Genomic DNA, 72,089 nt, shown 5'->3' with positions numbered 1-72,089 from the left:
CTAAGTGAAATAAGCCAGAGAATGACAAATACCACATGATTTCACTCGTATATGGAATTTCAGAAACAAAACAAATGAACAGAGGCAGCTGGGTGGCTCAGTCGTTAAGCGTCTGCCTTTGGCTCAGGTCATGATCCCAGGGTCCTGGAATCGAGCCCCACATTGGGCTCCTTGCTCAGCGGGGAGCCTGCTTCTCCCTCTCTCATTCCCCCTGCTTGTGTTCCCTCTCTTGCTGTGTCTTTCTGTCAAATAAATAAATAAAATCTTTAAAACAACAACAAAAAAACCCCCAAATGAACAAAGAAAAGAAAAAGAGACAAACCAAAACACAGACTATTAATTATACAGAACAAACTAATGGTTAGCAGAGGAGAAGTGAGTGGGGATTGGGTGAAATAGGTGAAGGAGATTAAGAGTACCCTTATCTTGATGAGCACTAAGAAATATATGGAATTGTTGAATGACTATATTGAACTCCTGACCCTAATAAAACACTGTATGTTTACTACACTGGAATTAAAATAAACAATATAAGTAAAAATAAAAATATATTAGTCAAGAAAAAAAATAAATGCTAAAAGGTTTGTTCATTTTGCATCAACACTATATATTAGGGAACATGTTTAAAATGTCAAAAGGTGGGTCACCTGCTAGGTGGCTCAGTAGGTGAAGCGACTGACTATGATTTCAGCTCAGGTAGTGATCTGGGGTTGTGGGATCGAGGCTCCTGTCAGGCTCTACGCTCAGCTGGGTGTCTGCTTGAGATTCTCTCTCCTTCTCCCTCTGCCCCTTCCCCAGCTCACACACACACTCTCTCTCCAAAAAAATAAAATAAATAAAATCTTAAAAAATAGTTGGGGTACTGGGTTGCTCAGTTGGTTAAGTGTCTTTCATTTCTTTCTTTCTTTCTTTTTCTTTCTTAATTTTTCTTTCTTTCTTCTTTTCTTTCTTTCTTTCTTTCTTTCTTTCTTTCTTTTTCTTTTTTTCTTTCTTTCTTTCCTTTCTTTCTTTCAAAGATTTTATTTACTCATTTAAGACAGAGAGATACAGAGAGACAGAGAGAGAGAGAGAGAGCATGAGCAGGGGGACAGGCAGAGGGAGAGGAAGAAGGAGACTCCCAACTGCACAGAGAGCCTGATGTGGAGCTTGATCCTTGGCCCTGGAGATCATGACCTGAGCTGAAGGCAGATGGATAACCATCTAAGCCACCCAGACGTCCCTCTTTTTTTTTTTTTCCTTTTAAAGATTTTATTTCTTTTGAGAGAGAGAGCAAGGGAGAGAGTATGAGTGGGGGAAGAGACAGAGGGAGAAGGAGAAGCAGACTCCCCAGTGAGCAGGCAGTCCGACTCGGGGCTTGATCCCAGGACCCCTGGGATCATGACCTGAGCTGAAGGTGGATGCTAAATCGAGTGAGCCACCCAGGCGCCCCAGAGTCCAACCCTGATTTTGGCTCAAGTCACGATCTCAGGGTCATGAGAGTGGACTCTGCCTCAGGCTCTGGGCTCAGTGTGGAGTCTGCTTGAGATTCTCTTTCTCCCTCCCCCCCTCCCCCACTCATATGTGTGCACTCTCTGCATACATACATGCATAAATAAATGAATAAATAAATAAATAAATAAATAAAATCTTAAAAAAAATGTTAAATGCTTTCCACTAAGAAAAGAATCCAGGAATCCCCACTAAGAGAAAAATAGTTGAAATATTCTTGCTTTATATGGCTTTTCTTACATTTGTGCTAAGAATTTTCTATTTTTCTTGTGTGCTAAGGAAACTTTAGCCAACTGAGAAAGACGGATGAAGAAGAGAGGCCAGAAAAGCCCGCCAAGATGGGGAAGACAAAAGAAAGCTGATGGAGTGTGTTTATTAAGATCTGAATGTTGAGTAACAGTGGGGTTTCTCTAACCTCATCTTATCTTATACTGACCGTCCATATTCATGCTCTAGTCTGCTGATTCAGGGTGCCTGAATTATTTTTACTTTCAATTTCAGGGTTGTTGTTGTTGTTTTTTTTTTTAATTTGTGTGCCTGCTTTTTTAAGTAGGCCCCATGCCCAGAGTGGAGCCCAACACAAGGCCTGAACTCACAACCCTGAGATCCATACCTGAGCTGAGGTCAAGAGTTGGCTGCTCAACTACAGAGCCACCCAGGCACCCCTCAATTTCAGTTTTAACACATGATTTAGATGGTAGAAATTTCTAACTTCCTCAGTTTTGTAAAGCTTTTATAAAGGAGGGACAGAAAAGTCGAAGAAGCAAGTGAGCAAGCAGTGAGTGGTTGAGAACTGTTCTTGGACCGGTGGTGCTGGTAGGGAAGGTACGTACATCTCCTTTTACCAGGAACATTGTCTTGAACTCAAGATTTGATTTCTTCCCCTCCCTCCCTCCCTCCCTGCCTTCCTCCCTTCCTTCCTTCCTTCAGACTTTATTTATCTACTTGAGAGAGTGAAAGAGCACAAGTGGGGGTAGAGGCAGAGTTCCCACTGAGTGTGGAGCCAGATGGAGGGTTCGATCCCAGGACCGTGGCGATCATGACCTGAGCCGAAGTCAGACACTTAACCAACTGAGCCACCCAAACGCCCCTCAAGACTTGATCTCTGATTCCAAGTGACAACTGAGGAATGGGCAGGAGGGGCAGGCTGCCTTTTGTCTGGCCCACAAGGCTCTGTGGCTGGCTTTAGTTTTAGGGAAGCTCAGCTTCGCCATTGGAAACAGTCCCAGCTGCAAAATGACAGCGAAGCACACAGTGTCTCCGTGGATGAGCTGCTCCCAGAACGATGTCAGCTCACGACAGCAGCAAGTAGGAAAGAGTCCCTAGTTTGCTCTTACCAGGCTCTGTGGCAGGCATTACAGTTCCTAGAACAAGACAGTGCCCATCGAGGAGCTGATAGGCAATGACAATCTGAAGATAGTTTCTTTCTAATCTTGCTATTAGTCATACTGAAGAAAGCTTCAGATTGAGAGTTCTGTAAATCTCCATGTAGAAATAAATTTAATTCCCACATCCATGATCTTTATTAGTTAAAAATAACTATATTGTCAAGTCTGTCTGTCTCTTTCTCCCTGTCCCCCTCTGGTGTTTGTTGGTTTATTTTTCATAGAATCTACACAGTCACCTGTACCATTTGTTAAATGTATAGAATCTGGGTTTAACAATTTCTTTAGATAATTCTCATGTAGTTCAAATTTTGAAAACCAGTCCTGAATAAGATCGAATGGTTGCACTTCACTAATTTGAACTTAAAAGCTCTGTGGCTCATTCACAGCTAAGAAACCACAGACCTGTTTTCATAAAGTTGTTCAGTTGCTCCTGTCACATCTCCCTGAGCTTCCTCTAATCTTCTCCGTAAAGAGGGAGATACTTTCAGTCATTACAACGTAGCTGTTCAAGGCTTCTGTTTTACCCGCACATTCTTTGCTCCCCACACTGAAGAATCAGACAAAAGGAGGTGGGACAGAAGCAGCGTGTTTGAACTCGCTTACTGTTCTGATCTGACAAAAAATTTATTTGTAGACCTTGTTTCTTAGGAATCTGCAGTTTGCAGAGTGTGTTGAAATGCATAGCCCAATGGACCAAATCTCTCAATGCAATTGTTGTAGATTAATTTCTATTTATTCAACAAACATACACTGAAATCTTATTCCGTGCTGCATGCTATGCTAAGATAAAAGCATATGGTATCTAATTTAATTATCAAAATATCCTCCAGGTTGGACCTATAATTTTATTCACATGACCCCTATAATTATCTTTAAAATCTTAGGTTTAGCTAGGTGAGGCTCCTTGTTTAAGGTGCCATAAGCAGTAAATGATAGAGCTGGTGTTAGATGCATTTTGAATATGTGACATATAAATATAACACTCAATATTGGAGACATTTGAATCTAATAGCATGTTTACATATTCTGATTATGAAAAATACATATTGTCAACCAAGAAAAGGAGGTAAAACTGAGAAAGAACAAAGGTCTTTACTTGGAGTCTCAGAATTGTAATTTGGGGAGCACAGATTCTGAAGTGACCAGAAAAGTGTCCTGCTCATGTGAGAAAAGCATGGGGTTTTTATGAGAAAGAAGGAAGGGGCAATTAGATGATTTAGATAAAGAAGAAAAGAGAAAAAACACTATTTTGGTGCTGACTGGTTGAGCCGCTTCTGATTGCCATCTTATTGGTGATGTTATTGGTGCTATCAAATAAAGCTGTCCCTGATATGCATTAATTTTACTGTCCTCATCTGATCCAAATGCCAGTTGCTCTGCTGAAATTTTATGAGCAATTGCTTGAAACTTGCCACTCTGGCCCTGTTAAGGAGTTCACTATTTGGAAAAGAAAATGGAGCTTCAAAATGGAGTCTCTTACATCCAGAAATTTTATATAACTCCTCAATATTATAGAAAACTATCAGAATACAATGTTATAAAAATATGCCAGGAGACCAAAACTGTACTTTTAAAACAATTCTTTATTTAAATTCAATTTAGTTAACATATACTGGATTATTAATTTCAGGGGTAGAATTTAGTGATTCATCAGTTGCATATAACACCCAGTGCTCATTACATCAAGTGCCCTCCTTAGTGCCCATCACCCAGTTACCCCTTCCCCTCACCCACCTCCCTTCCAACAACCCTCAGTTTGTTTCCTAAAGTTTATTGTCTCTTATAGTTTGCCTCCCTCTCTATTTTCATCTTATTTTATTTTTCCTCCCTTCCCCTATGTTCATCTGTTTTGTTTCTTAATTTCCACATATGAGTGAGATCATATGGTGTTTGTCTTTCTCTCACTTATTTCACTCAGCATAATACCCTCTAGTTCCACATCATTGCAAATGACAAGATTTCATTCTTTTTGACGGCTGAATAATATTCCATTGTATATATACACACCACATCTTCTTCATCCATTCATCCGTTGTTGGACAGCTGGACTCTTTTGGTAGTTTGGCTATTGTGGACATTGCTGCTATAAACATTGGGGTGCACATACCCCTTCAGATCACTACATTTGTATCCTTTGGGTAAATACCCAGTAGTGCAATTGCTGGGTTGTAGGGTAGCACTATTTTTTAACTTTTTGAGGAACCTCCATACTATTTTCCAGAGTGGCTGTACCAGCTTGCATTCCCACCAACACTGTAAGAGGGTTCCCCTTTCTCTGCATCCTCGCCAACATCTGTCATTTCCTGACTTGTTAATTTTAGCCATTCTGACTGGTGTGAGGTGGTAGCTCATTGTGGTTTTGATTTGTATTTCCCTGATGCTGAGTGATGTGGCACACTTTTTCATGTGTCTGTTGGCCATTTGTATGACTTTTTTGGAGAATTGTCTGTTCATGTCATCTGCCCATTTCTTGACTGGATTTTTTTGTTTTTTGGGTGTTGAGTTTGATAAGTTCTTACAGATTTTGTATACTAGCCCTTTATCTGATAAGACAACTGTAAATAACTTTTCCCATTCCATAGGTTGTCTTTTAGTTTTGTTGACTATTTCCTTTGCTGTGCAAAACCTTTTTATCCTGATAAAGTCCCAATAGTTCATTTTTTCTCTTGCCTTTGGAGATGAATCTAGCAAGCAGTTGCTGAGGCTGAGTCACAGAGGTTGTTGCCTGTGTTCTTCTCTAGGATTTTAATGGATTCCTGTCTCACATTTAGGTCTTTCATCCACTTTGAGTTTATTTTTGTGTATAGTGTAAGAAAGTGGTCCAGTTTCATTCTTCTGCTCGTGGCTGTCCAATTTCCCCAACGTTTGTTGAAGACACTCTCTTTTTTCCATTGGATATTCTTTCCTGCTTTGTCAAAGATTAGTTGACCATAGAGTTGAGGGTCCGTTTCTGGGTTCTCTCTTCTGTTCCATTGATCTATGTGTCTGTTTTTGTGCCAGTGCCATACTGTCTTGATAATTACAGCTTTGTAATACAGCCTGAAGTCTGGGATTGTGATGCCTCCAACTTTGGTTTTCTTTTTCAACATTCCTTTCACTATTTGGGGTCTTTTCTGGTTCCATACAAATTTTAGGATTGTTTGTTCCAGCTCTGTGAAAAATGTTGATGGTATTTTGATAGGGATTGCACTGAATGTGTAGATTGCTTTGGGTAGCATAGACATTTTAACAATATTTGTTCTTCCAATCCATGAGCATGGAATGTTTTTCCATCTCTTTGTGTCTTCCTCCATTTCTTTCTTAAGCATTCTGTAGTTTCTAAAGTACAGATCCTTTACCTCTTTAGTTAGGTTTATTTCTAGGTATCTTATGGTTTTTGGTGCTATTGTAAGTGGGATCGATTCCTTGATTTCTCTTTCTTCTGCCTCACTGTTAGTGTATAGAAATGCAACTGGCTTCTGTGCATTGATTTTATATCCTGTGACTTTGCTGAATTGCTGTATCAGTTTTAGCAATTTTCTGCTGGAGTCTTTTGGGTTTTCTATATAGAGTATTATGTTGTCTGCGAAGAACGAGAGTTTGATTTCTTCTTTGCCAGTTTGGATGCCTTTTATTTATTTATTTATTTTTGTTGTCTGATTGCTGGGGCTAGGACTTCCAGTACTATGTTGAATAACAGTAGTAGAAGTGGACATGCCTGCCATGTTCCTGACCTTAGGGGAAAAGCTCTCAGTTTTTCTCCACTGAGGGTGATATTTGCTGTGGGTTGTTCATATATGGCTTTTATGATATTGAGGTATGTTCTCTCTATCCCTACACAGCAGAGAGTTTTTATCAAGAAAGGATGCTATATTTTGTCAAATGCTTTTTCTGCATCTATTGAGAGGATCCTATGTTTCTTGTCCTTTCTTTTATTAATGTAGTGTATCACATTGATTGATTTGCAGATGTTGAACCATCCTTGCAGCCCAGGAATAAATCCCACTTGGTTGTGGCTAATAAAACTTTTAATGTACTGGTGGATCCTATTAACTATCTAACTAACTAATCTTGGTCTGTAATTCTCCATTTTGATGGTGGTCTTTGTCTAGTTTTGGGATCAAGGTAATGTTGGCCTCATAGAAGGAGTTTGGAAGTCTTCTTTCCATTTCTATTTTTTGAAACAGTTTCAGAAGAAAAGGTATTAATTCTCCTTTAAATATTTGGTAGAATTCCCCTGGCAGGCCATCTGGTCCTGGACTCTGCTTTATGGGGGATCTTGGATTAGTGATTCAATTTCTTTGCTGGTTATGGGTCTGTTCAGGTTTTTGGAAATGCATCCATTTCTTCCAGATTGCCTAGTTGTTGGCATATGATTGCTCATAATATTCTCTTATAATTGTTTGAATTTCTTTGGTGTTGGTTGTGATCGTTCCTCTTTCATTCATTATTTTATTTGGGTCCTTTGTCTTTTTGATAAGTCTGGCTAGGGGGTTATCAATCTTATTAATTCTTTCAAAGAACCAGCTCCTAGTTTCGTTGATCAGTTCTACTGGTTTTTTGACTTCGATATCATTGATTTCTGCTCTGCTCTTTATTATTTCTCTTCTCCTGCTGGGTTTAGGCTTTATTAGTTGTTCTTTTTCCAGCTCCTTTAGGTTTAAGGTTAGGTTGTGTATTTGAGATTTTTTTTGCTTCTTGAGGTAAGCCTGTACTACAATATACTTCCCTCTTAGGACTGCCTTTGTTGCATCCCAAAGGTTCAGAACCATCGTGTTTTCATTTTCATTTGTTTCCATGTATTTTTTAAATTCTTCAACTTGCTGATTGACCCATTCATTCTTTAGTAGAATGTCATTTACCCTCCACGTATTTGTGGTCCTCCCAAATATTTTCTTGTATTTGACTTCAAGTGTCATAGCATTGTGCTCTAAAAATATGCATGGTATAATCTTAATCTTTTTGTACCAGTTGAGACATGATTTGTGACCCAGTATGTGATCTATGCTGGAGAATGTTCCAAGTGTACTTGAGAAGTGTGTGTATTCTGCTACTTTTGGTTGAAATGCTCTGAATATCTGTTAAGTCCATCTGGTCCAGTGTGTCATTCAAAGCCCTTGTTTCTTTGCTGATCCGCATAGATATGTCCATTGCTGTGAGTGAGGTGTTAAAGTCCCCTACTATTTTTGTATTATTATCAATGAGTTTTTTTAGCTTTGTTATTGATTGGTTTATATATTTGGGTGCTCCCAGTTTGGGGGCATAAATATTTAGAACTGTTAGATCTTCTTGATGATAGATCATTTTATTATGATACAGTGTCCTTCTTCATCTCTTATTACAGTCTTTGGTTTAAAATTTAGTTGATCTGATATATGGTTTGCTACTCCAGCTTTCTTTTGATGTCCATGGGCATGATAAATGGTTCTGCACACTCTCACTTTCAATCTGGAGGTGTCTTTGGGTCTAAAATGGTCTCTTGTAAACAGCATATCAATGGGTCTTGTTTTGTTTTTTGTTGTTTTTTTTTAATCCATTCTGATACCCTTTGTGTTTTGGTTGGAGCATTTAGTCCATTTACTTCAGAGTGATTATTGAAAGATGAATTTGGTGCTGTTGTATTACCTGTAAGTTGCTGTTCCTGTAGATTATCTGTGTTCCTTTATGGTCTTTGTTTCTTTTGGGTTCTCTCTCTGCCCCAAGGATCCCCTTTAATATTTCTTGCAGAGCTGGTTTAACGTTCACAAATTCCTTTAGTTTTTGTTTGTCCTGGAAACTCTTTATCTTTGTTTCTATTCTGAATGCAGCCCCTTGCTGGATAAAATATTTTTGGTTGCATATTTTTCCAATTTAGCATGCTGAGTTATATCACGCCAGTCCTTTCTGGCCTGGTAGGTCTCTGTGGACGGTTCTGCTACCAGCCTTATGTTTCTACCCTTGTAGGTTATGGACCTCTTGTCCTGAGCTGCTTTCAGGATTTTCTTTATCTTTGAAATTTTCAAGCTTCACTCCTATATGTTGAGGTGTTGACCTATTTTTATTGATTTTGAGTGTGTGTAGGGTTTTCTCTGTGCCTCCTGGACTCAAATGCCCAGATGAGAGAAGTTCTCAGTTATAATTTATTCAAATAAACCTTCTCTCCCTCTCTTCCTGTCTTCATCTTCTGAAACCCCTATTATCTGGATATTATTTTGCTTTATGGAGTCCCTGAGTTCTCTAAGTCTCCCTTTGTGATCTAATAGTTTTACTTTAACCTTTCTCTCCTCTTTTCACCTTCCTTATTTTCCATCCTTTTATCTTCTATATCACTGATTTGCTCTTCTGCCTCATTTATGCTTGCTATTAGAGCCTCCATTTGGGACAGCATCTTGGTAATAGCATTGTAAATCTCGGCCCAACTAGATTTTTAGTTCTTCTATTTCTACAGTAAGTTCTATTATTTCTTGTTTTTTTTTCAAGCCCAGCTAGTATTTTTATAATCATTTTTTAAATTCTAGTTCAGACATCTTACTTATATCCGTATTGATTAAATCCCTGACAGTGAATACTACCTCCTGTTCTTTCTTTTGGGGTGAATTTCTCCATCTCATCACTTTGTCCAGAAAATAATAGAAGAGAGAAAGAGAAAATATGACAATAACCAAAATGACAACAAAGAAAAATCAAAAGAAACCAGAAACAAACAAAAACAAAACAAAACAAGAAGAAACAAAAAGGAAGCAAAGCAGAACAAAACAAAACACTAGGTCCTGGGTGTGTTTTGGTCTGCTTGTTAAAAGAAACTAGATCCCAAAATAAGAAAAAAAGATTATATATATACAAAAATTAAAAAATACAATGAAAGGATACAAAAAATAAAGAAATATATAATGTTTATATAAGAATAAAAATTTAAAAAATAAAAAAGAATTGAAAAAATAAGAAAATAACTGAAAAAATAATAAAGGCTTAAGAATAAAAAAAACCAAGGATGCGACACACTGTTTTCCTCAAGGGCTGAAGCTTTGCAGCAATCTATGATCTGTATACCTGGTGTGGGCCAGTTGTTCCTGCTGCTCTTCTGAGGGAGGGGCCTGTTGCCCTAATTCTCAGCTGCCCTCGCCCTCTTGTAAATGCACTTACCCCCCTTGCCAGGGGGCTGGGCTCAGTGTAAATGGCTCTGGCTTCCACTGGGTGGTGCTGTTTTGCTCCCTGAAGGCTTTCAGCACTGACGTGTGGGATAAAAATGGTGGTATCAGATCTCTAGCCCTTGAGCTGAAAGTTTGCACCCCCCACTCTTCAGTGTACCTTCACAGAAAAGCAGCCGATCACTCTTATCTCACCAGTTTCTGTCCAAACTCTCTGTTCACCCAGGCTGTGACTGAGTGTTTTCATCTCAGCACTACTGAGTTTCAAAACTCCAAATTTTATGGACTCCTAAGGCGCGGACCTGCACTGTTCCTCCCCAGGAAGGGAGGGGAGTCCCCCTGGACTTCTGCCTTTTGCTGGGTCCCTGCCAGGAAAGCAGTCGCACAACCCTGCAGCGGTTCACAGTTTATGGCAATACCAAGCTGAAAGCTGGCACCTAGACTTGCTGTTCTCAGCTTGCTTTGCCCGCTCCTATGCCTGGAAAGTCTGCTGCACTCAGGCACTCCTGTTCTTCTTGTGACCCTGGGGATCCTGAGACCACACTGTCCTACCTGGGATTCAGCCCTGCTTCACCACCTGAGCACCTTTAAGCCAGGGACGTACCCCACTACAGCAGAATTCTTAAAAGTTCCGATTTTGCACTCCACTGCTTATAATACCTTGCCAGCCTCCTTAAGCAGGTCCCCTCCCTTCTGCCACATCCTCCCACATATCACCCCGTATTCAAGTCTCCGCACCTCCTACCTTCCAAAAAGTGATCCCTTTTCTATTTGTAGAATTGCAGCATTTTTTTTCTCATACCTCTGATTGATTTCACAGGTGTTCAGTATACTTCAATAACTATCTAGCTATATTCGAGGGACCAGAGAAACTTAGAGTCTCCTACTCCTCCACCATCTTAACTCATACCCCGCAAAATTGTACTTTTAATATTTAATTTTTATAATAAACCTTACCTTGAAAAGCAATTACAAGACAATCCCATATACCTTTCACCTAGATTTATCCTCTGGTGACATTTTGCTCGATTTGCTTTATCTCTCAAACACATATATGTATATATCTCCCTATAGAATGTAAAATGGTATTTGCATTTTTATTTTTGTTCTCATTCATGGGGTAATTTGCAGAAAACCTGACCCTCTCAGCTAAGTATATCAGCCTGTATCTCTTAAGATTCAGGAACATTCTCCTGCCTTCCCTGGTTGAAAGGGAGGTTACATTCTTTAGATTGACCTCATTGCACTTACCTCTCCCATTCCCAGCGCTTGTCAACCTGCAAACCAAAGATGAGCACATGGGTCACACGAAAGCACTAGAGAGCACATTCTGATATGTGATCATGACCAGAAAACTCCCATAGGTTAACCTACTGATAAAGGAACTGACAGGATAATCAATGTCATTGAGGAAGAATATTCTGTCCAGTAAGTGGCTGCAGTAGCATGACACAGAGAAATAGATTGTCCAGTTGTTGTTTTTGAAAGACTTTTAAAATTGTGATAAAAAATTTATATAACATAAAATTTACCATTTTAACCATTTTTAAGAGTACAGTGCAGTGACACTAAGTACATTCTCATTGTCATGCAACTATTACCACTATCCATCTCCAGAGATTTTTATCATCCCAAATGGAAACTCTACTTTTTAAACAATAACTGCCCATTCCCCCACCTTCAGTCCATGGTAAACACTATTCTACTTTCTGTCTCTATGCATTTGACTATTTTAGGTACCTCTTATAACTGGAATCATATAATATTTGTCCTCTGTGTCTGGCTTATTTCACTTTAGAATAATGTTTTCAAGGTTCATCAATGTTGTAACATGTATCACAATTTCATTCTTCTTACAGCTGAAAACTACTGCATTCTATGAATATGACACATTTTGTTGATCCATCCATCCCTTGATGGACATTTTCACCTCCTGTCTACGTGAATACTGCTGCTATGAACACTGGTGTACAAGTATCTGTTTGAGTCCCTGCTTTTAATGTTTTTGTACATATACCCTGATGTGGAGTTGCTGGATCAAATGGTCATTTTATGATCAACTTTTGGGGGAACCAGCAGTGTTTCCCACAGTGGTTGTAACATTTTACAGGCCTACCAGCAATGCACAAGGGTTCCAATTTCTCTACGTCGTGGCCAGCACTTGTTATTTGCTGGGGTTTTTTGTTGTTTGTTGTTTTCTTTTTCTTTCTTTCTTTTTTTAATAATAGCCACTTTAATGGGAGTGAAATTGTACCTCACTGTGGTTTTGATTTGCATTCTCATAATGATTAGTGATGTTGAGCATCTTTTCATGTATCTATTGCCTATATGTATATCTTCTTGGGAGAAGTGTCTGTTTGAGTCCTTTGTCCATTTTTGAACTGCATTGTTTTTGTTGTTATTACTGAGTTGTAAGAGTTCTTATAGATTCTGGATATTAATCCCTTATCAAATGTGTGATATGCAGTTTTCTTCTCTTATTCTTTGGGTTTCCTTCTTATTCTGTTGACGGTGTTCTTTGATGCAAAGAAATTATTAATTTTGATGAAATCTTATTTACCATTTTTCCATATTTTGATCATGCCTTTGGTGTCCTATCCAAAAAAATCATTGTCAAATTCAGTATCATGAAGGTTTTCTCCAGTGTTTTCTTCTATGAATTTTTGTAGTTTTAGCTCTTATGTTTAAGTCTTTCATATGTTTTGAGTTAAATTTTATACATGGTGTTAAAGTAATGGTCCAACTTCATTCTGTTGCATGTGAATGTCAAATTTCCCCAGCACCACTTGTTGAAAACACTGTGCTTTCCCCATTGAATGATCTTGGCAGGCTTGTCAAAAATCATTTGACCATATGTGGGAGAGTATATTTCTGGTCTCTCTGTTCTATTCCGTTGGTCTATATGTCTATCTTTATGCCAGTACCACACTGTGACTGGACTAATTTTGTTTACGTATCGTTTTCCTGATTTACTTTAGTTCTTTGTGTTTTCTGTTAGCTTTTTGAGCATATTTAAGAAAATTACTTTAGTGTTTGCCTAGAATGTACAATGCTTGTGTTTCTTCAGGGATGCTTTCTGCCACATTTGTTTAATTCCTTTGAATGGGCCATATTTTCCTGTTTTTCAGTATGCCTTGTGATTGTTGTTGTTTCTGTTGAAAATTGGTCATTTATGGAAACAGCCACCTTTTCCATTCTTTGCATACCGGTTTTGTGCTAAGGAAGTCTTTGCTAATTAGCTGGGTCTTGGTCTTGAGCCTTAGGATTAACCTAGGGAGAAACCTTAAGGTCTTTTTAGGCCTTTTCTGAGCATGCCATTTCCCTGAGCTTATGTGTGGCTTTTTCAATTTCCTTGTATACATGCTGCTTTTAAATGTCTTGATTATCCTCAGAATCTCTCCCTGGGGCCTTTGATGGTCTATTGTTTGTCTCCACTCTGAAAAGGAAAAAATTCTATTTCTCCTCTAAACGCTATTCTCAGTACTTCACTTCTGGTCACCACATGTATAGGCAATTTTCCACAGTAAGCAATTCTGACACAAACAGTCTTGAAGTTAGTGCGTGCCCTACAGGTTAAGGGCTCAGTCCCACAAGACGGGGCTCACTTCAGATGCCAAACATAAGTCAAGGGTGTCACCTGTGCGTCTGCCTGGCTATGTTTGCCATCTCTACTCCAGGTTCAATAATTTGCTAGAATAGCTTACAGAACTCATGAGAAACAGTTTACTCACTAGATTACTGGTTTAAAAAAAAGAAGAAAGGAAGGAAGAAAGGAAGGAAGGAAGGAAGGAAGGAAGGAAGGAAAAGAGGGAGGGAGCGAGGGGGAGAGAGAGAGAGAGAGAGAGAGAGAAAGAAAGAAAGAAAGAAAGAAAGAAAGAAAGAAAGAAAGAAAGAAAGAGAATACAACCCCGGAATAGCAAGATAAAAGCGATGTATAGGGCAAGGTATCAAGAAAAGGGTGTGGAGCTTCCATGCTCTCTCTGGGCACACCACCCTCTGAACACCTACACATGTTCACCAACCCGGAAGCTCTTTAAACTCCTTCAGTTAGGGTTTTTAATGTAGTCTTCATTAAATAGGCATAATTGAGTAAATCATTGGCCATTGGTGATTAACTCAACCTTCAGCCCTCTCTCCTCCTCAGAAGTCGGGAGATGAGGCTGAAAGTTCCAACTCTCTAATCACATGGTTGGTTCCCCTGGCAACTAGCCTTCATTTGGTGGTTATCCAGGGGCTCTCCAAAATCATCTTATTAACATAAACTTGGTTGTAGTTGAAAGGTGCTTATTATGTATAACAGAAGTCACTTCTTTCACCTTTCACTCTGTAATTTTTTAGGAACCAGGGACAAAAGACCAAATATTATAACAAAAGTTACTTCCATTACTTTCATCACTTGGGAAATTAAATGTGTTTTGGAAGCTGTGTGTCAGGAGCAGGGACAAAGACCAAAAACATACTTCTTATTGTAAATCACAATATCACACACTCATAATATCTTGCCAGCTCTGTCTCCCTTCAGCTTTCCCAAGTAATGCCGCTTGTTTCTCCCTGACCAAGATCTGAATTAGGTGAAACAAAGACCAGTCCTTCAGGCAGCTCAGAACAGATTAGAACATTATAAACATAGTTTGCTCTGCTCCATCTAGTCTAAAGGAGGGAAGTGGGAACTGAACTACTTCCTAAGATGGTCTGTTTTATGTCTTCACTGGTAATCTCTTGCCCCAGGCATCTGCAGATCCATCTCTCTCTAGTTCATGAACAATACCCAGGATCAATGCCAGTGCTTCTTTCCATATGAAATCCAAGTTATACCACTGCATTCCTAGCCCCTACCCCTGCCTGAGATCCATGTGACACAAAACAGAGATCTGAAGAGGTAAACCCCAAACAGGTTAGAACACTGTGAACAAGGTCTGCTCTGTTCCCTCTGGGTCAAGGGAGAAAAGTGGGAACTGGGTTGCCACCTACTCCAGACCAAGACTAATACCACACCAGGGAGTGTGTGGGCCAAGGACAAGCAAAAACACCACAGAATTTCCTACCATTTTAATGTGTTTTTTTTTCTTGATTGGGTGTTTGTTTGGTTGCTTTAGACCTTTGACTGTTTTTACAGCACTACTATAAGATTATTCTAGCCAATATTTTGATTTTTGATATCTCCTTGGGGAAACAAGAGCTTAGAGATTCCCAGCTTGCCATTTTGTTCAACTGTCTAGGTTTAATCCTGGCTTTATGACTTACTCAGCTTTTGTGAGACTCATTTAACTTATTTGCAAAGTGGGTACAATAATTTCTAACTTGTAGGTTCTCCTAAGTATCAGTGAGGCTGGGTATGTAAGGGATGTGTCACAGGGCCTGGTATATTGTAGGCCCTCAGTGATAGTAACAGTTGCTTGAATTTTATTATTACTATTGAAGCAAAACTTTGGAGAATAATAATACACTATCTTTTATCACTAATATCATCAGAGATTTGGGGCAAAAATAGAGGAAGCCCTCTGCAGTCTGCTAATTCTAGGTTACATTTTGTTCTATAGAAATCACAGAAGCTTCACCTAGTCCTAAACTGATGCATGTTTTGGATAACTCTAAGTCAGAGAATGACTTTGTAATCTTATTTCTACTAGGAGGCTTTTCTAAGTTGGCAGGTTGCCATGGCATCTGGACCCACTATGACGGCCCCCATTTGTCTGGTGGAAAACAACAATATGCACCTGTCAGTGAACCACACAGCTATACAGATCCTTGAAAGGATTTCTCAACCAGTAGTGGTGGTGGCCATTGTAGGACTGTATCGTACAGGCAAATCCTACTTGATGAACCGTCTCACAGGAAAGAACCGAGGTGGGTGTTGTACTCAGTCTGGGGCCAACTGATTATCTCTAGCTATATCTCTTAGACCTTTAGTTTTCTTCCCTGGGCACGTGAAAGGAGAACCAAACTCCTCTCAGTCAACCGACCTTCCACTTCTAATTCTCACTAATTACTCTTATTGTAATCGGTTATCACACCGTTTTACTACTGCTAAGGAAAATCTCTCCTACTAATGCTCAGGATCCTACCTTTTTAACCTGATCAAGTACTGGGCTCTTATCATTGCATCTCCTCTCTCTCTTGAAACACATTTGCTTTTTTATGGGATAGTCCCATCAACATATAAAGATGTTTGAATATTTATTGAGGAGGGATAGAAGCAGAAAAATGTTCACCTTTGGCCCAGAAGGCTGACCTGTAGCCTGCATAGTTCCTACAAGGTTCAAACACGTGCTGGCTGCTACATTCTGAAAGGGTCTCCTGGCTGCCTGTACATCTCACCAATAGTTGATATTGAACTGAATGAGAAGCACCAGAGAAATCTTGTGAGGATAGTTTTAGGAATAGAAATTCGTGGAAACATTTATGATCTAATACTCCCTGCACATCCCCTCCCTCTTGAGCAGCAAGCACTTAACTGTCAGCTTCATACAGCAAAAGTACAGCTCTTTCTGCCCACGGGTCCTGTCCCCGTGCTACTTGAATAAACTTACTAAGTTGCACCATGAAGCATCTCAAGAATTCTTTCTTGATGTTTGCGCTCAATGATCCCACAACAACTATCATCTTAAAAGTTTTTCCTGGATTTCACATCCCAGTGTAACTACCAACCCTCCTCCCCTCTTTTTTTTTTTTTATCACATTGGCAAAACATATGATCTCCATTTCCTTTTTCCACTTTTCCTTTTCCCATGTCTCTCTTTAATCCACTGCTCTCTCTGGCTTCTTGCCTCACCATTCTTTCAAAATGCTTATTGGTGGTTATCAATCATCTCCAATTTTTTCTGATTCATGAATGCCTAATGCTTTTTTTTCCTATTTGCAAATATATATATTTATTAATTTTTATTATTATGTTCTGTTAGTCATGAATGCCATTCTCTCCATCTTGAGCCGTGCCCTGGCATCATTCTCAGGGTTAACACCTCCTCCTCCTTGAGAGAGATGACAAACACAAAGTAGGACATTCTTGAGGAAATCGAGAAAGAACCATCTTGTATGCTGGGGTACTTGTTTATGTTCCAGAAAGTCTGACTTTGTAAGCCTTTGGCTGCTTAGATAAATCTCCTGTCACCATATGTTGTCTTCTCCCCTCCCCTCCCAGGTTTCCCTCTGGGATCTACAGTGCAGTCTAAAACCAAGGGCATCTGGATGTGGTGTGTGCCTCACCACTCCAAGCCAACCCACACCCCCACACTCTGGTCCTTTGGGATACTGAGGGTCTGGGTGATGTGGAAAAGGTAAGGCAGGCAGTCACAGATAAATTCTTTTTATTCTGGATTTGATCCTTACCTCTTCATGATGTTTTGTAATTTCACTGCTGTGATCTATCTGCAAAATCTAGAAATCCAGCTATAGTAAATGAGGCATGCTTGTTTTTTGAATCTCACTTCTAGGTAAGATATCATGGTACATTAGATAAAATCTTTTGTTTTTTGGCACTGTCTGAACTATTTGGTTAAATTTAAGAAACAATTATTGAATAGCTGAGTTGCAGCCTCCTGGCTTAGTACTGTAAATATGAGTCACCACAGTAAAGGTCCTGTCCTCAAAGCATCTTCAGTCCAGTTGAGAAGACCACACATATGCAGTCAGATTTAATAAAATTTGATTGGGAAAGAAGCAAGTTGGGAAAGAGGAAGAAGTTGCACTGCAATGCAATTGCTGAATTCTGTCAATTCCATGGGTTTTCTGTGGCTTGGGATGGCTCTTTTGAGTTATCCTGAGTTGGGACAAGGGTGCTGATAAATCACTGAAAGCCTGCTCTGGAAGCCTTTTTAATTAAAGGGACTGGCACTTGAGAGCTGTCTTCCATCAGCACTCCCACTAGCTGGGGGAATCAGTCTTTCAATTTTATAAGATGATCTGGGCAGCACAACATAGTGGCACCACATATGTGAAGCATAAGGGTGCCTTGGTGGGAAAGAGGAGAAACATCAACTCCGTCCCAGGAGAGGAAATATTTCTGATTCATTTTCCAGATGAAGTGTGTGTTTGAGGTATGGAGTTAAGAGTCGGGTTTACATTTCCTATGGTAACGTTCATCAGCTACCCAAAGAGCTTTATGGAAGGCTGTGAGATACCTCTGAATGTGCTGGTTCTATAAAAGCATATGTTTGCCCTATAACACACAATTTCAGATGGATTTTTGATACTTTGATTTTCTACTAATGGGTGAAATGAATGATTTCTCCTTTTCTGCCTTACTTTTTGACTTATTTGGAAATGGTATCTAAATTTCTGTAGCTCTCCATTTCTGCCCAAAGAGTAGTTAGAAATTCTGTGTTTATTTACTTTTTCTATTAATTTTTTATTTGTGGAAATCAGTATGGAGGTTTCTCAAAAAGTTAAAAATGGAAATACCATATGTTCCATTAATTCCACTACTGGGTATTTACGCAAAGAAGATGAAAACACTAATTCAAAAAGGTATACGCACACCTATGTTTACTGCAGCATTATTTACAATAGCCAAGATATGGAAGCAACCTAAGAGTCCATTAATAAACAAATGGATAAGGAAGATGTGGTATAAATACACAATGGAATATTACAAGGACATCAAAAAGGATGAGTTGTGCCATTTGCAACAACATGGATGGCCCTGGCGAGTATTATGCTAAGTGAAATAAGTCAGACTGAGAAAGATAAATACCACATGATTTCACTCATATGTGGAATCTAAAACACACACACACACACACACACACACACACACACACACACAAATGAATTAGCAAACAAAAAGCAGAATCAGACCTGCTGAGAACTAAGTCTGTGTTTCTTGATGGCTGTATTCAACCATTGAACACTCAGCTCAGGGCTTCCAGTAAGCCTTCATAAAATATACTATTTCTCCAACTTTCATAGTTCTACTCTTCCTTGATAATATTCTAAATTTTCATTTCTATTATAGCTATAGGTTCCATTGCTTATGTACATTACTAAGATGTAAGATTACTAATATCTTTATAGATATTGTCATCTTTCATTGTTATGGATGTTTGTCACCACCTTGAAATAGTCGCCTTGAATGTAACAATTGCCATTTTCAAGTTCGTTTTTTAAATATAAGAGCAGTGGGATACATTCAGTAGCTTCCTATAAACATTTGTTGAATTTAATTGAATATAATTTGAATCCCCAGTTATGGCAATTATGGTATATTTTATATAGCTATATGTAGAATGAATAAATGCTAACACTCATCACTGCACACCAGGTACTGTACTAGTTTTTCTATATATGTTACTTTATTTCATCCAATTGAGGAGAAAGCTCTGTGAAGACTAGAATTTTTTATATACGAAGGACTCACAATCACGAAAAATGTCTTTGTAATTGTCAAAGTTGATATCTTTATCTATGTCTGTCTTCAAACATTTCTTTGCATGGCAAGTATGTTAGCTGAAATAATAAATGAAAGACTGATAGAATAAGTGTCTGAATGAATTTCTAAAGACTAAACTCCCAAAACTCTTGCTCTAATGTGCTTTCTAGGGTGACCCTAAGAATGACTCATGGATCTTTGCCCTGACTGTGCTTCTGAGCAGCACCTTTGTCTACAACAGCTTGGGCACCATCAACCACCAGGCCCTGGAGCAGCTGCAGTATCCTTCCAGGGACCAAGCCACCATGTTTCATTAAGCTGATGGGAATAGAGATCAAGTTAGTTTTTCCTTCCCTGTCACTTAGCTGCCTTTGGTGGAGCAGAGGGGAACCAAGGCAAAAGAGAGGGTTTATAGTAATTTTTTGTTAGAGAAAAGTGGGAATGATGGGCGGGAACTTCCTTTTCCTTAACTATGCCCTAGTTGTGTGACAGATCTCACAAAACTAATCAGGGCAAAGTCCTCCCCAGAAGAGGATGGAACAGAAGATTCCATAGAGTTTGTGAGTTTCTTTCCAGACTTTACCTGGGCTGTAAGGGATTTCACCCTGGAGCTGAAGTTAAATGATCATCCTATTACAGAAGATCAGTATCTGGAGAATGCCTTGGAGCTGACTGAATGTATCAGAACATGGCCTGGACAGTGGATGGTCCAACAGAGCGTGGGAGCTCCTAAACACAGTCCATTATCTTTGGGATTGCATTGAAGTCTGTAGAAATGGTGACTTGAGGTTCAGTTGAAAAGCTCTAGGAACTGGAGTTTAAGTTCACCCAAGAAAAGGAGAGCCTAGGCTAGTATGAAATTATTCAAAACTGATTTGTTCTTTAAACAATGGCTAATTTAGCTACCAGACTTCAGTGGGTGCTTAAACTTTCCAAAGACCAGACACATGTGCCTTACTTTGGCTTCTGTTTTTCTGTGTTGAAGGAAACAACTGACTGAAACACATTAGGCATGAAATTACAAGGAAAATCAATATATTTCTATGTATACAAAATAGTTCAATAAAAATATTTTTTACAATTAGATATTAATCTTCTCAAAGAAGGATATAATTTTCTAATGTCTGTATAGAAATATCACATAAAAAATGACTGTGTATTGTAAATAAACCTGAAGAAGTATGACTTTTCAATCTATATCTTTTCAATATTTCTGAAAATTATCAGAACATTCATTTTACTGTCTACATCATAGTTTTCTCTTAATTCTCATATATTTATCCATGTTATAATTTTGAAATAATAAATTATTTTAATGGGTTACATTTATAATGGTATATATCTCATTAAACCTTGAGAAAAGATCATTTTTGATTTATTCATTCTTGCTTTTAGTTTTCTACCTATACTTTCCCAAAACATTTAATGAGAAACTTGCTTGGCAGAATCGCAATGCTGTTAAATCAAGTCTAGTCCTTTACCTCAAGTAGTCTGTGGAGTAGTGGTGACATCCTAAAATCACATTTTAGTTACATTTATTCTTCCGAGGTTTTTGTGAAGTAAAATAGCTGACATTATGCAAATTATTTCTAGCATCAAAGCAATTTTCCTTAAATAGCCACAGGGCCTGAATATTCCCAATACTGTTGTTCCTAATACTGTTCCATTATCCCTTGACTGTGGCTCTTCTTGGTCTCATAGCTCAGTTTCTACATTAGACCAAAAAGTTCCATTTGACCTTCCATTCTTTTAGCCATTCATTCAGTAAACATCTAATGGACAACTGTACCACCATTTTCAGGTCTGGAGTTATGAGCCATAGGTTTCTTTTACCTGGATCAGATGTCTCCCTTAATTTCTCTCCAGAATTCCACACTGGTAGGAGTTTGATGTTCAAGGAAGTATTGAATGTCTATGTTAAAGGTGTTTCAAGCATAGGAGACAGCAAGGAATCAAAATCCCTGTCATAAAAACCATTAGCTCCCTTGCCTCAAGACTGTTACCACAGTAATCTGTTGCTCCTATCCCTCAGGCAACAACCCCAGAATCAAAGAATCTAATCTACCCAGAGAGTACATGAGGTATTTCTTTCCAAAATGGAAGTGTTTTGTGTTTCACCAGCCAATAAATGACCCCAAACTCCTAGCCAATATTGAGAATATGCCTGAATATCAACTGGATCCTAAATTCCAGACACAAGCAATCAATTTTTGCTCTTACATCTTTACCGAGGCAAGAACTAAGACTCTCAGAAAGGGAGTTGTGGTCACCGGGAATCGTGAGTCTTCTTTTCCTATTTCTATGGGGCCTAATATATGTCAAATATATTATATAATATGTTTTTCAGCATTTTGTTTGATTCTATATGGAATTTTGGGTATACACACATTCACACACCATGAAGAGATGTGTATATTTTATAATTATCTCACTTTTAGGGGTTTACAAATCCCTCTCCCAAACTGCACGCTTTGTCACTGATACCTATGGCATCTACTTATCTAAAAAAATCCTCTACTGATAAAAATAAATCACTAACTGGGTATAAGAACAGAATATCTGTTTTAGTTTTTGTTTTTGTTTTCCCAAGGCAAGTCCTATCTGATAAGTGTTATTTGCAAAAAGAATACAAAAAAATATTTGGGGAGTTTAGAGCAGTCCAAAAATAAATATTAGCTCATGAATCAGTAAAAATCCATTGGAAGCTTCAGAATTAGGAATAAAATAATCTGATTAGCCCTGCCTCATCTGTCTACCTATATAATCTACTTTGCTTTTAATTTTTTAAATGGGAAATTATGTTTTCCAGATACCATTTAGTATGTTAGAGGAAGCGGTTTAAAAAAATTTTTTTTGAGCCATGTGGCCTGGAGAACCACAAAATTAAGAGCCAATAGGAAAACAAAAGTGAAGATAGAAGAAGGGAGGGCTGTGTGTGTAAGGGGGGTTTGGGTGTGTGTGCATAAGTGTGACTTCAGAAATGTAGTCTCAGAGTCTAGTACCCTATATTTATCCCTTCAACATCCTGGCTCATTCAGGGTTGAGGACTTCGGTGGTGACCTATGTGGATGCCATCAATACTGGAGCAGTGCCTTGTCTGGAGAATGCAATAACAACTCTAGCCCAGCTTGAGAACTCAGTGGCCATGCAGAAGGCAGCTGACCACTACAGCGAGCAGATGGGCCAGCGACTGAAACTCCCCACAGACACACTCCAGGAGCTGCTGGATGTGCATGCAGACTGTGAGAGGGAAGCCATTGCAGTGTTCATGGAGCACTCCTTCAAGGATGACAAGCAGGAGTTTCAGAAAAAGCTGGTGGTAATGTGTCTTAGTATTTACTCTTTGGGACCCTTCCGTTTAAAGAATGGAACCTAGAAGTACCTTTATTGACCCCATGGCTCATCTCTTAGTCAAGGATAAAGAAATCTGGATTCTCATGAGAAACAGAGTTTCAAAGGACTATATTTTCTTCTTTTATCTTTCCTCCCAAACCTGAGGCACTTTGTCTAGAAACCTCTCTTATCTCTGAAGTAAAATCAATATAGATATCTTCCTGACCTGAATATCTCTATGGATTCTAAGCCTGCCCAGAACACCTAAAAGTCTTTCCTGAGCATGGATGCTTTCTGGCAACACACTCCCACTGTCAGGAAACAAATTTTCTCTCATCACACCCTCATTCCAGGCCATTTTCAGTTTACATTGCTCCTTGTTGTATCACCATATCACTGAAGATAAAATCACTGAATGCTCCAGTTGCAAGGAGCCATAGAGATTAGGTAATACAACTCCAACATTTCAGAAGAACCAGGGAGGTTAAGAAACTTGCCCATAGTCTTGCAGAGAGTATTCAAGGTTTTGAGTAAATTGAGTCTTGTGAATCCTGTTTTATTCCATGTCCTTCTCCAACAGAATGCTTTTCTCATGAGGACCACGGTTAGACCAATCCTTTTACCAGATTCTTTGGAATGGTATCTTTTTTCTGTTCCTTTCTTCAGGTGATATCCCCCTACTTTTCCCTTGTAGTAACTCATAAAGGATAAGAAGGAGCATTTCTTGCAGCAGAATAAAGAGGCATCCATTGAATACTGCCAGTCTAGGCTTGATCAGCTTTCACAGGTCCTAATGGAAAGTATTTCAGCAGGAACTTTCTCCGTTCCTGGAGGGCACGAGCTCTACAGGGAAGCAAAGGAAAGTATTGAGTGGAACTATTCACAAGTGCCCAGGAAAGGAGTGAAGGTGAGGAATAGGGGAGCATGGGGGGCCTACAGAATAGAACCAAAAGGGTCTCCAGATAATCTGAGAGCACAGCGCCAGTTGTGGGTGATAAACAGCATGGGGATATCGTGACAGCTTTAGCTTTGAAGGACCACTATTTGTTACTGATTCCTGAGAAGATTGGATAAATACATTCCCAAAAATTGAGTACAGATTTCTGAAATCCACAAAAGATAGGACAGAAATTGCTCATTTCTTCATCCAACAACACAACATTGAATATGCCAAGTGCAGACAATTTATAAGTTAAAGTTAGAGTCATTGTACTTAATTATGATCAAAAGTAAGAGAGAAAGTCAAATACACAGACAATTGCATACAAAGTTATAACACATATGAACCTGTGAAAATGGGCTCCATATTATGCATTATGGAGCTATAGAAAAGATGAGGTCATGCCATCTGAGACAACATAGTAGACCTAAAGGATATTACACTAAGTGAAATAAGTCAGACCGAGAAAGACAAAGACGATATGATTTCACTCATAAGTGGAATCTTAAAAAAAACACCCACAAATGAATAAGCAAACAAAAAGCAGAATCAGACGTATAAACAGAACAAACTGATGGTTGCCAGAAGGGAGGGGATTGGGAGAATGGACAAAATGGGTGAAGGGGAGTGGGAAATACAGGCTTCCAGTTATGGAGCTGAGTAAGTCATGAGAATAAAAGGCACAGCATAAGGAATATAGTCAATGATACTGTAATATCGATGTAATGAGACAGATACTGGCTACACTTGTGGTGAACATAGCATAATATATAAACTTGTTGAAACACTATGTGGTACATCTGAAACTAATGTAACACTGTGTGTCAACTACACTCCAATTTGAAAATATATAAATAAAGAAAGAAAAGAAAATGGGCTATATAGGTTGTGGTAACAAATATAATAATAATTTAACAATAATGATAATAATAATGCAACTAATATATATTGGACTCTTATTTCCTATAGGCATAATGTAAAGCTGTTTCCCTAGATTCTTTAGCTTAATCCTTTCAACATTAAGAAACATCTACATTTATTGTCAACATTCTACAGATCTGAACTGAGAGGCACAGGCAGGTTAAAATAGCTTGCCTAAAGTTAAAGTCAGTAAAATAACAGAGGAGAGCAACAGTACAAATTAGAGGCAACATTAGAAAGCAAATACATAAAACACCAGAGATTGTGGATTTATAGAACTGAACATAGTTCTGACTGGCTGGAACCCAGAGTGGGGAGAAGGAAGTAGCACTGGGGGAGAGCCTGCAGGACACAGGAAGCAGGAGATACGGAGTCTGTGGCCACACTAAGGCGCTTGCACACCTTGTAGGGAGCCACTGTAGAATTTTAAGCATGAAGCACAAATTACATGGACATACTTGTTTTTGCAGCACTAATCTCCATAGTGGAACTCTAAGTTCTTTGCTCCTTCTTGGTTCCTCAGGCAAATGAGGTCCTCCAGAGCTTTCTGCAGTCTCAGGCTTCAATAGAGAAATCCATCTGGCAGGCAGATAAAGCCCTCACTGACAGGGAGAAGGCCATAGCAGGTATGGGGCAGGGCTTGGCTCACAATGGGTTGGGTAGCTCCCTCTGTCAGGTGTGAGGGCAAAACAAGGAGCTTCCTCTATTTGGAACAACTCTACTAAATCTAAAAACAAGGGGAGTTGTGGTTGTATGTCAGCCAGACAGGGCCTTTCTCCAAATATTCCGAAATGTGCTTCCGGTGGTGTGGACATGAAGAATTCAGAGATTTTCCACCTTCCTTTCCAATCTGGTTTTGTCTCTGAGCTTAGAAAGATAGAGATCAATCTTTGATTAATTTTCTTCCCTCTCCAAACTTTCCTATGGCAGCGGAGCGAGTCAGCAAGGAGTCAGCTGAGAGGGAACAGGAGCTGCTAAGACAGAAACTACTGGAGCAGCAACAGCAGATGGAGGCTCAAGAAAGGACTCTCCAGGAAAATATAGTCCAACTGAAAGAGAAGATGGAGAAGGAGAGAGAAAACATACTAAAAGAACAGAATATGATGTTGGAGCATAAGCTGAAGGTAAGTCTGGCCATGGCCTTGGTAATGCTCAGTGGTCCTTCTTCTGGTACCTCCGGAAAAGATGGGTGAAGGTTACAGGGATGGAGCTCAGGACGTACCATTGCCATTAACTGCTTCTAACTTATTAAAACCCTGAATTCTTTGATTCATCTCCTCTCCCTCTGCCTCTTCTTCCCTTTCTCCTTTCGCTTCCTGCATCCCCTCCTCTTCCTCTTCCTCCTCTTCCTCTTCCTGCCCCTTCCCCTCTTCTTCCTCCTTCTTTTCTAAAGAAGCCTTTGGTGTCCACTCTGTACATAGACTCTGGAGAGTTCAAGATGAGTATGGTCCCTCCAAGCCCTTGGAGAATATAAATAGCATTTGAGTTGCTATTTGGGGGATTTTTAAATGATCTCATGAGACTTGATTAAATAGATATTCCAACCATATGTATTTAATATGAGCAGCAACTGGTTTGCTTTATCAAGATCATTGACAATTATCTGAACTCTACTGCTGCCCAAAGACCCTGAGATAGATCTATGCTGACATAAAACTATCAGAAATGTACAGACTTAAAAACACAGGGAAGTGACAGTTTCTAAACTTGTTATATTGTCTCCAGGTGTGGGTAGTTTACCCAAGTTATCAAATGGCATTGGGAGGAATTCTCTCATTGTCCATCAGGACAATGTTTATAACACATTTCTAGAAGAGATTATAAGTTCCCATCATTTCTACTATTTGGGTGACCATACCAACCTAAATGGAACTAAGAGGTAGTGCAATTAGATCAAGGCTACCTTTTACTGAAATTTTTTGATTGAAACATGTTACATTTGTCCTCATATCAAGCTTAGCATCCTAGGAAAACCTTAATGGTGTGTGAATATTAGGAAGGCTTTATATTATGATTCCTCTCAATGTTTATGTCCAAGCCAGGAGATATTCCTCATCGCTAAATTCTCCTTTCAGGATTAAGAATGAACAATTTTAGGAGTAAAACAAAGATAGTTTGACCAAGTTTTTATATACGTAGTATAATTCTTAAAAAAAAAGATAATTTTAACAATTTTACTTTCTTACTTTTTGGTTAGGTCCAACAAGATCTACTTAATGAAGGATTTAGAAAGAAATCTGAGAAGATAAATGCAGAGATAAAGAAGATGAAATCTAGGTTGATGCTACTAAAAATACTAACTGGTTCACACAAGCTGTGGAGGGACTGGGCAATGACATTGTTAAAATAGTTACTGCCCCTGTTAGATTTCTTGATAGCATGGTGAGTGGTGTGAGCTCACTATTTTTACAAGAATTAGCTCTCCTTTTAAAGAAATTAAAGAATGTGGCTATATACTCTGGCCTATTTTTGGTGCTTATGCTTTTCACTTTTATTCAGCAAAGTTTTAAGTATAAAAAATGCCTACAAGAGGATATCAATGCTTGGCCCACATTAGATAGAATAAATGCATGTACACTTTGATATAGCATATTAACTTTTAGGATATACACACGAACAAAATTGTAAATATATATAAAATCCACTGAGGCATCACTTTAAATGGCAAAAGATTGCTTGATTTGATTATTGAAGTATCTCTCTATATAAATTGGTCATATAAATTGAAATGTGCATACACTGGAGTACTATGTAGCCAGTGTCCTGGGGAAATGGGAATGCCCAAACATCTCGTGGACTCTTGCCATCAGGATCCAAGTCGGTAGTGACACTCAGATATCAGAAAGACATCACAGTCTCCATGTTAGAATAGGGGCACATGGGATAAAGGTAATAAATGCAGTCCTGGACCAGGAGCAGCTAAATGGGGTCTAATACTGGTTTTCAAGTAAGAGTAAAGTTCATCTGAGAACAAGAACCACTACATATTTTTCTGTACATCTCCTCAAAGTATGTTTAGGCACAGAATGTACTAAATAAGCATCTCCTGGAAAAATAAAATGTTGACACCTCCATGATTGTTTTCAATTGTCAGAATTCTACAAACACTCCAAAGGTCTGAGTTAATAGACAGTTTGGATTTTAGACACCAGATTATGGTCTCCAAGATGATTTAAAGGCTAGCAGAACAAAACAAACTTTTCTGGTGGAGTCTCCTACTCTGTAACCTTGTGTATTACCATACCTATGTCTCTGTGAGGATGTTAACACACCTCCAGTGAAGATTTTAAACTGATCCACCTAGCTGTGGCTTCAAACATTGAGAAGGAAGAATGGCTTTGTCTTCTTAAGAAAGATACATGTAATCATGAATATGTGGCCAATAAATGGTATGGTTTAATGGAAAAGCAAGCTATTCTACAGAAATATCTGTTCTCATCGAGAGGTTGAATCAGATGTTTGATAACCTGGGTGTAGAGACACCCTAATCTGAAGAACAAAAGGAAAAAAAAGCTTGCTTTTTTAGATTCCCCATATAAGTGAGATCATACACTACTGTCTTTCTCTGTCTGACTTATCTTACTAGCATCTTGTGCTCGAGGTCCATCCATGTTGTAGCAAATGGTGGGATATCCTCTTTTATCATGGCTGAATAATATTCCATTGTGTGTATATACCACATCTTTTTAAATCTATTCATCCACTGAAGTTCATTTAGGTTGTTTCCATATCTTGGCTATTGTGAATAAGGCTATGATTAATATGGGGATGCATATGTCTCTTTGAAATATTGTTTTCATGTCTTTTCAATAAACATTAACCATGTGTTGATCACCTAAAAATAAAAACATTTTCAAAAGTAGTTATCAATTTATTCACACGTGTATTCTAATATTCATTAAAGAACTCTTAGTTTTAATAATTTGTACTGTTTATTAAACTCCTATTCTCTCCCGGCCATTGTTTTGGATTCTGTGAGGACAGGAAAGTAAAGATCTTGTCCTCATGCAGCTTACACTCTAGAGGGACCTTACACAATGTTATTTGGCAGTAATAGAGGCTGTGAATGTATATACATATTTATGTTTTTTTTCTGGATAGTGATTAAGATTCAGAGTAGAAACCAACATTCTGCCTGTAAGTTTAGCTTCAATTCAATTCATATTGGCTGAAAATATAATTGTTTGTTTCTTCAGGAAATATTATTGAGTCCTAAGAACCAATACAATCACATTAAAGCACAGTAAAACCCAGGGTTCATGGTGATTGAAAGAATGAATAAATAGATGAATGATTGTGTGAATAAGGGTAACATCTGTTTATCATTTCAAAAGGTAATAAATATCTCTCCTATTGCTTTTAGTGAAAAATGTAAACACTTAACTTTGAAAATGTTGTGTTCTTGGATCTGATGGAACCAAACCACAGACAGGTTCCCAAGTAGCAGGATTACATTAATAGTCTGATGCAGGTTCTCTCTCTCTCTCTTTTTTTTTTTGTAAAGATTTTATTTATTTATTTGAGAGAGGGAGAGAACAAGGGAGAGAGGGAGAAGCAGGCTCCCCGCTGAGGCGGGAGCCCGATGTGGGACACGATCCCAGGACCCTGGGATCATGACCTGAGCTGAAAGCAGACGCTTAACCAAATGAGCCACCCAGCGGCCCCTGATGCAAGGCTCTTGATAACTGGATGGTGGGAGGGAAGTATAATGTGAAAGCTCTCTCACAGGGCAGGGCTTGGGCTTTATAGCTCCAAAGCCAGAATCCCAGAGTAAGCTGAGGGCCAAAGGTTTCTGACCTTCAGTAAATGCTCAAAGTGGTTTTCCCTCGTAGGTCTAAGTGATTATCAGAAGTAAATATATTTGTTAAAAATGAGCTGTTGAGTTTTTCTCAGCCCTTTTTCTCATAGATACTATTTTCTATCTCTCTAATACCAATATCTGGGGTGGACATCAATGTTGGTCTTCTCCTGTTTGCTCTGAGGTCTGTCCCATTCTCTTTCCTGATGCTCTCTACTGCAGTAGAAATGGCACCAGCCCACCATATCCCATTTCTACTTTTTGCAGCCTTCCTGCTGGGTTCAGCAGAGGTAGCAGGCACTAGATGAAATGGAAAGTAATCAAGTTGAGCAAAAGAGAGAATAGAGAATTATGCCAACAAGAATAGACTTAGGGAACTTAGTGACTCCCTCAAATGTAATAACATTTGCATTATAGGAGTCCCAGAAGAAGAGAGAGAAAAGGGGGCAGAAAATTTATTTGAAGAAATAATAGCTGAAAACTTCCCTAATCTGGAGGAGGAAACATATCCAGATCCGGGAGACAAAGTTAACCCCCAATAAAGTCAACAAAAGCAGATCCATACCAAAACATATTATAATTAAATGGCAAAATATAGGGGTAAGAAAAATTATTAAAAGCAGCAAGACAAAAGAAGATAGTTATATACAAAGGAGTCCCTCATAAGGCTATCAGTGGATTTTTCAGCAGAAACATTCCAAGTCAGAAAGGAGTGGCATGATATATTCAAAGTGCTGAATGAGAAAAATCTGTGGCCAAGAACACTCTATCCTGCAAGGCTGTTATTCAGAATAGAAGGAGAGATAAACAGTTTCTCAAACAAACCAAAACTAAAGGAGTTCATGACCACTAAAGCAGACCTATAAGAAATATGAAAGGGGAATCTTTGAGTGGAAAGGAAAGACCAAAAATGACAGCGTGAAAGGAGGAAACACAAAAGCAGTAAAAATGAATACTTCTGTAAAAAAACAAACAAACAGTCAAGAAACTCACAAAATTAAAGGATGTAAAATATGACACCATATATCTAATACATGGGAGGAGAGGAGGAAAGAATGGGTTGAAAGTTTAACAACCATCAACTCAATATAGACTTCTATATGCAGAAAATCTTATATGCAAACCTAATGGTAAAATCTACTAACAATGGTAAAATCAAAAACTAACAAATATGCAAAGAGAAAAGAGAAAGAAATCCAAATATATCACTAAAGAAAACCAGCAAACCATGAAAGAAAGACAAGAAAGATCAGAGAAAATCCTCAGAAACAACCACAAAACAAGTAATAAAATTGCAATAAATATATATCTATCAATAATTACTCTGAACGTAAATTGACTAAACGCTCAAATAAAAAAGACATAGGGTGACAGAATGGATAAAAGAAAAAACAAAAAACCAAGACTCATCTGTATGCTGCCTACAAGAGACTCAGACCTAAAGACACCTGCATAATGGAAGTGAGGGGATGGAGAAACATTTATCATGCAAATAAATGTGAAAAGAAAGCCAGGGTAGCAATATTTATATCAGACGAAATGAGACTTTAAAACAAAGACTGTAACAGAAGACAAAGAAGGACTCTTTGTAATCATAAAGGGACAATCCAATAAGAAGATATAACAATTGTAAATATTTATGCACCCCACTTGGGAGCACCAAACTACATAAAGCACCTAATAATGAACATAAAGAACGTAACAATAGTATAATAGTAGTAGGGGACTTTAACACCCCACTTACATCAATGGACAGATTATCCAAACAGAAAATCAACAAGGAAACAGTAGCTTTGAATGACACATTGGACCAGATGAATTTAACAGATGTATTCAGGACATTCCATCATAAAATAACAGAACACACAAATTTTTCAAGTGCACATGGAACTATCTCTAGAATAGGAGCAATTTTTTCTTTCTTTCTTTCTTCCTTCCTTCCTTGTTTCAGAGGTATAGTTTAGTGATTCATCAGTTGCATATAACAAATTATGGTTTGTCTCCCTCTCTGATTTCGTCTTTTTTTATTTTTCCTTCCCTTCCCCTATGTTCAACTGTTTTGTTTCTTGGATTCCACATATGAGTGAAATCATATAATATTTGTCTTTCTCTGACTGATTTATTTTGTGTAGCATAATACTCTCTAGGATCACATATTGAGCCACAAAACAAGTCTCAACAAATTCAAGAAGATCAAAGTCATGCCATGTATCTTTTTTTTAAAGATTTTATTTATTTATTTATTTATTTGACAAAGAGAGAGAGCACAAGCAAAAGGGAGGGGCAGGCAGAGGGAGAGGAAGAAGCAGGTTCCCCTCTGAGCAGAGAGCTAGACTCCATCCCAGGACCCTGAGATCATGACCTGAGCCAAAGGCAGAGGTCTAACCAACTGAGCTACCCAGGCGCCCCCATGCCGTGTATCTTTTCTGACCACAGCACTATGAAACTAGAAGTCAACCTCAAGAATAATCTGGAAAGAGCACAAACACATGGAGGTTAAATAACATGCTACCAAACAATAAATGGATCAACCAGGAAATAAAACAAGAAATAAACATCAGGGTACATGTATCCCTTCGGATCCCTATATTTGTATCTTTGGGCTAAATACCCAGTAGTGCAATTGCTGGATCGTATGGTAGCTCTATTTTCAACTTTTTGAGGAACCTCAATGCTGTTTTTCAGAGTGGCTGTACCTGCTTGCATTCCCACCAACAGTGTAGGAGGGTTCCCCTTTCTCCACATCCCCACCACCATCTGTCGTTTCCTGACTTGTTAATTTTAGCCATTCTGACTGGTGTGAGGTGATATCTCATGAACCATGAGAGACTATGAACTCTGATAAACAAACTGAGTTCTAGAGGGGAGGCAGGTGGGGGGATGGGTTAGCCTGGTGACGGGTATTAAGGAGGGCACGTTCTGCATGGAGCACTGGGTGTTATATGCAAACAATGAATCATGGAACACTACATCAAAAACTAATGATGTAATGTGTGGTGATTAATATAACATAAAAATAATTAAAAAAACAAGAATAAAAATGTACGTGGACACAAATGAAAATGAAAACACTGAGGTTCAAAACCTTTAGGATACAGTAAAAGAGGTTCTAAGAAGTAAGTTTATAGCAGTACAGGCCTAGTGCAAGAAGCAAGAAACATCTCAAAGAAACAACCTAACCTATGTCTAAAGGAGACGGAAACAGAACAACAAACAAAACCTAAAACCAGCAGAAGGAAAAAAGAATAAAGATTAGAGCAGAAATAAGTGAAATAGAAACTAAAAAACAATAGGACAGATCAATGAAACCAGGAGCTGGTTCTTTGAAAAAAATCAATAAAATTGATAAATCTCTAGCCAAACTTATCAAGAAAAAAAGAGAAAGGACCCAAACAAATGAATTCACAAATGAGAGAGGAGAACTAACAGCCAACACCACAGAAATACAATTGTAAAAGAATATTATGAAAAACTGTATGTCAACAAATTGGACAACCCAGAAGAAATGGATAAATTCCTAGAAACACATAAACTATTAAAACTGAAGCAGGAAAAAATAAAAAAACTAAACAGACCAATTCCCAGCCATGAGATTGAATCAGTAATCAAAAAACTCCCAACAAACACAAGTCCAGAACCAGATGGCATCATAGGGAAATTCTAACAAACATTTAAAAATGAGTTAATACCTATTCTTCTCAAACTACTCCAAAAACAAGAAGAGGAAGGAGAACTTCCAAATTCATTCTATGAGGCCAGCATTACCCTGATCTCAAAACCAGAGAAAGACACCACAAAAAAAAAGAGAACTACAGGCCGATATCTCTGATGAACATAGATGCAAAACTCCTCAACAGAATACCAGCAAACCAAATCCAACAATACCTTAAAAATATTCACAATAAAATGGCATTTATTCCTTGGTTGGAAGGGAGGTTCAATATTCACAAATCAATCAGTGTGATACATCGCATCAATAAGAGAAAGGATAAGAACCATAGGATCATTTCAATAGATGCAGAAAAAGCTTTTGACAAACTACAGCATGAACAAAACTCTCAACAAAGTAGGTTTAGAGGGAACACATTTCAATATAATAAAGAACTTGTATGAAGAATCCACAGCTAACATCACCCTCAATGGTACAAAACTGAGAGCCTTTCACCTAAGGTCGGGAACAGGACAAGGGTGCTGACTAATTTCACCACTTTTATTCAACATAGTAATGGAAATCCTAGCCACAGCTATCAACAACAAAGAGACATAAAAGGCATCCAAATTGGTAAGGAAGAAGTAAAACTTCACATGGAAAACATGAAAGATTCCACCAAAAAACTGCCAGAACTGATCAATGAATTCAGTAATGTTGCAGGATACAAAATAAATTTACAGAACTCTGTGGTATTTCTATACACCAATAATGCAGCAGCAGAAAGAGAAATTAAGGAATAATGCCATTTATAATTGCATCAAAAATAATAAGATACCTAGGAATTAACTTAACCAAAGGGGTGAAAATTCAACACTCTGGAATATAAAACACTGATGAAAGAAATTCAAGATGATGCAAAGAAATGGAAAGACATTCCATGCTCATGGATTGGAAGAACAAATATTGTTAAAATGTCTGTACCACTCAAAGCAATCTACACATTTAATGCAATCCTTATCAAAATACCAACAGTATTTTTCACAAAACTAGAACAAACAATTCTAATTTGTATGGAACCACAAAAGACCCTGAACAGCGAAAGCAATCTTGAAAAAGAAAAGCAAAGCTGGAAGCATTACAATTCTGGACTCCAAGTTATATTACAAAGCTATAGTAATCAAAATAGTATGGTACTGGCACAAAACAGACACAAAGATCAATAGAACAGAATAGAAAACCCAGAAATAAACCTACAACTCTATAGTCAACTAATCTTTGACAAAGCAGGAAAAATATCCAATGGGAAAAAGACAGCCTCTTCAACAAATGGTATTGGGAAATCTGGACAGTAACATGCAAAAGAAAGAAACTAGGCCACTTTCTTACACCATACACAAAAACAAACTCAAAGTGGATTAAAGACCTAAATGTGGGATATGAAACCACAAAAGCAGGCAGTATTGTCTCTGATGTGGGCTGTAGCAATTACTTTCTTGGTAGGTCCCCTGAGGCAAGGGAAACAAAAGCAAAAATAAACTATTTTGACCACATCAAAATAAAAAGCTCCTGTAGAGCAAAGGAAACAATCAACAAAACTGAAAGGCAACCCATGGAATGGGAGTAGATATTTGCAAATGACATATGTGATAAAGGGTTAGTATCTAAAATATATAAATAACTTATCAAACTCAACACCCAAAAAACAATCCAGTTAAAAAATGGGCAGAAGACATGAACAAACATTTCTCCACAGAAGACATACAGATGGCCAAGAGACACATGAAAATGCTCATCGTCATTTATCTTTAGTGAAATGCAAATCAAAACTATAAGGAGATATCACCTCACACATGTCAGAATGGCTCAAATCAACCACACAAGGAACAGCAGGTGTTGGTGAGGATGTGGAGGAAAAGGAACCCTCGTGCTCTGTTGTGGGAATGCAAACTGGTGTAGCCACCGTGGAAAACAGTATGCAGGTTTCTCAAAAGGCAAAGTGGAACTAGCCTATGATCCAGCATCACTCTACTGGCTATTTACCCAAAGAATACAAAAACATTAATTCAAAAGGATACATGCACTCCTATGTAAATACTGCCACTGGAGCATTATTTATAATAGCCAAGATATGGGAGCAGCTCATGTGTCTCTCAATTGAAGAATGAAAAAAGAAATGGCATATATATATTCCATTATTCCACTCATCTGTGGAATTCATGAAACAAAACAAATGAGCAAAAGTGAAAAGAGAGAGAAACAAACCAAGACACAGACTCTTAACTATAGAGAACAAACTGAAGGTTACCATAGGGGAGGTGTGTGGGGTGAGGTTGGGTGAAAGAGGTGATGGGGATTAAGGAGTGCACTTGCAGTGATGAGCACTGGGTGATTAAAATAAAAACTTTAAAAAAATAAAAATACAACTTACCAAAATTTGTGAAATGCAGTGCAAATTGTTGAAGGAGACTTGTATGATTTTCCTTGATCTGCAATCTTACAGACTGTGAACTAAATTTTGGGACTGGAACTAAGTAAGGAGACACTAGGCAGCTGGGTGTTTCTACAATTCATCTAACTGGGTAAAATATCCACTGTTTGTAATTAGTTTTCTCAGCCTCAGGTAGTTATTTTTGGGGTCTCTCAAGAGCCCCCAGTGAAGGGAAGGGGCCTAAAGGTTGAGTGACTCTAGAGAGTTGAGGGGCTGGAGTGGGAAGCAAAAAGTCTAACAAGGGTGGATTGAAAGATGGAGTATGTAGGTGTTTTGAAGGGTGACATATTAATAGACTTCAGGTCTTTTAACAGCCAAAATGAAATGATCTGGACATAGGAACCAGAAGTCCCTATTTAGTAATCCCTGAATTGTTGGCTAAGCCCCTCTTATAAATTATATTGGGGGAGTCTTGGGGAATAGCATAAATGGCTTTACCTCTACTTATTATGGTGTTATATCATGGGGTTCCATACCCCATGGATGCCTGATATCAGAATTCCTTGCCCACAAAACAGAGAAATCCTGTCCACTAATTGGTTTAAATCCTCAATAAGATGGGTACTTGGGGAGTCAGACAAAGCCTTTAGGGGACACAGGCATGAGGGAGATGAATAGGGGGACTTGTGAAGGGAGTCCTTCAAGGTCACAATGAATTCAATATCCCATTTCAAGAAGCTGTTGGGATGGTGAGGCTAAGAAGGAAATTGTGTTGAGCCTTAAGAGATCCTATAGAGATATTGAGGGACTGGGAGGCAAATTGTTAAAGCTGGCAATGTTTGGTGACTTTGAGGAAGAGGGAGGGAAATGAGGCAGTACTATGGGTGGAACATGTCACCCCAATATTAATGAGAAGTGTGGTAGGTGCCATTCAACTCAAGAGGGTAATATAACATGTGAATTTAGTGGCATTTAAGGGCATGGAAGGTCTGCTTCCTCAGAGCGGAGTTAGTATTCCTCCTGTGAAGAAGGAATTTGGGTCTTTTGCCTCCTTTTGAGGGTGGCCTTCACCAATGTCCAGCTCCCTTGGGCTAGCTGAAATCACCTTGATATACACCCAAATGTTAGGCTTCCTCACTCACTCACAGGGGCCTGTAGACCTGGGCAGATTACCCCACCTGCCCAACCAAACCAGCCTCTTCCTTATTAATAAATCCAATGGCCTTTTTCTTTACAATACCAGGAAACATCCTGGTCAATGGAGGCCTATATTTTTGGGTCCTATCTTTAAATTTTCCTAATTGTTTTAACTGTAAAGCCATGAGCTTGGATTGTATATTTTCTACTTTCTAAAAATACTGTTCTTACAGTGCTGGACTAATGTCTGAAATTCAGCTATCTCAGCATTTTAACAGGAGAATTTTTTTGGTAGTGTTATGAAGCACCAGTCTTAGATCATTCCAAAAGCCTGTGGTAGAGTAAAGGTTGTTTAGTAATTAAGTTCAAGCCCTGAGTGCTCTTTCCAAATAGTTTCTAACTGGTGATGATAATTTGCCACAATTTCATCCTTTAGGTTGTTTACACTTTTGAATACATGACTAATCATTTTTAATAAGATAAAACTCAGAATGGCTTCAAGTAGTTTTTCCTTATTTTTTTTACTCTCACAGTAGCTTGAAACCCCTTTAGATCCTCCAAGATCTTTCATTTAGCTTTCTTAAACTAAACCAAAGAGAGGCATCTCTGGGAAGTCTCTGATTTTGAATAACCACATGATGGCAGTGCATGCAAGCTTTTATATCTTAGGGCTGACCTTGTGCTGCATCCATGGGAACTCTGTTTCTTAATCTGTGTTTGGGATGAGCATGCCATGCCTAGCAAATGTGGGCAGAAAACCCCTGAAATGTCTATATAACCTTCACCAAAGCCCAGCTCCCTTGGGTTAGCTGAAATCACCTTGATATATACCCAAACGTTAGTCTTCCTCACTCACTCACAGGGGCCTGTAGACCTGGCCAAATCTCCGCCCCCTGCCCAACAAAACCAGCCTCATCCTTATTACCAGTAACTATATTCCATCACCACTTTTTTTCTCTTTGACCTATCTAGGAACTACCGGCAGTGCTCTTTGCTGGGAGTTCGATAACGAGTTGTGCAGACATGTGCATGCATGGCCTAGGCACCCAGGCAGGCACTCACTTGGATGATGCTGAGACAAATGGAATAAATACACTCCTTTTCTGTATCTCTGCTCCAAAGCAATAAAATTTTTATAAACCATTTGACCCAAATGTCCATAGAAGGAGACACTCAAATTGGGATTCTGGAACTACAACTCGTTAATAAGACAACGGTACATGGGGTGACCACTCCATATACCCCCAGCATATAGAAGCACCACATTTACCTAAACAAAGGGTTAGCAAGCCATGGCCCATAGGCCAAACCTGTCCCATTGCCTACTTTTGTTAAAAATGTCTTAGTGGAATATAATCACACCCATTTGTTTACATACTCTCTATGGATGCTCTCACTGAATAGTTGTGACAAAGATCTAACGGCTAGCAAATTCTAAAATATTTACCATCTGGCCCCTTATGAGGAAGTTTCCATAGACAAGGAGGATGGTGAGGCAAGTGGAGGAGGAAGGCGAAGAGCTTCCCTGAACTCACACAGCCTGGCTTCCATAGGAATTTCCCCACTGCCTCTCATTTTCCTGTTACACACTTGTTCCATTTCTTTCCTTATCTATCAATAAAGTAATTTTCAACTTTAATATTTTAGGGCCCTGTGCCTTGGCTCCCAGGGAAGCTGGACATAACATTTACCAAGGTCAAAATGACTCGGCAAACCTCAAAGCATGGTCTCTGTTTCTGCCCCCACACATTGTACATCTGCTTCATTAAAGAAAATAATCGAAAAGGAACTTTCTGAACACAAATGATAAGAAAAAGTAAGAAATTTTCCTAGTTCTCATTTGAGTTAAGTCATACAGCCCAGCATACGCTAGAAACTTAAGGTCTGCAACTTCCTGAATTATTTTTTGTCTAATAACTTGTAACTTTTTATGGAAAAATGGTATATAACCCTGCTCCAAATGTTCCTTTGCCAGCACACTGTTCTTTATGAAGATTGTGTATCCAGGCAGCTGTCCTAATTGGGTTGGAAGGAAACTTTCCACCTTCTTTTTTTTTTTTTAAGATATTTTATTTATTTAGTTAAGAGAGAGAGAGCACTCAGGGGCAGGGCAGAATGAGAGGGAGAATCAGACTCCCCGCTGAGCAGGAAGCTGGACAAGGGGCTTGATCCCAGGACCCTGGGATCATGACCTGAGCTGAAGGCAGACACTTAATTGACTGAGTCACCCAGGCACCCTTTCCTCCTTTTTAAAAGAAATTCTAGGGATTGCTGGGAAGGTAGCAGAGAAGAAGGACTCTAAGCTCACCTTGTCCCACAGATAAACTAGATAACATTCACATTAGCGTAAATAACCCTGAAAACCATGTGAAGACTGACAGAACAAACTCCACAATTAATGTAGAGAAGAGGCCACATCAAAGAGGGTAGGAAAGATGGAGACACTGTCAGGAGCTAAAGGACCACAGGTCTGTCTGTGGGAAGGGAGAGAAACAGACTACCATACCAGGGAGCCCACATGGGGAAGATAAATCCCCATAACATTTGGCTTTGAAAACCAGAGGGGCTGAATTTTGTGAGTTCTTACAACCAGTGGGACTTTTAAAAATCAGCAGGCTCAGCTCTGGGAGAGCTGGGAGGGCCAGAGGAAACTGAGACCTGGCCCTTAAAGAGACAGCACAACAAACAACCCTTCTGAGGTATGGCATAGAAACAGCAGTTTGAAAAACGCCTGGGGCATATAGGAGGGAGGAATGTTTACTAATCTCAGAGCACATCCTGGAGGGATATCCCTAGGAGACTCCTCCGGAAACAAAGGGGTAGGCAGGGGCCATTTCCCTCCCCTACCCCACAGCATAAACACATGGCCACCTATTGGAACCAGCACAGTGCCCATACTCCTAGCTAATTAATAACAATGCACCTAGGTCTCCACCCCTCTCCCCGATGCCATGTTTTGATGGATCTGCCCCTTCCAGAGACAGTCCTGCCTCAGTCTCAGTGCTGCAGGTCCCCTCCCCCATAAGACTGGTGCCAATCTTGACAATCTACCCACCCAAATCTTGTTACAACTGTGTGCCCTGCCCCTGTGTGCTTTGTGGATCTGCCTCCTCTAACATGCTCTTGGCCAAAGCCCATCCAAACCAGGGCCATAAGCCTGGCAGTGTGCAAGCTGCCCTAACAGGGGCCAGCACCACTCCAAACTGACTCCTGCCCTGGGGAGAGGGAAAGATAACCAGTCTGACTGAGGCCCCATTAGTGGGCTGGGGGCAGAAACTAGTCTGATTGCAGGCCCAGCCCACCAGTGAAAATTTCTCAGGGTATAACATAGGGTAAGTGCCTTGTACTTTAGTGCTATTGCATCTTTGGCAAATGCCTGGTCTGACTCAACTCAAGCCCAAGGTGTCCCTAGACTGGTACACTAACACCACAGGGACCAAACACTGCCCACAACAGGTAAAGAGACACAATGCAGATGACTCAGGCACAACAGCAGAATGCACACAATACACATATGAGACACCCATGAAGTGTCAGGTTCTGATGAAAAAGGAATATTGCACTACAGGGCTCTACAGGATGTTTTCTTCATAAGTTCACTACTTTCAAGAATAGGGATGTAGCTGACTTTCCTAACACATGGAAACAGACACAGAGAGTTACACAAAATGAGGAGACAGAGGAATATGTCCCAAATGAAAGAAGAGGACAAAATCACAGCAAGAGACCTAAGCAAAACAGAGATAAGCAATATTTCTGATAGAGAATTTAAAGTAATGATCATAAAAATACTCACTGGACTTGAGAAAAGAACAGAGGACATCAGTGAGACCTTTAACAAAGAGATAAAAATGAACAAATCAGAGATGACGAATATGATAAATGAAATTAAAAATACATTAGATGGAATAAATAGTAGACTAGAGGAAGCAGAAGAAGCAATCAATGACCTGGAAGACAGAGTAATGGAAAGTAATCAAGCTGAGCATGTAAGAGAAAAAAAAATGCAAAATAAGAATAGACTTAGGGAACTCAGTGACTCCATCAAATGTAGTAACATTCGTATTATAGGGATCACAGAAGCAGAAGAGACAGAAAAGGGGACAGACTCTTTACTTAAAGAAATAATAGCTGGAAATTTCCCAAATCTGGGGAAGGAAATAGAAATCCAGACCCAAGAGGCACAGAGATTCCCCAACAATATCAGCCCAAGGAGGTCAACACCAGGACACATTGTAATTAAAATGGCACAAAGTAGTGATAAAGAATTTTAAAAGTGGCAAGAGAAAAGAAAACAGTTACATACAAGGGATCCTAAAAGGCTGTCAGCAGATTTTTCAGTACAAACTTTGAAGGTCAGAAGGCGGAGGCATGATACATTCAAAGTGCTGAAAGAGCAAGAATAGTCTACCTAGCAGGGTGTCTTGCAGAATAGAAGGAGAAATAAAGAATTTCCCAGACAAAAGTTAAAGGAATTCATGACCACTAACCAGCCCTGCAAGATATTAAAGGGGACTCTTTGAGTGGAAGGGAAAGGTCATAAGTAAGAGTTAGAAAAGTAGGAAGCACAAAAGCAATAAAAATAAGTAATATCTGTAAAAATCAGTCAAAGGATTCATAAAATAAAAGGATATAAAGTATGACAGCATAAACCTAAAACATAGGCAGGGAGGGGTGAGGAGTAAAGAACTGGTTCAAACTTAAGCAACCATCAACTTAATATAGACTTCTATATGCAGAAGATGTTATATACAAATCTAATAGTAACCAAAAATGAAAGACCAGATTAAAAAAATATGCACAAAAAAAAAGAGAGAAAGGAATCCAATATCTCATTAAAGAAAGTCACCTTATCATGAGAGAAAAGAGCAAGGGAAGAAAGGAACAGAAGAACTACAAAAACAACCATAAGACAAGTAACAAAATGGCAATAATTACATACCTATCAATAATTACTTTGAATGTAGATCAACTGCACTCTCCAGTCAGGAGACATAGGGTGACAGAATGTATAAAAATCAAGACCCACCTAAAGCTGCCAACAAGAGACTCTTTTCAGACCTAAAGACACATACAGATTGAAAGTGAGGGGATGGAGAAACGCTTATCACGCAAATGGATATGAAAAAAAAGCTGAGGTAGCAATACTTATATCAGGAAAAAAATAGACTTTAAAACAAAGACTGTAACAAGAGACAAAGAAGGACACTATATAATCCTAAAAGGGATAATCCAACAAGAAGATATAAATTTTAAGTATTTATGCACCCAACATGAGAGTACCCAAATACATAAAGCAGTTAATAACAAACATAAAGAAATGAATTAATAGTATATAATAAGATTGGGGACTTTACCACCACACTTACATCAAGGGACAGATCATCCAGACAGAAAATCAACAAGGAAACAGTAGCTTTGAGTGACACATTGGATAAATAGGTATATTCAGAACATTCCATCTTAAAACAGCAGAATACACATTCTTTTCAAGTGCACAAAGAACATTCTCCAGAATAGATCACATAATAGGCCATAAAATAAATCTCAACAAACTCAAAAAGATTGAAGTCAGACCATGCATCTTTTCTGACTAAGAAATTAGAAATTAGAAATCACCCACAAGAAAAAATCTGGAGAGAGTACAAATACATGGAGGTTAAATAACATCCTACTAAACCAAGAAATCAAAGAGGAAACAAAAAGTACATGGAGACAAGTGAAAATGAAAACATAATGCTTCAAAATCTTTGGGATGCAGCAAAAGTGGTTCTAAGAGGGAAAATTATAGTAATACAGGCCTTTCTCAAGAAGCAAGAAAAATCTTGAACAACCTAACCTTACACCTAAAGTAAAACAAAAACAAAAACAAAAACAAAAAAACAACAAACAAAACCCAAAACAAGTAGAAGGAAGGAAATAAAGATTAGAGCAAAAATAAACAAAATAGAGACTAAAAACACCAACAGAATAGATCAATGAAACTAAGAGTTGGTTCTTTGAAATGATCAACAAAATTGATAAATCTTTAGACAGACTCATTAAAAAAAAGGATTCAAATGAACAGATTCTGAAATAAGAGGTAAAACAACAACTGAAACCACAGAAATACAGACAACTGTAACAGAATATTATGAAAAATTATATGCAAAAACATTGGACAATCTAGAATAAATGCATAAATTCCTAGAAACATATAATGTCCCACAACTGAATTAGGAAGAAATAGAAAATTTGAACAGACCGATTATCAGCAATGAAATTGATTCAGTAATCAAAAAACTCATCAAAACATCAAAAAATTCCCAAAAAACAGAAGTCCAGGACCAGATGGCCTCACAGGTGAACTTTACCAAACCTTTAAAGAAGAGTTAATACCAATTCTTCTACAATGATTCAAAAAAATAGAAGAGGAAGGAAAACTTCTGAATTTATTCTGTAAGGCCAGCATTACCCCATTGCCAAATCCAGATAAAGACACAACAAAAAAAAAGAACTACGAACATAGATGCAAAAATATTACCAAACCAAATCCAACAATACCTTAAAAAAATTATTCACCACAATCAAGTGGGATTTATTCCTGGATTTTAAGTGTGCTTAAATATTCACAAATCAATCAATGTGATACATCACATCAGTAAGAGAAAGGATAAGAACCATATGATCATTTCAATAGATGTAGAAAAAGCATTTGACAAAATACAACATCCATTCATGATAAAAATCCTCAACAAAGTAGGTTTAGAAGGAAACATACCTCAATATAATACAGGCCTTGTATTATATAAACCCACAGATAACATCATCCTCAATAGTGAAAAACTGAGAGCCTTTCCCCCAAGGACAGGAACAACACAAAGATGTCCACTTTTGCCATTTTTATTTAGCACAGTACTGGAAGTTGTAGCTACAGCAATCCAACAAAAGAAAGGAATAAAAGTCATCCAAATTGGTAAGGAAGAAGTAAAACTTCCACTTTTTACAGATGACATGATACTATACATAGAAAACTCAAAAGACCCATCAAAATACTACTAGAACTGAAATGAATTCAGTAATGTTGCAGGATACAAAATCAATCTACAGAAATCTGCTGCATTTCTATACACCAATAATGAAGCAGCAAAAAGAGAAATTAAGAAACAATCACATTTACAATTGCACCAAAAAGAATAAAATACCTAGGGACAAACTTAACCAAGGAGGTAAAAGATCTGTACTCTGAAAACTATAAAACATCGATGAAAGAAATTGAAGACAACACAAATAAATGGAAAGACATTCCATGCTCATGGATTGGAAGAACAAATATTGTTTAAATGTTTATACTACTCAAAGCAATCTACACATTTAATGCAATTCCTATCAAAATACCTACAGTATTTTTCATAGAACTAAAACAAACAATCCTAAAATTTGTATGGAACCACAAAAGACCCTGTATAGCCAAAGCAATCTTGAAAAAGAAAAACGAAGTCAGAGGCATCACAATTCTGGACTTCAAATTGTATTACAAAGCTGTAGTAATCAAAATAGTATGGTACTGGTACAAAAATCGACACTTACATCAATAGAACAGAATACAGAGTCCAGAGATAAACCTACTATTATATATTCAATTGATCTTCAACAAAAGAGGCAAGAATGTCCAATAGGAAAGACAGTCTCTTCCACAAACAGTGCTGGAAAACTGGAGAGCAACATGCAAAAGAAAGAAATTGGACTACTTTCTTACACCCTACGCAAAAATAAACTCAAAATGGATTAAGGACCTAAATGTGAGACCTGAAACTATAAAAATCCTAGAAGAGAGCACAGGCAGTAATTTCTCCCACATTGACTATAGCAACATCTTTCTAGATATCTCTCCTAATGTAAGGGAAACAAAAGCAAAAAGACACTATTGGGACTATATCAAAATAAAAAGCTTCTGCACAGCAAAAGAAACAACCAAGAAAACTAAAAGACAACCTACTGAATGGAAGAGAATATTTGCAAATGACATATCCAATAAAAGGTTAGCATCCAAAATACATGAAAACTTATAAACGCAATATCAAAAAAACAAATAGTTCAATTAGAAAATGGGCAGAAGATATGAATATACATTTCTCCGAAGATGACACACAGATAGCCAACAGACACATGAAAAGATGCTCAACATCACTCATCATCAGGGAAATGCAAATCAAAACTACAATGAGATATCACCTCACACCTGTAAAAATGGCTAAAATCAAAAACACAAGAAAGAAATGTTGGTAAGGATATGGAGAAAAAGGAACCCTTGTGTGTACCGGTGGCGATGCAAACTGGTGCAGCCACTGCGTAAGATAGTATGGATGTTCCTTGAAAAGTTAAAAATAGAATTGCCATATGATCCAGTAATTGCACTACTATTTACCCAAAGAATATGGGAACACTGATTCAAAAGGATACATGCACCCCTAGGTTTATTGCAGTATTATTTACAATAGCCAAATTATGGAAGCAGACCAAGTGTCCAACAATAGATGAACGGATAAAGAAGAGATGGTATATACATATAATGGAATATTATTCCGCCATAAAAAGAATGAAATCTTGCCATCTGCAATATGTATGCATATAGAGAGTATAATGGTAAGTGAAATAAGCCAGAAAATGACAAATCATATGATTTCACTTATATGTGGAATTTAAGAAACAAAACAAATGAGCAAAGAAAAAATAAAGAGACGAAACAAAAAACAGACTCTTAACTATAGAGAACAAACTAATGGTTAGCAGAGGGGAGGTGGGTGGGGATTGGGTGAAACAGGTGAAGGGGATTAAGAGTACCCTTATCTTGATGAGCACCAAGTAATATATGGAATTGTTGAATCACTATATTGTACACCTGAAACTAATATAACACTGTATGTTTACTACATTGGAATTAAAATTAAAAAATAAGTAAAAATAAACATATTAGTGAAGAAAAAAAAGAAATTCTAAAAGGTTCGTTCAATTTGCACTGACACTATATAATAAGGAACATATTTAAAATGTTAAAAGCTCTCCACTAACAAAAGAACTCAGGAATTCCCACTATGAGAAAAACAGTTGAAATAATCTTGCTTTATACAGCTTTGCTTACGTTTGTGCCAAGAATTTTCTAGTTTTCTTGTGTGCTAAGGAAACGTAAGCCGACTGAGAAAGACATATGAAGAAGAGAGGCCAGCAAAGCCTTCCAAGATGGGGAAGACAAAAGAAAGCTGATGGAGGGTGTTTACTAAGATCTGACAGTTGAGTAACTCTGGGGTTTCCCTCATTTCATCTCATCCTGAACTGAACAGCCATATTTATGGTCTAGTCTGGTGATTCAGGATGCCTGAATTACTTTTATTTTCAATTTCGGTTTTAAGACATGATTTAGATGATAGAAATTTCTAACTTCCTCAGTTTTTTTAAGCTTTTATAAGAGGAGGATAGAAGGTGGAAGGAGCAAGTGAGCAAGCAGTGAGCAGCTGAGAACTGTTCTAGGACCCGCGGTGCTGCATAGCATGTGAGTACATCCTTTACATGCAACACTGTCTTGAACTCAAGACTTGATCTCTGATTCAAAGTGACAACTGAGGAATGGGCAGGAGGAGCAGGCTGCCTTTTGTCTGGCCCACAAGGCTCTGTGGCTGGCTTTAGTTTTAGGGAAGCTCAGCTTCGCCATTGGAAACAGTCCCAGCTGCAAAATGACAGCGAAGCACACCAGGTCTCCGTGGATGCGCTGCTCCCAGAACGATGTCAGCTCAGGACAGCAGCAAGTAGGAAACAATCCCTAGTTTGCTCTTACCAGGCTCTGTGGCAGGCATTACAGTTCCTAGAACAAGACAGTGCCCATCGAGGAGCTGAAGGGCAATGACAATCTAAAGAGATAGTTTCTTTCTAATCTTGCTATTAGTCATACTGAAGAAAGCTTCAGATTGAGAGTTCTGTAAATCTCCATGTAGAAATAAATTTAGTTCCCACATCCATGATCTTTATTAGTTAAAAATAACTATGTTGTCAAGTCTGTCTCTTTCTCCCTGCCCCCCTCTGGTGTTTGTTGGTTTGTTTTTCACAGAATCTACACAGTCACCTGTACCATTTGTTAAATGTATAGAATCTGGGTTTAACAATTTCTTTAGATAATTCTCATGTAGTTCAAATTTTGAAAACCAGTCCTGAATAAGATCGAATGGTTGCACTTCATTAATTTGAACTTAAAAGCTCTGTGGCTCATTCACAGCTAAGAAACCACAGACCTGTTTTCATAAAGTTGTTCAGTTGCTCCTGTCACATCTCCCTGAGCTTCCTCTAATCTTCTCCATAAAGAGGGGACTGTATACTTTCAATTATTACAGTGTAGCTGTTCAAGGCTTGTTTTACCTGCACGTTCTTTGTGCAAATTATTTTGATGATGTCCTATTTACCATTTTTTCATATTTTGATCATGCCTTTGGTGTCATATCCAAAAAATCATTGTCAAATCCAGTATCATGAAGGTTTTCTCCTGTGTTTTCTTCTATGAATTTTTGTAATTTTAGCTCTTATGTTTAAGTCTTTCATATGTTTTGAGTTAAATTTTATATATGGTGTTAAAGTAATGGTTCAACATCATACTTTTGCATGTGAATATCAAATTTCCCCAGCACCACTTGTGGAAAACACTGTGCTTTCCCCATTGAATGATCTTGGCAGGCTTGTCAAAAGTCATTTGACCATATACAGGAGGGTTTATTTCTGGTCTCTCTGTTCTATTCCGTTGGTCTATATGTCTATCTTTATGCCAGTACCACACTGTGACTGAACTAATTTTGTTTACATACCATTTTCCTGATTTACTTTAGTTCTTTGTGTTTTCTGTTAGCTTTTTGAGCATATTTAAGAAAATTACTTTAGTGTTTGCCTAGAATGTGCAATGCTTGTGTTTCTTCAGGGATGTTTTCTGCCACATTTGTTTATTACTTCCTTTGAATGGGCCATATTTTCCTGTTTTTCAGTATGCCTTGTGATTGTTGTTGTTTCTGTTGAAAATTGGTCATTTATGGAAACAGCCACCTTTTCCATTCTTTGCATATTGGTTTTGTGCCAGGGAAGTCTTTTGCTAATTAGTTGGGTCTTAGTATTGAGCCTTAGCATTTACCTAGGGAGAAACCTTAAAGTCTTTTTAGGTCTTTTCTGAGCATGCCTCTCCCCTGAGCTTATGTGCGGCTTTTTCAATTTTCCCATATACACACTGCTTTTAAATGTCTTAATTTCCCTCAGAATCTCTCCTTGAGGCCTTTGATGGTCTATTGTTTGTCTCCACCGTGAAAAGGAAAAAAAATTCTATTTCCCCTCTCAACACTATTCTCAATACTTCACTTCTGGTCACCACATGTATAGGCGATTTTCCACAGTAAGCAGTTCTGACACAAACAGTCTGAAGTTAGTGCGTGCCCTACAGGTTAAGGGCTCAGTCCTACAAAACGGTCCCCACTTCAGATCCTAATCCCAAATCCAGGGTGTCGCCTTGCTTCTGCCTGGCTATGTTTGCCATCTCTACTCCAGGTTCAATACTTTGCTAGAATAGCTTACAGAACTCATGAGAAAGAGTTTACTCACTAGATTACTGGTTTATAAAAAAGCAGAGAGAAGGAAAGAAAGAAAAAAGAAAGAGAGAGAGAGAGAGAGAGAGAGAGAAAGGAAAAGAAAGAAAGAAAGAAAGAAAGAAAAGAAAGAAAGGGAAAGAAAGAAAAAGAAAGAAAGAGAAAGAAAAGAGAAAGAAAGAAAGAGAGGGAGGGAAGGAGGGAAAGAGAGAGAGAGAGAAAGAAAGAAAAAAGAAAAAGAGAAGAAAGAAAGAAAGAGAATACAACCCTGGAACAGCAAGATAAAAGCGATGTATAGGGCAAGGTATCAAGAAAAGGGTGTGGAGCTTCCATGCTCTCTCTGGGCACACCACTCTCTGAACACCTGCACATATTCACCAACCCAGAAGCTCTTTAAACTCCTTCAGTTAGGGTTTTTTGGGGCACCTGGGTGGCTCAGTCGTTAAGCGTCTGCCTTCGGCTCAGGTCATGATCCCAGGGTCCTGGGATCAAGCCCCGCATTGGGCTCCCTGCTCCGCGGGAAGCCTGCTTCTCCCTCTCCCTCTCCCCCTGCTTGTGTTCCTCCTCTCGCTATCTCTCTGTGAAATGAATGAGTAAAATCTTAAAAAAAAAAAAAAAACAAAAAACTCCTTCAGTTAGGGTTTTTAATGTAGTCTTCATTCAATAGGCATAATTGAGTAAATCCCTGGCCATTGGTGATTAACTCAACCTTCAGCCCTCTCCCGCTCCCCAGAGGTTGGGAGATGAGGCTGAAAGTTCCAACTCTCTAATGACATTGTTGGTTCCCTTGGCAACCAGCCTTCATTCTGTGGTTATCCTGGGGTTCTTCCAAAATCATCTCATTAACATAAACTTTGGTGTAGCTGAAAGGTGCTTATTATGTATAACAGAAGACACTTCTTTCACCTTTTTCTCTCTGGAACTACTTTAGGACCTATTTTAGAACCAAAGACAAAAGACCAAATATTATAACAAAAGATACTTCCATTAACTTTCATCACTTGGGAAATTAAATGTGTTTGGAAGCCGTGTGTCAGGAGCAGGGACAAAGGCCACATACATACTTCTTATTGTAAATCACAATATCACACATTCATAATATTTTGCCAGAGGGGTCTGAAAGTCAGTCTCCCTGCAGCTTGCCCAAGCAATGCCCCTTGCTTCTCCCTGACTGAGATCTGAATTAGGTGAAACAAAGACCATTCTTTCAGACAGCTCAGAACAGATTAGGACATTATAAACATAGTTTGCTCTGCTCCATCCAGTCTAAAGGAGGGAAGTGGGAACTGAACTACTGCCTGAGATGGTCTGGTTTTTTTTATTTTTTATTTCTTATTTTTATTTATTTGAGAGAGAGAACACGAGCGGGGGGTGGAGGGGCAGAGGGAGAGGGAGAAGCAGACTCCCTGTTGAGCAGGGAGACCAACACAAGGCTTGATTCCAGGATCCTGTGTCATGACCTGAGCTGAAGGCAAACACTTAACAGACTGAGCCACCCAGGAGCCCCTAAGATGGTCTGTTTTATGTCTTCACTGGTAATCTCCTGCCCCAGGCATCTGCAGATCCATCTCTCTCTAGTTCATGAGCAATACCCACGAAACCAATGCCAGTGCTTCTTTCCATTTGATATCGATGTCACTACATTCCTAGCCCCTGCCCTTGCCTGAGATCCATGTGACATGAAACAGAGACCTGAAGAGTTAAACCCCACACAGGTTAGAACACTATGAACAAGGTCTGCTCTGTTCCCTCTGGGTCAAGGGAGAAAAGTGCGAAATGGGTTGCCACCTACTCCAGACCAAGACTAATACCACACCAGGGAGTGTGTGGGCCAAGGACAAGCAAAAACATCACAGAATTTCCTACCATTTTTAATATGGTTTTTTCTTGATTGGGTGTTTGCTTGGTTGCTTTAGACCTTTGACTGTTTTTACAGCACTACTATAAGATTATTCTAGCCAATATTTTCGTTATTTTTGATATCTCCTTGGGGAAACAAGAGCTTAGAGATTCCTAGCTTGCCATTTTGCTCAATTGTCTAGGTTTAATCCTGGCTTTATGTCTTACTCACCTTTTGTGAGATTCATTTATCTTATTTGCAAAGTGGGTACAATAATTTCTAACTTGTAGGTTCTCCTAAGTATCAGTGAGGCTGGGTATGTAAGGGATGTGTCACAGGGCCTGGTATATTGTAGGCCCTCAGTGATAGTAACAGTTGCTTGAATTTTATTATTACTATTGAAGCAAAACTTTGGAGAATAATAATACACTATCTTTTATCACTAATATCATCAGAGATTTGGGGCAAAAATAGAGGAAGCCCTCTGCAGTCTGCTAATTCTAGGTTACATTTTGTTCCATAGAAATCACAGAAGCTTCACCTAGTCCTAAACTGATGCATGTTTTGGATAACTCTAAGTCAGAGAATGACTTTGTAATCTTATTTCTACTAGGAGGCTTTTCTAAGTTGGCAGGTTGCCATGGCATCTGGACCCACTATGACGGCCCCCATTTGTCTGGTGGAAAACAACAATATGCACCTGTCAGTGAACCACACAGCTATACAGATCCTTGAAAGGATTTCTCAACCAGTAGTGGTGGTGGCCATTGTAGGACTGTATCGTACAGGCAAATCCTACTTGATGAACCGTCTTGCAGGAAAGAACCGAGGTGAGTGTTGTACTCAGTCTGGGGCCAACTGATTATCTCTAGCTATATCTCTTAGACCTTTAGTTTTCTTCCCTGGGCACGTGAAAGGAGAACCAAACTCCTCTCAGTCAACCGACCTTCCATTTCTAATTCTCACTAATTACTCTTATTGTAATCGGTTATCACACCGTTTTACTACTGCTAAGGAAAATCTCTCCTACTAATGCTCAGGATCCTACCTTTTTAACCTGATCAAGTACTGGGCTCTTATCATTGCATCTCCTCTCTCTCTTGAAACACATTTGCTTTTTTATGGGATAGTCCCATCAACATATAAAGATGTTTGAACATCTATTGAGGAGGGATAGAAGCAGAAAAATGTTCACCTTTGGCCCAGAAGGCTGACCTGTAGCCTGCATAGTTCCTATAAGGTTCAAACACGTGCTGGCTCTACATTCTGAAAGGGTCTCCTGGCTGCCTGTGCATCTCACCAATAGTTGATATTGAACTGAATGAGAAGCACCAGAGAAATCTTGTGAAAGTAGTTTTGAGTAGAAATTTGAAGAAACATTTATGATCTAATACTCCCTGCACGTCCCCTTCCTCTTGAGCAGTAAGCATATAAGCTTCATACAGCAAAAGTGTATCTTTTTGCCAATGCGTCTTGTCCATGTGCTACTTGAATAAACTAAGTTGCACTGTGAAATATCTCAAGAATTCTTTCTTGACGGTTGTGCTCATGGGCCCCACAACATCTATCATCTTGAAAATCCTTCCTGGATTTCACACCCTGTTGTAATTAACAACCTTCCTCCCCTCCTTTTTTTTTTATCCCTTTAGCAAAAAATATTATCTCAATTTCCTTTTTCTACTCTTTCTTTTCCCATGTTTCTATTTAATCTACTGCTCTCTGACTTTGTGCCTCACCATTCTTTCAAAATGCTCTAATTATGGTTACCAATGATCTCCATTTTTTTTTCCTTTTGCTTCATGAATGCCTCTTTGCCTCCATCTTGACCATTTCCTGACATCACTGCCCTGCTTGAAACAGATATCACACAAAGTAGGACATGCTTAAGGAATTTGAGAAAGAACCATCTTGTATGCCTGGGTATTTACATTCCAGAAAGTCTGACATTGTACCCTTTGGTTACTTAGATGAATCTTCTGTCATTGTTTTATTTTTTTTTTAAAGATTTTATTTATTTATTTGAGAGAGAGAATGAGAGAGAGAAAGAGAGCATGAGAGGGGGGAGGGTCAGAGGGAGAAGCAGACTCCCTGCTGAGCAGGGAGCCCGATGCGGGACTCGATCCTGGGACTCCAGGATCATGACCTGAGCTGAAGGCAGTCGCTTAACCAACTGAGCCACCCAGGTGCCCGAATCTTCTGTCATTGTATGTTGCCTTCTCCCTTCCCCTTCCAGGTTTCCCTCTGGGCTCTACAGTGCAGTCCAAAACCAAGGGCATCTGGATGTGGTGTGTGCCTCACCCCTGCAAGCCAGACCACACCCTGGTCCTTCTGGATACTGAGGGCCTGGGTGATGTGGAAAAGGTAAGGCAGGCAGTCACAGATAAATCCTGTTTATTCTGGATTTGCTCCTTACCTCATCATGATATTTTATAATTTAAATGCTGTAATCTATATGCAAAATCTAGAAATCCAACTATAGTAAATGAGGCATGCTGGTTTATTTGAAGTTCACTTCTAGGTGAGATATATTAGGTAAAATCCTTTATTTCTTTTTTGACTTTTTAAAAAAATTTTTATTGTTATGTTAATCACCATACAATACATCATTAGTTTTGGATATAGTGTTCCATGATTCATTGTTTGTGCACAACACCCAGTGCTCCATGCAGAACGTGCCCTCTTTAATACCCATCACCAGGCTAACCCATCCCCCCAACCCCCTCCCCTCCAGAACCCTCAGTTTGTTTTTCAGAATCCATCGTCTCTCATGGTTCGTCTCCCCCTCTGATTTCCCCCCCTTCATTCTTCCCCTCCTGCTATCTTTTTTTTTCCTTAACATATATTGCATTATTTGTTTCAGAGGTACAGATCTGTGATTCAACAGTCTTGCACAATTCACAGCGCTCACCATAGCACATACCCTCCCCAATGTCTATCACCCAGCCACCCCATCCCTCCCACCCCCCCAACACTCCAGCAACCCTCAGTTTGTTTCCTGAGATTAAGAATTCCTCCTATCAGTGAGGTCATATGATACATGTCTTTCTCTGATTGACTTATTTCACTCAGCATAACACCCTCCAGTTCCATCCACGTCGTTGCAAATGGCAAGATCTCATTCCTTTTGATGGCTGCATAATATTCCATTGTGTATATATACCACATCTTCTTTATCCATTCATCTGTCGATAGACATCTTGGCTCTTTCCACAGTTTGGCTATTGTGGACATTGCTACAATAAACATTGGGGTGCACATACCCCTTCGGGTCCCTACATTTGTATCTTTGGGGTAAATACCCAGTAGTGCAATTGCTGGATCATATGGTAGCTCTATTTCCAAGTGTTTGAGGAACCTCCATACCATTTTCCAGAGTGGTTGCACCAACTTGCATTACCACCAACAGTGTAGGAGGGTTCCCCATTCTCCGCATCCCCACTAACATCTGTCGTTTCCTGACTTGTTAATTTTAGCCATTCTGACTGGTGTGAGGTGGTATCTCATTGAGGTTTTGATTTGGATTTCCCTGATGTCGAGCGATGTTGAGCACTTTTTCATGTGTCTGTTGGCCATTTGGATGTCTTCTGTGGAAAAATGTCTGTTCATGTCTTCTGCCCATTTCTTGATTGGATTATGTGTTCTTTGGGTGTTGAGTTTGATAAGTTCTTTATAGATTTTGGATACCAGCCCTTTATCTGATATGTCATTTGCAAATATTTTCTCTCATTCTGTCGGTTGTCTTTTGGTTTTGTGGACTGTTTCTTTTGCTGTGCAAAAGCTTTTTATCTTGATGAAATCCCAATAGTTCATTTTTGCCCTTGCTTCCTTTGCCTTTGGCGATGTTTCTAGGAAGAAGTTGCTGCGGCTGAGGTCGAAGAGGTTGCTGCCTGTGTTCTCCTTTAGGATGTTGATGGACTCCTGTCTCATGTTTAGGTCTTTCAACCATTTGGAGTCTATTTTTGTGTGTGGTGTAAGGAAATGGTCCAGTTTCATTCTTCTGCATGTGGCTGTCCAATTTTCCCAACACCATTTGTTGAAGACACTGTCTTTTTTACACTGGACATTCTTTCCTGCTTTGTCAAAGATTAGTTGACCATAGAGTTGAGGGTCCATTTCTGGGCTCTCTATTCTGTTCCATTGATCTATGTGTCTCTTTTTGTGTCAGTACCATATTGTCTTGATGATGACAGCTTTGTAATAGAGCTGGAGGTCCAGAATTCTGATGCCGCCAGCTTTGCTTTTCTTTTTCAACATTCCTCTGGCTATTTGGGGTCTCTTCTGGTTCCATACAAATTTTAGGATTATTTGTTCCATTTCTTTGAAAAAAGTGGATGATATTTTGATGGGGATTGCATTGAATGTGTAGATTGCTCTAGGTAGCATTGACATCTTCACAGTGTTTGTTCTTCCAATCCATGAGCATGGAACATTTTTCCATTTCTTTGTGTCTTCCTCAATTTCTTTCATGAGTATTTTATAGTTTTCTGAGTACAGATCCTTTGCCTCTTTGGTTAGATTTATTCCTAGGTATCTTATGGCTTTGGGTGCAATTGTAAATGTGATTGACTCCTTAATTTGTCTCTCTTCTGTCTTGTTGTTGGTGTAGAGGAATGCCACTGATTTCTGCACATTGATTTTATATCCTGCCACTTTACTGAATTCCTGTATGAGTTCTAGCAGTTTTGGGGTGGAGTCTTTTGGGTTTTCCACATAAAGTATCATATCATCTGCAAAGAGTGAAAGTTTGACTTCCTCTTTGCTGATTTGGATGCCTTTGATTTCTTTTTGTTGTCTGATTGCTGTGGCTAGGACTTCTAATACTATGTTGAATAGCAGTGGTGATAGTGGACATCCCTGCCTCATTCCTGACCTTAGGGGAAAAGCTCTGAGCTTTTCCCCATTGAGAATGATATTCTCTGTAGGTTTTTCATTAGATGGCTTTCATGATATTGAGGTATGTACCCTCTATCCCTATACTCTGAAGAGTTTGATCAAGAAAGGATGCTGTACTTTGTCAAATGCTTTTTCTGCATCTATTGAGAGGATCATATGATTCTTGTTCTTTCTTTTGTGAATATATTGTATCACATTGATTGATTTGCGGATGTTGAACCAACCTTGCAGCCCAGGGATAAATCCCACTTGGTCGTGGTGAATAATCCTTTTAATGTACTGTTCGATCCTATTGGCTAGTATTTTGGTGAGAATTTTTGCATCCATGCTCATCAAGGATATTGGTCTGTAGTTCTCCTTTTTGATGGGGTCTTTGTCTGGTTTTGGGATCAAGGTAATGCTGGCCTCATAAAATGAATTTGGAAGTTTTCCTTCCATTTCTATTTTTTGGAACAGTTTCAGGAGAATAGGTATTAATTCTTCTTTAAATGTTTGATAGAATTCCCCTGGGAAGCCATCTGGCCCTGGGCTTGAGTTTGTTGGGAGATTTCTGATGACTGCTTCAATTTCCTTAGTGGTTATAGGTCTGTTCAGGTTTTCTATTTCTTCCTGGTTCACTTTTGGTAGTTGATACATCTCTAGGAATGTATCCATTTCTTCCAGGTTATCTAATTTGCTGCCATATAGTGGCTCATAATATGTTCTTATAATTGTTTGTATTTCTTTGGTGTTGGTTGTGATCTCTCCTCTTTCATTCATGATTTTGTTGATTTGGGTCATTTCTCTTTTCTTCTTGATCAGTCTGGCCAGGGGTTTATCAATCTTGTTAATTCTTTCAAAGAACCAGCTCCTAGTTTCGTTGATCTGTTCTACTGTTCTTTTGGTTTCTATTTCATTGATTTCTGCTCTGATCTTTAGTATTTCTCTTCTCCTGCTGGGTTTAGGCTTTATTTGCTGTTCTTTCTCCAGCTCCTTTAGGTGTAGGGTTAGGTTGTGTATTTGAGACCTTTCTTGTTTCTTGAGAAAGGCTTGTATTGCTATATACTTTCCTCTCAGGACTGCCTTTGCTGTATCCCAAAGATTTTGGACAGTTGTGTTTTCATTTTCATTGGTTTCCATGAATTTTTTTAATTCTTTAATTTCCTGGTTGACTGATTCATTCTTTAGTAGGATGCTCTTTAGCCTCCATGTATTTGAGTTCTTTCTGACTTTCCTCTTGTGATTGAGTTCTACTTTCAAAGCATTGTGGTCTGAAAATATGCAGGGAATGATCCCAATCTTTTGGTACCGGTTGAGACCTGATTTGTGGCCTAGGATGTGTTCAATTCTGGAGAATGTTCCATGGGCACTAGAGAAGAATGTGTATTCCGTTGCTTTGGGATGGAATGTTCTGAATATGTCTGTGAAGTCCATTTGGTCCAGTGTGTCATTTAAGTCTTTTTTTTTTTAAAGATTTTATTTATTTATTTGAGAGACAGAGAATGAGAGATAGAGAGCACAAGAGGGAAGAGGGTCAGAGGGAGAAGCAGACTCCCTGCCGAGCAGGGAGCCCGATGTGGGACTCGATCGCGGGACTCCAGGATCATGACCTGAGCCGAAGGCAGTCGCTTAACCAACTGAGCCACCCAGGCGCCCTCATTTAAGTCTTTATTTCCTTGTTGATCTTTTGCTTAGATGATCTGTCCATTTCAGTCAGGGGGGTGTTAAAGTCCCCCACTATTATTGTATTGTTGTCAATGTGTTTCTTTGCTTTTGTTATTAATTGGCTTATATAATTGGCTGCTCCCATGTTGGGGGCATAGATATTTACAATTGTTAGATCTTCTTGTTGGATAGACCCTTTAAGTAGGATAGAGTGTCCTTCCTCATCTCTTATTACTGTCTTTGGTTTAAAATCTAATTTGTCTGATATAAGGATTGCCACCCCAGCTTTCTTTTGGTGTCCATTAGCATGGTAAATTGTTTCCCACCCCCTCACCTTCAATGTGGGGGTGTCTTTGGGTCTAAAATGAGTCTCTTGCAGGCAGCATATTGATGGGTCTTGTTTTTTAATCCACTCGGATAGCCTGTGTCTTTTGATTGGGGCATTTAGCCCATTTACATTCAGGGTAACTATTGAAATATATGAATTTAGTGCCATTGTATTGCCTGTAAGGTGACTGTTACTGTATATTGTCTGTGTTCCTTTCTGGTCTATGCTGCCTTTAGGCTCTCTCTTTGCTTAGAGGACCCCTTTCAATATTTCTTGTAGGGCTGGTTTCGTGTTTGCAAATTACTTTAGTTTTTGTTTGTCCTGGAAGATTTTTATCTCTCCTTCCATTTTCAATGACAGCCTAGCTGGATATAGTATTCTTGGCTGCATATTTTTCTCATTTAGTGCCCTGAAGATATCATGCCAGTCCTTTCTCACCTGCCAGGTCTCTGTGGATAGGTCTGTTGCCAAACTAATGTTTCTACCATTGTACGTTATATATCTCTTCTCCCGAGCTGCTTTCAAGATTTTCTCTTTGTCTCTGAGACTCGTCAGTTTTACTATTAGATGTCGGGGTGTTGACCTATTTTTATTGATTTTGAGAGGGGCTCTCTGTGCCTCCTGGATTTTGATGCCTGTTTCCTTCCCCACATTAGGGAAGTTCTCTGCTATAATTTGCTCCAATATACCTTCTGCCCCTCTCTCTCTTTCTTCTTCTTCTGGGATCCCAATTATTCTAATGTTGTTTCATCTTATCGTATCCCTTATCTCTCGAATTCTGCCCTCATGATCCAGTAGTTATCTCTCTTTTTCTCAGCTTCCTTATTTTCCATCATTTGGTCTTCTATATCACTGATTCTCTCTTCTGCCTCAGTTATCCTAGCAGTTAGTGCCCCCATTTTTGATTGCACCTCATTAATAGCCTTTTTGATTTCAACTTGGTTAGATTTTAGTTCTTTTATTTCTCCAGAAAGGGTTTCTCTAATAACTTCCATGCTTTTTTCAAGCCCAGCTAGTATCTTTAAAATTATGATTCTGAACTCTAGGTCTGACATCGTACTAATGTCCGTATTTAGTAGGTCCCTGGCAGACAGTACTACCTCTTGTTTTTTTTTTTTTTTGCTGAGGTGATTTTTTTCGTCTTGTCATTTTGTCCAGAGGAGAATAGATGAATGAGAGAACAAAATGCTAACAGGTTAACAATGTCCCCAGCAAATATACTCTAAACAAATCAGAAAAGACCTGAAACCAGGGGAAAAGGGAGGGAAAGAAAGAAAAAAGCAAAAGAAAAAAAAAGCAAAAGATAAAAAGAAACAAAAACAGAACAAAAGAAAACAAAAAAACAGAATATGATCAAATATGATCAGGCTAGTACATAGATCAGTGCCACACACTAGATTTTGGGTGTATTTTGGTCTGTTAGAAGAAGGTGCCTCCTAAAATTTTAAAGAAAGAAAAACTTATATATGTACAAAATAAGGGTTGATACAATGAAGGGATGGAAAATGATTGTAAAGGTGAAAATTATAAAAGATTGTATAAAAGGAATTGATAAGAAGTTGTTTGCAAAACGAAAGATTAAAAAAAAAAAAAAGGTAGAGAATGTGATCAGGCAGGAGACTAGAACAAAGCCATACACTAGTGACTTAGGGTATGTTTTGATCTGTTAGAAGAAACTGTATCTCAAAATTTTAAAGAGAGAACAACTTATATATATATATATATATATATATATATATATATATATATATCCAAAAATAAGGGTATCTACTATGAAGGGATAGAATATGACTCTAAAAATGAAAAATAAAGAATTTTTTTTCAAAAAGGGATTGATAAGATGTTGGTTGAAAAAGGGAAAAAGAAAAATTCAAAAAAAAAGTTAAAAAAATTAACTTTGAAAAACTAATGAATCATGGTAAAAAAGCCATGAATTCTATGTGCAGTATTCCCCTAGCGCTGGAGTTCTCCCGTTCTCCTTGATCGGTAAACTTGGTCTTGGCTGGCTGTTTGTGCTGATCTTCTGGGGGAAGGGCCTGTTGCCGTGGTTTTCAAAAGTCTTTGCTGGAGGTGGAATTGCCCCGCCCTTGCCGGTCCAGGCTAAGCAATCTGCTCGGGTTTGCTCTCGGGAGCTTTTGTTCCCTGCAAGCTTTCCGTACAGCCTTGGAGGACGAGAGTGAAAATGGTGGCCTCCCAATCTCCGCCCGGAGGAGCCGAGAACTTGGGGCCCCACTCCTCAGTACGCCAGAGAAAAGCAGCCAGTCACTCCCGTGTTCCTGGTCTCCGGCCGCACTCTGTGCTCACCCGGCCTGTGACCGAGCATTTCTATCTCTGGCACCCTACTCAGTGTGGAGTCTCCAAACCCAGCTGATCCCTGTGGTGCACTCTCACGCCGTTCCTCCTGGGGGAGAAAGGGGAGTCTCTCCGGCTTTGCCCCTTGTTGGGTCCCTGCTGGAGGAGCAGTAGGGCCCGACTTCCAGAAAGTGGTCGCTTTTCTGTTCAGAGAGTTGTTGCTATTCTTCTCTTCGATCTCCTGTTGAGTTCCTAGGTGTTCAGAATGGTTTGATTCCTATTCAGCTGAATTCCTCAAATCTTTTATTTCTTGATACTGGGTGAATTATTCAATTTTTTTAAAAAGATTCATTTATTTGAGAGAGAAAGACCGCGAGTGGGGGGAAGGGGAGAGAGAAAATCTCAAGTAGACTCCCTGCTGAGCACAGAACCTGATGTAGGGCTTGATCTAATGACCCAGAGATCATGACCTGGGCCGAAACCAAGAGTCAGATGCTCAACGGACTGAGCCACCAAGGGGCCCCGAATTATTTGATTAAATTTAAGAAATAATTATTGAATAGCTGAGCTGCAGCCTCTTGGCTTAGTACTGTAGATATTAGTCACCACAGTAAAGGTCCTGCCCTCAAAGCATCTTCAGTCCAGTTGAGAAGACCACACATATGCAGTCAGATTTAAGAAATTTTGATTGGGAAAGAAGCAAGTTGGGAGAGAAGGTGCACTGCAATGCAATCGCTGACTACTGTCAGTTCCATGGGAGTTCTGTGGCTGGGATGCCTCTTTTGAGTTATCCTGAGTTGGGACAAGGGTGCTGATAAATCACTGAAAGGCTACTCTGGAAGCCTTTCTAGTTAAAAGAAGTGGCACCTGAGAACTGTCTTCCATCAGCACTCCCACTAGCTGGGGGAACCAGTCCTTCAATTTTACAAGGTGATTTGGGCAGCACACCATAGTTTGTACCACATACAGTTAAGAATAAGGGTGCCTTGGTAGGAAAGAGGAGAAACATCAACTCCATCCCAGGAGAGGAAATAATGTGATTTATCTTCCATGTGAAGTATTTGCGGTGTCGAGTTAAGAGTTGGTTTACATTTGTTATAGTAAATTCATCATCTACCCAAAGAGCATTCTGGAAGGTTTTGAGATCCCTCTGAATGTGCTGATTCTATAAAAGCATGTGTTTGGGGGCGCCAGGGTTGGCAGAGTCGGTTGAGCATCTGACTCTTGGTTTTTGCTCAGGTTGTGACCTCGGGGTTATGAGATTGAGCCCCACCCAGCTCCGCACTCAGCACAGAGTCTGCTTCAAACTCTTTCCCTCTACCTCTGCTCCCCACCCTGGCTCACTCTCTCTCAAATAGATAAATAAGTCATTGGGGGGAAAAAAGCATGTGTTTGCCCTATAACAAACATTTTCATATGGATTTTTTTGGTATTTTAATTTTCTACTAATGGGTGAAATGAATGTTTTTTCCTTTTGTGCCTTACATTGAGACTTACTTGGCAATGGTATCTAAATTTCTGCAGCTCCCCATTTCTGCTAAAAGAGGAGTTAGAAATTCTATATTTTTCTATTAATTTTTTATTTGTGGAAATCAGTATGGAGGTTTCTCAAAAAGTTAAAATAGAAATACCATATGCTCCAATAATTCCATTACTGAGAATTTACCCAAAGAAGGTGAAAACACTAATTCAAAAAGCTATATGCACCCCTATGTTTACTGCAGCATTATTTACAATAGTCAAGATATAGAAGCAACCTAAGAGTCCATTAATAGACAAATCAATAAGGAAGATGTGGTATAAATACATAACAGATTATTACAAACACATAAAAAAGGATGAGCTTGTGCCACTTGCAACAACATGGATGGCCCTAGAGAGTATTATGCTAAGTGAAATAAGTCAGACTGAGAAAAATACCACATGATTTCACTCATATGTGGAAACTAAAACACACACACACACAAATGAATTAACAAACAAAAAAACAGAATCAGACCTGCTGAGAACTAAGTCTGTGTTTCTTGATGGCTGTATTTGACCAATTCTTGAACACTCAGCTCAAGACTTCCAGTAAGCCTTCATAAAATATATTCTTTCTCCAACTTTCATAGTTCTGCTCTTCCTTGATAAAATTCTAAATTTTCATTTCATATTATAGCTATAGGTTCCATTGCTTATGTACATTACTAAGATATAAGATTACTAACATCTTTATAGATATTGTCACCTTTGTTACATTCATTGTTATGGATGTTTGTCACCACTCTGAAATAGTCACTTTGAAAGTAACAATTGCCATTTTCAAGTTTGGTTTTTAAATATAAGAGCAGTGGGAAACATTCAGTAGCTTCCTATAAACATTTGTTGAATTTAATTGAATATAATCTGAATCCCCAGCAATGGCAATTATGGTATATTTTATATAGCTATATGTAGAATGAATAAATGCTAACACTCATCATTGAATACCTAACTGCACACCAGGTACTGTCCTATTTTTTCTATATATGTTACTTTATTTCATCCAATAGAAGAAAAAGCAAGCTCTGTGAAGATTAGAATCTCTTTATGTATGAAGAAGTCACAATCACGAAAAAAGTCTTTGTAATTATCAAAGTTGACATCTTTATCTATGTCTGTCTTCAAACATTTCTTTGCATGGCAAGTATGTTAGCTGAAATAATAAATGAAAGACTGATAGAATAAGTGTCTGAATGAACTTCTAAAGACTAAACTCCCAAAACTTTTGCTACAATGTGTTTTCTAGGGTGACCCTAAGAATGACTCATGGATCTTTGCCCTGGCTGTGCTTCTGAGCAGCACCTTTGTCTACAACAGCTTGGGCACCATCAACCACCAGGCCCTGGAGCAGCTGCAGTATCCTTCCAGGGACCAAGCCACCATGTTTCATTAAGTTGATGGGAATAGAGATCAAGTTAGTTTTTCCTTCCCTGTCACTTAGCTGCCTTTGGTGGAGCAGAGGGGACCCAGGGCAAAACAGAGTGTTTATAATAATTTTTTGTTAGAGAAAAGTGGGAATGATGGGCAGGAACTTCCTTTTCCTTAATTGCACCCTAGTTATGTGACAGAGCTCACAAAACTAATCAGGGCAAAGTCCTCCCCAGAAGAGGATGGAACAGAAGATTCCACAGAGTTTGTGAGTTTCTTTCCAGACTTTACCTGGGCTGTAAGGGATTTCACCCTGGAGCTGAAGCTAAATGGTCATCCTATCACAGAAGATGAGTACCTGGAGAATGCCTTGAAGCTGATTGCAGGTATCAGAGCATGGCTTGGGCAGTGGATGGTCCAACAGAGGGTGGGAGCTACTAAACACAGTCCACTATCTGTGGCATTGCATTTGTATTCAAGACCAGATTGAAATCTGTAGAAGTGGTGACTTGAGGTTCGGTTGAAAAGCTCTAGGAACTGGAGTTTAAGTTCACCCAAGAAAAGTAGAGCCTAGGCTAGAATGAAATTATTCAAAACCAATTTGTTCTTTAAATAATGGCTAATTTAGCTACCAGACTTCAGTGGGTGCTTAAACTTTCCAAAGACCAGAGACATGTTCCTTAGTTTGGCTTCTGTTTTTCTGTGTTGAAAAAAACTGACCGAAATGTATTAGGCATGAAATTACAAGGAAAATCAATATATTACTATATATACATTTCAATAAAATATATTTTACAGTTAGATATTAATCTCAAAGGATATAATTTTCTAATGCCTGTATAGATATATCACATAAAAAATGTGTATTCTAAATAAACCAGAAGTATGCCTTTTCAAGCTACACCTTTTCAATATTTCTGAAAATTATCAGAACATTCATTTTACTGTCTATATCATAGTTTTCTCTTAATTGTCACATATTTATCCATGTTATAATTTTGAAATAATAAATTATTTTAATGGGTTACATTTATAATGGTATATATCTCATCTCTCATCTTGAGAGAAAGATCAATTTTGATTAATTCATTCTTGCTTTCAGTTTCTACTTACACTTTCCCAAAACATTTAATGAGAAACTGGCTAGGCAGAAGAGCAAAGTTGTTAAATCAAGTCTAGTCCTTTACCTCAAGGAGTCTGTAGAGTAGCGGTGACATTCTAGAATTACGCTTTAGTTACATTTACTCCTCCGAGGTTTTTGTGAAGTAAAATCACTAACATTATGCAAATTATTTCTAGCATCAAAGCAGTTTTCCTTAAATAACCAGAGTATCCTAGTATGCCTAATACTGTTGTTCCTAATACTCCTCCATTATTCCTTGATAATGATATATATTATAAATATATATTTAAAATGGTCCATCAATTTAAAAATGAGACAATGCACTTTCAGTTTGCTGAGACATTTTAGGTCAGCCATTTTAGATTTAGAACACAAGGATTTATGTGGCTTTTCTTGGTCCCAAGCTCAGTTTCTACATTAGACCAAAAAGTTCCATTTGACCCTCCATTCTTTTAGCCATTCATTCAGTAAACATCTAATGGACAACTGTACCACCATTTTCAGGTCTGGAGTTACTAGCCATAGTGTTCTTTACCTGGATCACCTGTCTTCCCAAATTTCTCTCCAGAATGCTACCATTGGTATGAGTTTGCTGTTCAAGGAAGTATTGAATGTCTGTGTTAAAGGTGATATAAGCATAGAAGACAGAAAAGAATCAAAATCCCTGTCATAAAAACTGTTAGCTCCTTTGCCTCAAGACTGTTCCCACAGTAATCTGTTGTTCCTATCCCTCAGGCAACAATCCCAGAATCCAAGCATCCAATCTACCCAGAGAGTGCATCAGGCATTTCTTTCCAAAACGGAAGTGTTTTGTCTTTGACCGGCCAATAAACGACACAAAACTTTTAGCCAATATTGAGAATATACCTGAATATCAATTGGATCCTCAATTCCAGACACAAGCAAACAATTTTTGTTCTTACATCTTCACCCAGGGAAGGACCAAGACTCTCAGAGAGGGAGTCACAGTGACTGGGAATCGTGAGTCTCCTTTTCCCATTTCTATGGGGCCTAATATCAGCATTTTTGTTTGATTCTATATGGAATTCTAGGTATACACATATTCATACTCCATGAAGAGATGTGTATATTTTATAATTATCTCACTTTGGAAGGTTTATAAATCCCTCTACAGGACTGCACACTTTGTCACTGGTATCTGTGTCATCCACTTAACTGAAAAAAAAAAATCCTCCACTGATTAAAAAAAAAATCACTAACTGGGGATAAAAACAGAACACACTGCTTTTTTTTTTTTTTTTCTCAAGGGAACTCCCATCTGGTAAGTGTTATTTGCAATAAATACAAAAATATTTTGGGACTTTAGAAGAGTACAAAAATAAATAGTATCCCATGAATCAGTGATTATCCATTGGAAGCTTTAAAATTCAGAATAAATATAATCTGATTTATCTTGCCTCATCTGTCTACCTATATAATCTATTTTGCTTTTAATTTTTTAAAGGGGAAATTATGTTTTCCAGATACCCTTTAGTATGTTAGATAAGGGTAAATTTTTAATTTTTTAGCCATGTGGCCTGGAGAACCATAAAAATTAAGAGCCAATAGGAAAACAAAGGTGAAGATAGAGGAGGCAGGGCTGTGTGTGGCATGGGGTGGGGGGATGGGGGTGGTGGGTATGAGTGCGCATGACTTCAGAAATGTAGTCTCAGAGTCTGGTATACTATGGGGTGATAATTTGATATTTATCCCTTTAATATCCTGGCTCATTCAGGGCTGAAGACTCTGGTGGTGACCTATGTGGATACCATCAATACTGGTTCAGTGCCTTGTTTGGAGAATGCAGTGACAACTCTAGCTGAGCTTGAGAACTCAGTGGCAGTGCAGAAGGCCTCTGACCACTACAGTGAGCAGATGGCCCAGCGAGTGAAGCTCCCCACAGACACGCTCCAGGAGCTGCTGGATGTGCATGCAGACTGTGAGAGGGAAGCCATTGCAGTGTTCATGGAGCACTCCTTCAAGGATGACAAGCGGGAGTTCCAGAAAAAGCTAGTGGTAATGTGTCTTAGTATTTACTCTTTGGGACCCTTCCCTTTAAAGAATGAAACCTAGAAGTACTTTTATTAACCCCATGGCTCATCTCTTACTCAAGGACAAAGCAATCTGGATTCTCATGGGAGAGTTTTTAAAGGACTACCTTCCTTCCTTCCTTTCTTTCTTTTTTCTTTTCTTTTCTTTTCTTTTCTTTTCTTTCTTTCTTTTCTTTCTTTCTTTCTTTCTTTCTTTCTTTCTTTCTTTCTTTCTTTCTTTCTTTCTTTCTTTCTTTCTTTTTCTTTCTTTCTTTCTTTTTTTCTTTTCTCTTCTTTTCTTTTCTTTTTTTTTTTCCTTCAAACCTGAGGCACTTTGTCTAGAAATCTCTCTTAAGTAAAATCAATATAGATATCCTCCTGATCTGAATATTTCTATGGATTCTAAGCCTGCCAACACCCAAAAGTCTTTCCTGAGCATGGATGTTTTCTGGCAACACACTCCCATTGTCAGGAAACAAGTATTCTCTCATCACACCCTCATTCCAGGCCATTTTCAGTTTACATTGCTCCTTGTTGTATCACCATAACACTGAAGATAAAATCACTGAATGCTCCAGTTGCAAGGAGCCATGGAGATTAGGTAATACAACTCCAACCTTTCAGAAGAACCAGGGAGGTTAAGAAACTTGCCTATAGTCTTGCAGAGAGTATTCAAGGTTGTGAGTAAATCGAGTCTTGTGAATCCTCTTTTATTCCATGTCCTTCTCCAACAGAATGCTTTTCTCATGAGGACCACGGTTAGACCAATTCTTTTACCAGATTCCTTGGAATGGTATTTTTTTCTGTTCCTTTCTTCAGGTGACATCCCCCTACTTTCCCCTTGTAGGAACTCATAAAGGATAAGAAGGAGCATTTCTTGCAGCAGAATGAAGAGGCATCCATTGAATACTGCCAGTCTAGGCTTGATCAGCTTTCACAGGTCCTAATGGAAAGTATTTCAGCAGGAACTTTCTCTGTTCCTGGAGGATACAAGCTCTACAGGGAAGCAAAGGAAAGTATTGAATGGAACTATTCACAAGTGCCCCGGAAAGGAGTGAAGGTGAGGAATAGGGGAGCATGGGGGGCCTACAGAATAAAGTCAAAGGGGTCTCCAGATAATCTGAGAGCAGAGTACCAATTGTGGGTGATAAACAGCATGGGGATATCATGACAGCTTTAGCTTTGAAGGACCACTATTTGCTATTTACTCCTGAGATGAGTGGAAATGTCTATTCCCAAAACAAGAGTATTGATTTCTGAAATCCATAGGAGATAGAACAGAAATTACTCATTTCCCAACCAACAACACAGCACTGAATATGGCAAGTGCTGACAATTTACAAGTTAAAGTAAGAATCCTTGTACTTATGTATGATCAAAAGTAAGAGAGGAAGTCAAATATAGACAATTGCATACAAAGTTATAACACATATGAATCTGTGGAAATGGGCTCCATATGATGCAATATTCTGGAGCTATAGAAAGGATGAGATCATGCCATCTGAGACAACATAGTAGACCTAAAGGATATTATGCTAAGTGAAATAAGTCAGACCGAGACAAATACCATATGATTTCACTCATAAGTGGAATCTTAAAAAACACCCACAAGTGAATAAACAAAAAACAGAATCAAACTTATAAATACAGAGAACAAACTGATGATTGCGAGAGAGGAGGGGGATGGGCAAAATGGGTGAAGGGGAGTGCGAGATCCAGACTTCCAGTTATGGAATGAATAAGTCATGAGAATGAAAGGCACAGCATAAGGAATAGAGTCAACAATATTGTGATAGTGATATAATGAGACAGATGGTAACTACACTTGTGGTGAACATAGCAAAATATAAATTTGTAGAATCACTATCTTGTACACACAACCTAATATAACATTGTGCATCAACTATACTCAAAAAAGTATAATAATAAAGAAATAAATAAAAGAAAATGGGCTACATAGGTTGTAGTAATAAACATAATAATTAATAATGCAACTAATATATACTGGACTCTTATTTCTTATAGGCATAATGTAAAGCTGTTTCCCTAGGCCCCTAAGTTTAATCTTTCAAACAACATTAAGAAATGTCTATATTTATTGTCAACATTTTACGTATCTGAACTGAGAGGCACCAACAGGTTAAAATAGCTTGCCTAAAGTTAAAGTCAGTAAAATAACAGAGGAGAGCAACAGTACAAATTAGAGGCAACATTAGAAAGCAAATACATAAAACACCAGAGATTGTGGATTTATAGAACTGAACATAGTTCTGACTGGCTGGAACCTAGAGTGAGGAGAAGGAAGTAGCACTAGGGGAGAGCCTGCAGGACACAGGAAGCAGGAGATACGGAGTCTGTGGCCACACTAAGGCGCTTGCACACCTTGTAGGGAGCCACTGTAGAATTTTAAGCATGAAGCACAAATTACATGGACATACTTGTTTTTGCAGCACTAATCTCCATAGTGGAACTCTAAGTTCTTTGCTCCTTCTTGGTTCCTCAGGCAAATGAGGTCCTCCAGAGCTTTCTGCAGTCGCAGGCTTCAATAGAGAAATCCATCTGGCAGGCAGATAAAGCGCTCACTGACAGGGAGAAGGCCATAGCAGGTATGGGGCAGGGCTTGGCTCACAATGGGTTGGGTAGCTCCCTCTGTCAGGTATAAGGGTAAAACCTTCCTGAGACAAGGAACGTCCTCTCCTTCTGAGGCACAACTCTGCTAAATCTAAAAACAAGGGGAGTTGTGGTTGTATGTCAGCCAGACGGGGCCATTCCCGTATTTTGAAATTCATGAGGAATTCAGAGATTTTCCACCTTCCCTTCCAGTTTGCTTTTGTCTCTGAGCTCTGGAGGGTAGAGATCAATCCTCACTTAATTTTCTTCCCTCTCCAAACTTTCCTGTGGCAGCGGAGCGAGTCAGCAAGGAGTCAGCTGAGAGGGAACAGGAGCTGCTAAGACAGAAACTACTGGAGCAGCAACAGCAGATGGAGGCTCAAGAAAGGACTCTCCAGGAAAACATAGTCCAACTGAAAGAGAAGATGGAGAAGGAGAGAGAAAACATACTAAAAGAACAGAATATGATGTTGGAGCATAAGCTGAAGGTAAGTCTGGCCATGGCCTTGGTAATGCTCAGTGGTCCTTCTTCTGGTACCTCCGGAAAAGATGGGTGAAGGCTACAGGGATGGAGCTCAGGACGTACCATTGCCATTAACTGCTTCTAACTTATTAAAACCCTGAATCCTTTGACTTCTTCTTCTCCCTCTCCTTCCTCTTCTCCTCCTCCTCCTCTTTCTTTTCTAAAGAAGCCTTTGAATTCCACTCTATATGTAGACTTTACAGAGTTCAGGATGAGTATGACACCTCCAAACCCTTGGAGAATATAAATAGCATTTGAGTTGCTATTTTGGGGATTTAAAAATGATCTCCTGAGGCTTGATTAAATAGATATTCCAACCATATGCAATTTTTAATTAATTTATTTTTAATTAACATATAATGTATTATTTGCTTCAGGGGTACAGGTGATTCAACAGTCTTGCACAATTCACAGCACTCACCATAGCACATACCCTCCCCAATGTCCATCACCCAGCCACCCCGTCCCTCCCACCCCCACCACTCCAGCAACACTGTTTGTTTCCTGAGATTAAGAGTCTCTTATGATTTGTCTCCTGCTTTGGTTTCATCTTGTTTCATTTTTTTCCTCTCTTCCCCTATGAAACTCTGCCTTGTTTCTTAAATTCTGCATATCCATATGTACTTAATACAAGCAGCAACTGGTTTGCTTTACCAAGATCACTGACAATTATCAGAAACTCTACTGCTACTTAAAGACCCTGAGGTAGGTCTATGCTGACATAAAACTATCAGAAATGTACAGACTCAAAAACACAGGGAAGTGATAGCTTCTAAATTTGCTATTTTATCTCCAGGTGTGGGTAGTTTACCCGACTTAGCAAATGGCATAGGGAGGAATTCTCTCTGGAGATTATCCATCAGGACATGTTTATGATAGATTTCTAGAAGAGCGAATAAGTTCCCATCATTTCTACTATTTGGGTGACCATACCAACCCAAGTGGGACTAAGTGTGATCAGACCAAGTCTACCTTCCAACTGGCATTTTAATTTTTTTTACTGAAACATGTTACATTTGTCCTCATGTCAGGCTTAGCATCCTAGTAAAACTTTAATGGTGTGTGACTACTAGGAAGGCTTTAAATTATGCTTCATCTCAACGTTTAGGTCCAAGCCAGGAGATATTCCTCACTGCAAAATTCTCCTTTCTAGATTGAGTAAGAAGGAACAATTTTAGAAGTAAAACAAAGATAGTTTGACCACGTTTTTATATATGAAGTGCAATTCTTGAAAAAAATGATCATTTTACTTCTCACTTTTTGTTTAGGTCCAACATGATCTGCTCAAAGAAGGATTTAGCAAGAAATCTGAAGAGATGAATGAAGAGATAAAGCAGTTGAAATATAGGATTGATGCTACTAAAAATAATAATACTCCCTGGTTTGCACAAGTCTTGGAGAGATTTAGCAGTGAAATTGTTTCAATATTTACTTCTCCTGTTAGAGTAGTTGATAATATTATACGCGGTGTGAGCTCACTATTTAAGAATTAGCAGCTCTCCTTTTAAAGAAATTAAAGAATGTGGCTATATACTCTGGCCTATTTTTGGTATATATGCTTTTCACTTTTATCCAGAAAAGTTTTAAATATAAAAAGTGCCTACAAGAGGATAGCAATGCCTGGCCTACATTAGATAGAATAAATGCATGTACACTTTGATAGAGCATGTTAACTTTTAGGAAATATACATGTGCAAAATGATAAATATATATAAAATCCACTGAGGTTTTACTTTAAGTGACAAAAGATTGCTTAATTAGATTACTGAACTATCTGTATCTATATATTGGTAATATAAATTGAACATGTGCCAGTATGAACACTGGAATACTATGTAGCCGGTAAATAAATTGACAGTGGAGCTGTATTTGTAAAAACATAGGAAATCTTGAAAATATAAAGAAATAAGGAATAAAACAGTGTGTATAATGTATTCACTATAAAAAATTATTATGTGCAATTATACCTATCTATGTACACATAAAATATCTCTGGAAAGTCTGTTAGAAACTAGTATCACTGGTTCCTTCTGAGAAGGACTGAATGGCATCAGGGGTGGAAGGGACACATGCTCTTCATTATATACTCTTATCTTTTGACTTTTATAAAGAAATCTTGAATAGCCATTTTATAAATAAATAACAGAAAATATAGAGTATAATACTAATAATGATAATCATAAAAAGAATGTGAAATTGGCTATGAGATAATAAAATTCCTCACTATTTCTAGAAATGACATCAGCCTGCTCAATGAGGTGGCCTAAAACTAAGATCAGAGTACCAGGATGCATAAAATTCACATCTTAATCTTGTTTTCATTTTGGCCTTGGTTTTTAATCCCTTATAATTACTTCAAAACTAAGTTACAAACTTTCATGTTGCCCTTTTAAATAAGCTCAGCTAGAGTAGCCTCTACTTCCTATATTTGAATTACACTTTTTAAGGTGTTAGAAGCAAATATAATTTATAATATTTATAGTATATAAATATATATGAATAAATTATATTAATATACTGTGTCAATCACAGAATCAGTATAATTATAATTATGCAATTATAATATATTATTATATTAATAATTATATTAATATATATTACATTACATGTATAATAAAATATTATTCAGCCATAGAAAAGAATGAAATCTTGCCATTTGCAATGACATAGATGGAGCTAGAGAGTATAATGTTAAGTGAAATAAGTCAGTCAGAGAAAGACAAATATCATATGATTTCACTCATATGTGGAACTGAAGAAACAAAACAAATGAGCAAAGGGAAAAAGAGAGAGACAAACCAAGAAACAGACTCTTAACTCTAGAAAACAAACTGATGGTTACCAGAGGGGAGGTCAGTGGAGGTTTGGGTGAAATAGGCTATGGGGATTAAGGAGTGCACTTGTGATGATGAGCACTGGGTGATTAAAATACAAACTTAGGGATCCCTGGGTGGCTCACAGTCGGTTAAGTGGCTGCCTTCAGCTCAGGTCATGATCCCAGGGTCCTGGAATTGAGCCCCGCATCAGACTCCTTGCTCAGTGGGGAGCCTGCTTCTCCCTCTGCCTGCCGCTCCCCCTGTTTGTGCTCTCTCTCCCTCTCTCTCTCTGACACATAAATAAAATCTTTAAAATAATATAAAATAAAAACTTTAAAAATGAAAATAAAAATAAAACTTACCAAAATTTGTGAAAAGCAGTGCAAGTTGTTGAAGGAGACTTGTAAGATTTTTTTTTGATATGTAATTGGACAGATTATGAACTAAATTTTGGGAGAGGAACTAAGGAGACACTAAGCAGCTGGGTGTTTTTAAAATTCATCTAACTGGGGAAAATATCCACTGTTTGCAATTAGTTTTCTGAGCCTCAGATAGTTGCCTCTGGGATCCCTCAAGAGCCCCTAATGGAGGGAAGGGACCTAAAGGTTGAGTGACTATAGAGAGTTGAGTGGCTGGAGTGGGAAGGGAAAAGTCTAACAAGGGTGGACTGAAGGATGGAGTATGTAGGAGCTTTTGAAGAGTGAAATATTAATAGATTTCAGGTCTTTAACAGCCAAATGGAAGTGTTGCATGGTCAAGAAATAGGAAACAGAAGTCCCTTATTTAGTAATTCCTGAATTATTGGCCAGGTCTCCTTCTATTATAAATTATATTGGAGAATCCTGGGGAGTGACATGAATGGATCTATCTCTACCTATTATGGTGTTCTATCATGGGTTCCATACCCCATGAATGCCTGATATCAGAATTCCTTGCCCACAAAAAGGAGAAA

At 38.6% G+C, this 72,089-nt stretch overlaps 2 protein-coding genes across 2 annotated transcripts; both read left to right on the top strand.

Annotated features, from left to right (window-relative positions):
• Window positions 1–15,270: 15,270 nt before the first annotated feature.
• LOC113926569 (guanylate-binding protein 6-like) lies at window positions 15,271–46,438 on the top strand. Its single transcript, XM_035727055.1, is given in 13 exon segments — window positions 15,271–15,829; window positions 17,124–17,209; window positions 17,212–17,259; window positions 19,520–19,629; window positions 19,831–20,027; window positions 21,382–21,627; window positions 22,388–22,668; window positions 23,377–23,589; window positions 25,067–25,169; window positions 25,474–25,667; window positions 26,741–26,816; window positions 26,819–27,115; window positions 46,149–46,438. Coding segments are annotated over 13 exon segments (2,331 nt in total). The 5' UTR covers window positions 15,271–15,639.
• GBP6 (guanylate binding protein family member 6) lies at window positions 45,931–70,743 on the top strand. Its single transcript, XM_027593387.2, has 11 exons — window positions 45,931–46,087; window positions 50,600–50,816; window positions 52,220–52,347; window positions 61,914–62,023; window positions 62,225–62,421; window positions 63,894–64,139; window positions 64,894–65,174; window positions 66,036–66,248; window positions 67,692–67,794; window positions 68,093–68,286; window positions 69,590–70,743. The coding sequence occupies exons 2-11, from the start codon at window positions 50,627–50,629 to the stop codon at window positions 69,812–69,814; spliced, it is 1,887 nt and encodes a 628-aa protein (XP_027449188.1). The 5' UTR covers window positions 45,931–46,087; window positions 50,600–50,626; the 3' UTR covers window positions 69,815–70,743.
• Window positions 70,744–72,089: the final 1,346 nt, after the last annotated feature.

This window comes from Zalophus californianus, chromosome 4 (assembly GCF_009762305.2).
Source record: "Zalophus californianus isolate mZalCal1 chromosome 4, mZalCal1.pri.v2, whole genome shotgun sequence".
Taxonomy (NCBI): domain Eukaryota; kingdom Metazoa; phylum Chordata; class Mammalia; order Carnivora; family Otariidae; genus Zalophus; species Zalophus californianus.
Note: the sequence above shows the minus strand (reverse complement) of the source record. Positions and strands in the feature narration are given on the sequence as shown.

Excerpts from the sequence above, each read along its gene's own strand:
- GBP6 (XM_027593387.2), top strand. The coding sequence starts at position 50,627 with ATGGCATCTGGACCCACTATGACGGCCCCCATTTGTCTGGTGGAAAAC. Across the intron at positions 50,817-52,219 it reads TCTTGCAGGAAAGAACCGAG|GTTTCCCTCTGGGCTCTACA; the intron begins GTGAGTGTTGTA and ends TTCCCCTTCCAG. Across the intron at positions 68,287-69,589 it reads TGTTGGAGCATAAGCTGAAG|GTCCAACATGATCTGCTCAA; the intron begins GTAAGTCTGGCC and ends CTTTTTGTTTAG.